This window comes from Camelina sativa, chromosome 5 (genome assembly GCF_030686135.1).
Source record: "Camelina sativa cultivar CO46 ecotype springtype chromosome 5, ASM3068613v1".
In the NCBI taxonomy this organism is placed as follows: domain Eukaryota; kingdom Viridiplantae; phylum Streptophyta; class Magnoliopsida; order Brassicales; family Brassicaceae; genus Camelina; species Camelina sativa.
This window is the reverse complement of record NC_141884.1, coordinates 34,435,331-34,504,765: the sequence shown is the minus strand read 5'-3', so window position 1 is coordinate 34,504,765 and position 69,435 is coordinate 34,435,331. Positions and strand designations below refer to the sequence as shown.

The 69,435-nt window shown below is 35.0% G+C and overlaps 8 protein-coding genes, 1 long non-coding RNA gene and 1 pseudogene across 16 annotated transcripts; 7 read left to right on the top strand and 3 right to left on the bottom strand.

The window, feature by feature from the left end:
• The first annotated feature begins 858 nt into the window (after window positions 1-858).
• Window positions 859-4,195, top strand: LOC104789659 (uncharacterized). Its single transcript, XM_087512703.1, has 14 exons — window positions 859-1,101; window positions 1,189-1,289; window positions 1,380-1,466; window positions 1,543-1,672; window positions 1,760-1,829; window positions 1,911-2,110; window positions 2,191-2,333; window positions 2,411-2,602; window positions 2,688-2,778; window positions 2,877-3,045; window positions 3,133-3,243; window positions 3,329-3,425; window positions 3,779-3,782; window positions 4,154-4,195. The coding sequence occupies exons 1-14, from the start codon at window positions 1,015-1,017 to the stop codon at window positions 4,193-4,195; spliced, it is 1,524 nt and encodes a 507-aa protein (XP_087368829.1). The 5' UTR covers window positions 859-1,014.
• Window positions 4,196-11,248: 7,053 nt separating this feature from the next.
• On the bottom strand, window positions 11,249-11,349 carry LOC147944733 (small nucleolar RNA R71; annotated as a pseudogene).
• A 13,077-nt stretch (window positions 11,350-24,426) lies between these two features.
• On the top strand, window positions 24,427-25,130 carry LOC109132970 (small polypeptide DEVIL 3). The gene has a single exon (XM_019245482.2). The coding sequence runs from the start codon at window positions 24,598-24,600 to the stop codon at window positions 24,718-24,720; it is 123 nt and encodes a 40-aa protein (XP_019101027.2). The 5' UTR covers window positions 24,427-24,597; the 3' UTR covers window positions 24,721-25,130.
• Window positions 25,131-31,742: 6,612 nt separating this feature from the next.
• On the top strand, window positions 31,743-32,348 carry LOC147944732 (uncharacterized). The gene has a single exon (XM_087512702.1). It carries the CDS (start codon window positions 31,743-31,745, stop codon window positions 32,346-32,348), a length of 606 nt encoding a protein of 201 aa, XP_087368828.1.
• Window positions 32,349-35,213: 2,865 nt separating this feature from the next.
• LOC104787727 (transcription factor TCP1-like) lies at window positions 35,214-37,405 on the top strand. 4 transcript variants are annotated; one of them, XM_087452804.1, is made up of 3 exons: window positions 35,214-35,495; window positions 35,968-37,010; window positions 37,110-37,405. In XM_087452804.1, exons 2-3 carry the CDS (start codon window positions 35,984-35,986, stop codon window positions 37,118-37,120), a joined length of 1,038 nt encoding a protein of 345 aa, XP_087308930.1. In that variant the 5' UTR covers window positions 35,214-35,495; window positions 35,968-35,983; the 3' UTR covers window positions 37,121-37,405. The 4 variants fall into 4 exon arrangements, with proteins under 4 accessions (XP_087308930.1, XP_087308931.1, XP_087308929.1 ...); XM_087452805.1 differs by lacking the exon at window positions 35,214-35,495 and adding an exon at window positions 35,589-35,742; XM_087452803.1 differs by lacking the exon at window positions 35,214-35,495 and adding an exon at window positions 35,627-35,823.
• A 2,327-nt stretch (window positions 37,406-39,732) lies between these two features.
• On the top strand, window positions 39,733-41,413 carry LOC104787726 (cyclin-B1-2). Its single transcript, XM_010513338.3, has 4 exons — window positions 39,733-39,995; window positions 40,333-40,433; window positions 40,751-40,848; window positions 41,164-41,413. Exons 1-4 carry the CDS (start codon window positions 39,870-39,872, stop codon window positions 41,262-41,264), a joined length of 426 nt encoding a protein of 141 aa, XP_010511640.1. The 5' UTR covers window positions 39,733-39,869; the 3' UTR covers window positions 41,265-41,413.
• A 3,175-nt stretch (window positions 41,414-44,588) lies between these two features.
• LOC104787724 (protein CROWDED NUCLEI 1) lies at window positions 44,589-49,767 on the top strand. The gene is made up of 8 exons (XM_010513336.3): window positions 44,589-45,180; window positions 45,464-45,673; window positions 45,763-46,016; window positions 46,144-46,414; window positions 46,502-46,585; window positions 46,921-48,986; window positions 49,091-49,238; window positions 49,343-49,767. The coding sequence occupies exons 1-8, from the start codon at window positions 45,001-45,003 to the stop codon at window positions 49,538-49,540; spliced, it is 3,411 nt and encodes a 1,136-aa protein (XP_010511638.2). The 5' UTR covers window positions 44,589-45,000; the 3' UTR covers window positions 49,541-49,767.
• Window positions 49,768-50,088: 321 nt separating this feature from the next.
• LOC147944731 (histone acetyltransferase HAC2-like) lies at window positions 50,089-55,558 on the bottom strand. Of its 3 annotated transcripts, none has more exons than XM_087451055.1 (12): window positions 55,528-55,558; window positions 53,531-55,003; window positions 53,132-53,437; window positions 52,740-53,039; window positions 52,522-52,650; window positions 52,237-52,437; window positions 51,990-52,132; window positions 51,595-51,907; window positions 51,265-51,489; window positions 50,785-51,165; window positions 50,415-50,701; window positions 50,089-50,324 (listed from the first exon to the last, which is right to left on the bottom strand). In XM_087451055.1, exons 2-12 carry the CDS (start codon window positions 54,941-54,943, stop codon window positions 50,279-50,281), a joined length of 3,744 nt encoding a protein of 1,247 aa, XP_087307181.1. In that variant the 5' UTR covers window positions 54,944-55,003; window positions 55,528-55,558; the 3' UTR covers window positions 50,089-50,278. The 3 variants fall into 3 exon arrangements, with proteins under 3 accessions (XP_087307181.1, XP_087307182.1, XP_087307183.1); XM_087451056.1 differs by having other exon boundaries at window positions 55,454-55,556; XM_087451057.1 differs by lacking the exon at window positions 55,528-55,558 and adding an exon at window positions 55,334-55,463.
• Window positions 55,559-56,344: 786 nt separating this feature from the next.
• LOC104787723 (uncharacterized) lies at window positions 56,345-60,352 on the bottom strand. Of its 3 annotated transcripts, none has more exons than XM_010513334.3 (10): window positions 59,962-60,352; window positions 59,045-59,167; window positions 58,582-58,740; window positions 58,362-58,443; window positions 58,165-58,240; window positions 57,901-57,984; window positions 57,677-57,813; window positions 57,297-57,549; window positions 57,142-57,205; window positions 56,345-57,035 (listed from the first exon to the last, which is right to left on the bottom strand). In XM_010513334.3, exons 2-10 carry the CDS (start codon window positions 59,100-59,102, stop codon window positions 56,608-56,610), a joined length of 1,341 nt encoding a protein of 446 aa, XP_010511636.1. In that variant the 5' UTR covers window positions 59,103-59,167; window positions 59,962-60,352; the 3' UTR covers window positions 56,345-56,607. The 3 variants fall into 3 exon arrangements, with proteins under 3 accessions (XP_010511636.1, XP_019101590.1, XP_010511637.1); XM_019246045.2 differs by having other exon boundaries at window positions 59,286-59,999; XM_010513335.3 differs by having other exon boundaries at window positions 59,628-59,999.
• An 872-nt stretch (window positions 60,353-61,224) lies between these two features.
• LOC104787722 (uncharacterized) lies at window positions 61,225-62,866 on the top strand. Its single transcript, XR_768027.2, has 3 exons — window positions 61,225-61,406; window positions 61,534-62,124; window positions 62,266-62,866. It is a non-coding gene; the product is annotated as an uncharacterized LOC104787722 (long non-coding RNA).
• The last annotated feature ends 6,569 nt before the right edge of the window (window positions 62,867-69,435 follow it).

Here is a 69,435-nt window from a genome sequence, read left to right as displayed (position 1 = left end):
AAACTAATAATAACAACAGAAACTTATACAAAGCATACTAGCTCTTCGGAGATATGTGAAACAAAGAACGTATATAAAACAAATTTTATTATAGAAATTTTATCATTCTTCTCTACATATTATTAAGCCAAATATTAGAATCCTTACATTGAAACAACACCCACTTTGAAAATTCATCTCTAAATTCTTTTTTATTGGCAAACAAACTTTGGGGAATAATCGAGAACAAGGATTTGAATAATGGGTTAGAGAGTAAACGACACGATTTAGGAGGAATGTTTTGCCAATCGAATTAGGGAAGACGAGAATGCAAAAATTGAAAGTGAGTATGGAATTTGAGAGGTATTTCCCTCTTTTTATCTAATAAAATCAAAATTCAAAAAAAAAAGGAAATAAAAATATATTCAAAAGTGTGTTTGTCATTAGTATGTGTTTTCCGATTTTTTTCCTTTTATTTGACAATATTCTATAATTTGGTCTAGAATTTGGGATTTGTAAATACAATTAGGTGTGTTAACATGATTTGACCAAAAAAAAGTTGGTTGCATGAATGTTTGCATAATCTAAAGACTATTTCTTAATTTATTGTTCTACCATCCTATGAAGTCAAATAAAAAAATTCTCCATTTTACTATTTTTCAAAAAAAAAGAAATAAAATATTTTGTTTCTATAACTTCAAAATTTAAACAAATGAGAGCTTTATCATAAAATAGAATATAGTTAAATAAAAGGATGAATATCTGAAAACACCTATTAATGAAAAAAAAATACTTTTGAATATATTTTTATGATTTCCTTCTTTTTTTGAAGTTTGAATCTATTATATATATTAAAAAAGGAACGACCTTATAGATTCCACACTCACTCAAAACTTTTGCATTAACATCTTCTCTAGTTTCATTCTCCATTGATTTATTTACTCTCTAATTAACCCATTATTCATCGGTTTAGTTCTTTAGAATCTCTATTATTCCCCAAAATTCGATTCTTTTTCACCGTAGTTTACTGTTGTTATGGAGAACAAACGTAATCGCAATCCTGGCGTTAGAGTCGTTGGAAGAAGAGTTTATGATTCCAAAAATGGCAAATCCTGTCACCAGGTGTGAGACTTAGTTTTGTTTGGTTAGATAATAACGTTTTTTTTTTCTTTCTTGATTTAAACTGTTGGTTCATTTGTTTGTTTGTAGTGTCGACAGAAGACTATGGACTTCGTCGCACCGTGCAAGGTCAGGAGGATGAATAACAAGCTATGCCCCAATAAGTTTTGTTACAAATGCTTATCAAACAGGTTCGTTTTTTTTGTTTTCATTGATTTTTTTTCCAGAGACAATTATGGTTTCTTAATTATAATGTGTGTTATTCATGATTTGAACCATAGGTATGGTGAGAATGCAGAAGAAGTAGCAAAGTTGGACGACTGGGTATGTCCTCAATGTAGAGGCATATGCATCTGCAGCGTGTGCATGTAATTATACATGTCTTTGAAATTAATATATTAGAGCTTTATCAATGAAATAAAATGGTTTGTGTGGATTTTACAGGACAAGCCGAGGGCTAAACCCCACTGGGATTTTGGTACATAAAGCTAGAGCTTGTGGGTTGGCTTCAGTCGTTGAGCTTCTTGAAGTTGAAGGGCCTGATAAGTTTGCTTATCAGAGGAAGCCAAAACTGGTAACTAAAATACAAATCATGTTTTTACTGATCTTTAGCTTTTGTCTTTAATTATACTTACTTGATTAACATGGTTTAATTATGTAGATTGCTGCTTCCATTGAAGGTAGTAGTAGCAATAGTGAAACTGTTCCACGGACAGAAGTGGAAATATTAGGTGAGTTTATAATTTTATAATTGTGTTTTGTAAGTTTTTTAATATAAAGAAGAGGCCAATGATTTAAGGTTTATGAAACAGATGTTCCCAAGGAGGAGAAGAAAGTGGTGGGCAAGAGGAGGAGAGCCAAATCCAGTGACAAACTTAAAGAGGAGATTCAGTTTGAGGCTCCAGTAGTTCCACAGGGTACAAGCTTGACTTGTGTATCAGGCATTGATATACCCACTGAAGAAGCTGGAAATGTATTCCAGTTTTTCGAGTTTTGCTCAGCCTTTGGAAACGTATGATCTATGATTACTCTCTTTAGCTTATTAACAACATATGGTCTGTAATGATTTTACTCTTAACTTTTTCGTGATAGGCACTTTCTTTGAAGGAAGGACAAGCTGAAACTGTTGTTCGTGAGCTGTTTATATGTGGGCGTAACACAAGGAGAAACCAATACTGCCCTATTATCCAGATGATGATCCAGTTGTTGGATTTAATATCACATCATAGAGACATGTACGAGTCTATATAAATGTATACACATGTTTGTTTTCTTGCTCATGTTTCTGATGAATTTGAATTTTATATTACAGGTCCTTGACTCTAAGTGCAACTGACAGCAGTTGGTTCACTGCTATTGGAGAGATCCTATCGCAGTCAGAAGCTTTGAGTAATGAGTTCCCACCTGAAACTTTTGTAGCGGGTGTTACTGAGTACGAGAAGATGGATGCATCGAGAAGGCTCAAGCTTCTAAATTTCTTATGTGATGAATCACTTGGCACAAAGTATGTGAATCTTTGTATGCCAATATCAAATTTTCTTGTAGTTTATGCTTTGTTTTGAGATACCTCATGTGTGTAATTTTCTCAGGGTAATGAGGGATTACATAAAAAGCGAAATTGAAGAGTGTGAAGACCAGAAAAAAGAAGCTAAAGAAAAGTTTGCAGCAGCAAAGGAAAAGGTATTTTCTAAAATCTGTAATATATATATATATATATATATAATATATATATATATATCAATCTCTTTGTTGTGCTAAAGCTCGTGTTGTCTTTATAGGAGAAGAAGCTCAAACAGAAGATGCAAGATGATGTTGCCAAAGCCATTATGGAGAAAAATGGAGCTCCATTGTCCATTGAGGAACATAACGTAATCATGTCTCAAATAAGAGCCGAAGCTAAAGAAGCTCATGACGAGATGATGGAAGCAAAGTGCATGACATCTCAACGTAAGTCTAAATCCTTAGACTCAATATGTTTTATATATTGTTGTCTTATATGTTTGTTGTCTTTAACGTGACAAATTCTATTTACAGAGACGCGTATATGTGATGCATATAGAACTAAACCAATTATATTGTATGATAATGGTCTTGTTCTTTGGAAACTCAAGTGCTATGAAGAAGAACCAAAATTTTTGCTTCAAGGTTTGAAATTTTGCTTAACGTTTTTTTAAATGTTTTGTTATGCAAATGTGTTTAGTAATTTAATCTCAATCTTATTAATATGCAGATCTAGGAACATTTGATGATTTATGTCCACATGAAAGATGGTTAGCTTATAAGCCTGAACAGAAATCAGAGATAGAGAGATATATCTCTTACAAGAGGTATATCTATCGTTGAGAGAGTACTGTTGATTTTATTTGGGTATAGCCTATTTTGTGATTCGATATGTGAGGATTGACCTCTGATAAAGAGTATATCTGTTTTGTGAACTCGTTTTAAGTAATTTGTTATTTTGGAACATTATAAGAGTGATCAAATGGTTTTCTTGTATTTCTCTTCACAGACCAAGCAAAAGCAGAAAGGAGCCAAACATGTAACGCTGCCTTCTGTGCAAGGGTACAATAGCAAGTGGATTGTCATAGACAATGGTTCGTGTTTGTATCTTCAATTGTTGGTTCCTTTTTTAATATTTCTTTGGAGTTTTGTTGGCTGTAATTCTCTGGATACCGTGTAGGAAAGTTTGTATTTCATGCACTTGATGGAGATTGTACTATGAAGTATGAATTTTATTTTAAATTGTTATGCCTCTTTGATGCTACTAATTTTGGTATGAGGATATGTGAAGGACTGTCTCTTGAGTAGTTGATTGTTATTAGATAACATCTCCGTCGTATGTGACTCTCTTGCTATTATATGTATAGAATCTATTTTAGGATTGATTTTTTATCTAGTGATCTCTATAGAAAGTTCTTTAACTACAATGGGGTTATTATTCTATTTTTGTATATCTGCTTATGACAAAACAATTTAGTAGTTTTATAACGCGCGCCTAGGTTTATATTGTCTATATTGATGCTAATGAAACCTTCTTTTTTTTTTTTGGTTGCAGGATCTCCAGAACGCCCAGCTAAAGACTAACGTGAGTTCTTGATCCTGTTCGATGGATATACAATCTTCTCGAGTCTATCGGGTTGAGAATAGGATCTTAAAGCCTACTGTGAATTTCTTATTCCTGTTTTATTTAGTCATTTATCTATTTTTGTTTCCCTTTTTAATAAGGAAAAGGAAGAATTTGTCTCTCCTAATCAAAAAAGGAAAACGAATTAAGCCCTCTATATATATATATATATATATATATATATATATATATATATATATATAAAACATTATTATTATTAAAAACCGTCCCTCTCTCCCCAAGGCGACGAAGAAGGCAACAATTCACAGAACCTAACCTTCTCGTTTATCTTCTTTGGGACTCCGGCGTCGGCCGTACTATTTCTTCTCTATGTTTTTCCTATCCTTTATACTTTTACTTTCTGTACTTCTTTTTCTTTTTCTATTTCACAACCGTTTTTTTGGGTGATCGGAGGGTGATTATGGAGTTTCCCCTACGGTGGCCACTCATATCTCCCTGAGATCCTATGACTTCAGTTCCCAATGGTTTCTCTCTAAAATTCTTAACTACTTTATTTGTAATCCTCACGATGTTTCTATGGTTTCGAAGGCAGTGTACTTCGATTTGTGTATTCTTCTCATGTTATCCCAATGCATGCGACAAGTTTTCCCGTACGTTGGTGTTGGCGAGAGATAAGTTATTCCTCACCATTTGGGTGATGGTTGTTATGTTCTTCGGCGACAGTGTAAGGATTCCCAATGGAATCAACCACCGTTTGCTTGATATTCCCACACTAGATCTAACGATTCGGTGTGATGAGCAATTACAAGTGACTCCAAAGGCATATTGTGATAATGAAGCCTTTCATGATGTGATAACCACAACGATTGATAAATATCGATTTGAGTGGTGCATTGGTGGACGAACTTGGGATCCGGGAATATCAAGCATTCGAAGAAGAGAAGAATCAGTGCGGAGAATCGGAGACACAGAGCAATTATGGGTATTAGCTATAACCAAGAAAGATGTCATTTCTTTGAGATGTTTTGTTGGGAAGCGATGTAACAGATGGATCGCTACCATGGATCGTTTTAAAGTTAAATGGAGTTTCGTCAAAAAAACGATAGCCAAACGAGACGATCATATCGGATGGAAGAAGACGAAGAAGGAAGATAATAGATTTGATAATCTATTAGCGTGTAAGGCTTACAAAAGAAAGCAGCGGATACTTCACTTGTTCGATTGGATTTTCTTCATCTTTATTCATGTTTTGGTTGTATCTGTATGCCTTACAAACAATTATGTAATCTCTGATTCAATTAATAAAGTAAAGTAAGATGTTAAAAAAATATATATATATATATATATATAAAATAATAATGGGAATTGGCCAAATTGGAAACAGTACTCTTGAATCTTAACGACAACAACAACATGGTATCATCCTCTCTGTTCTCGTCTTCTTCGTCTATAAGGAAATCTAGGAAAACAAGAATTTGCCTCGATTCTTTACTGGATGATCTTCTTCCTTGTCTAAGGTTCGTAATCTCAGATTAGTTTCGAAACCGTTTCGACATATTTGCGATGATGGATATGTTCTCCGGCGACTTTCGCTCCAAGAAACCTCTCTATTGCCATGGAATCACGACCATGAAACGTTCTCCAATTTTTTCAAAAGATGTCGCAAGAATGGAAACCCCGAAGCTTTGTATCGCAAAGGATTCATCTACTACTTTCTACAGAACCGTGAGCACAAAGGACTCAAATATTTAGCCAGTGCCGTGCATAGGTTCATATAGGCTTAGGGCGAAAAAAAATGGTTTTGTTTTTTAATAAAGTTAAAAATAGATGGTTACCTATCAGAAACGTAGATGATATGTATTTTTAATTGTTTATATATTTATTATTTTGTGACTATGATAAAATCATCAACATATATAGAAATTATTTGATTGCTTGATACATTGAGTATAGTTTACATTAAATTCTATATAAATATAAATTGTAGGTGTGATTATTTATATATGGCAGTAAATTAGTTATTTTTTGGTTCTTTGAAATATTGAATAGATATTAACAAAAAATAAGCAAAACATATGCAAAATATAAACAAAACATAAGTAAAATATTTTTACGTATGTGTTTTATAATGTATTAGATGTTTGAAAGTAAAACTGAAAAACCACATGAAAGTTGAAGATTTGCAACTACACTAACAAAATACTAATATGACAATTAAAAATAGATGGTATGATATTTGAGAGTCTATTTTATGTGTTATTACACATTAGCATTTTGTTAATGAATTAAAAATATCTTTTCGTATAAATTTTTAACACAAGTTCTCAACTATTATGTGGTTTTTCATTTTTAGTTTCATACATTTAATAAATTATATAATACTATATTAATGCAAATAAAAGATAAAAAAAAAAATATGAAATAAGAAGAATTAATAACAAACAAAATATTATAGATTTTTAAAATAAAAAGCGTAAACACATTTTCTAACTAAACAAATTGTAGCCTTACAATTTTTTATATTGTGTGGCCTTGAGCAAATGCCCTTTTCGATATACATGAGGCACGGCACTGTATTTAGCTAAAGCTGCAGAAAAAGGACACAAAGAGGCTAAATATGTCTATGGACTGATTCTTATCTGTCTTGGAGGCCAAACAAAACAAAAGGGTTTCAAGGCTTGGAAGAAGAGAATCTGACATAAAAAACAGGTGAATGAAACTTCACACCATCACATCAAACCAATTTGGTTTGTTAGATCTTTCGCTTTTCTTGATGGTTTTTATCTTGCAGATTCGCGCTTCCTCGAGGTCTCACGCATATTTCTGTTTTTGTTACTTTAGGTTTGGTTACTTTAGGTTTTTAGCTTTGTTAAAATTTTGAAATTGGATGTTTGAAAACTCTTAGTTACGAGAAATTTGTTAAGATCCAAAAAGAGAAGTCTTTTTATATCTAGACATGGAGCTCGTGTGTGAAACTCGTTATTAGTTGGTGCTTACTTGTGTTCTTTGTTTCATTTTGATAGCTGAAGGATCCCCTGCTAGATTTTTTGTTGTTCATTCGATATACAAAGGAAATCTGCGTTAACAGTAGATCCAAGAGCACCAGAGTTTGTGGCTTTAGACGTAAGTCTCTCTCCCAAAGATCAAAGAGCCTCTAATTGTACAACTGCTCCAGTTTGCTCCTTCAGCTGGTGTATGACAATACGATTGAACTAAGAAACTGGTGTGGTTGTGTTACTGTTACTAAATAAGACCTTGAAATTCTTAGCTAGAGAGTCCGCTTCCTACCAATTTGTATTGATGCATTTGGTCTGACATTTACTTGAATGTGCAGGTTTTTAAAATACTTTCATGTCTAGCAATTCATCTAGTGTCTTGTCTTTTTTTTTTGTCCATTACTAGTTTTCTCTCTTTGCCTCTATGATCTAGTTCTTAAATTATATATTTTTTTCACTTCGCTTATTTCTTGGAATCTGTTATAGTGTCTCAATGTCTTATTCATCTGTGTCTCACTTCGCTTGATTCTTATTCTTATTCATCTGTGTGTTGGTTATAGTGTCTCAATGTCTCAATGGCTGAAAAAAACAGATGATAAAGTTAAATCCTTACTTTTAGACTTCCACTTATCTGCTTTGTGAGAGCTTGGTTATAGACACTTATAATCTTTCTTGTTTGTGCAGTGTCTGACTATTTGGAGTTTCCAACATGGATCGGTTTGTGATACTCAGAATCATTTCCTCAAAAAAAGAAGCTTCCAGCTTTTGGAGTAGTGGGTTCCAAGCTCTCTGAAAAAGTTTGAATCATGCCAAAGACCTCAGATCAGGAGAGCATTAACATGAATGAAGAGTCTGGTATCTATCATTATATTGAAGGATGATAGTTTTTAAGTATTTTTTTGAGACTTGTGTTATAGGTGAATAATGTTTGTTTTATGAAATGATGTGTATCTTGTGGATGTTTATTATATATAAATTGGATATTTTGCAAATTAAGGAGGTTCCACCAAATTGATTAGCTTTATACCATTGCATAAAATAAGAGTCATAACAATGCATATTATAGCAATAAGAGCATAATTGATAAAGACAAACTATGGCATGTGAATAACGCTATGATAGGGTTACATATGTTATAGCGTCGTAAAACAAAACTGCTATGGTAGATAGACCCAATAATAGCATAACTTAAAAACACAATAATATAGGTGGTACCTAAGATAGCTGTCGAGAACATAGCGTTTATGAAAACGCTATCAAACCCATATGATGGCGTTTATCGTGTGCTATGAATAATGATTTTTCTTGTAGTGTAACGACATGAAGACTTCTTCTGCTTGTGAGTTTTGTCTGTGGCACCACGAAGTTGAACTTTTCTGTGGGAGGATTTAGTGATTGATCAATAATGAATTAAATAACAGTTAACTAATAAAGATTGGTTTTGGTTTTACTTTGTGCTAGAATTATGGAGATAGTTGTGGATAACTTCTATAAGTGCTTCAATTTTTTTTTTGTTCTTTCTTTTTTGGTTTTTTTTTTTTGTTGAAATTGTTGGGGCATATATATTCCTTAAGTTCTTTGCATTAAAAACATCAAATTTTCAATACAATTACTGATTGACTTCTATTAAACTCGGCTAAGTTGATTTAAATTCAGTGCTAGGCAAATGACACTCGGTTTGGGACGTATGTGTTAAATTTGGGCTTATCTTGGGCTTCTAACTAAAAATCAATTGGTAATTAGTAGATTGACTCTAACCCTTTATATATTAATTATAGTCCCTTTAAACTTCAGATGTGAGACTTGGATTGTATCCCAACAATCTCCCCTTCAAACCAAGGACCACATATGGGATCTTGACACGCCTCCTCGAGATGATAACTCCATCTCGAACCGATCCCACTTGGACCGATAATAAACCCCTTCTTGGGCCCCATTACTCGGGATAACAAGAGGCATGTCCGTATCCACTTTTCTAGGTCCACCAGAATTTTTAACCTTAGGTGATATATCATGGTTTTTGTGGTTTTTAACCATGATATAAGGAGTCTTTTAGTGTCTTTTCATTTGTTTCTAGATTGTTTTTGAGTCTTTACAGGTTTTTAGCATGAAAGGAGCAAAGTGGAGCAATTTGGATCAGTTTGGAGCAATAATCCGCAAGAAATCAACTTGGCATCGATCGACACCCAGTCCAAACCGATGAGAGAGCCAAATTTGGAAGTTTTACAAAGTTACCCAAAGTTTTACATATTTGCAAGACTAGTCCCTGACGTGTTTTAGGACATATATATATAGTTTTTAGGTTTTCCAAACCCTTAAGTTATATTCTATCAAGTTTTATTTTTCCTGCAACCCTGAGAGATTTTTGAGAGCTATTGGAGAGAGAGATCTGAACTGCTTTGAGAGAAGAATTCTGAAACTCCTTTCTTACTCTTTTAATCTCTATTGCTTATTATTCAGAATTATGTTTTGTTCTTCATTGAATATGTCTGAGTAATTTGCTTGTTCGGTTTAGGATTTTTCACAGGGATTTTATGAATTATTAGATCTGTTTATTTAGGATTCTTTATCTATCTAGATCTTCATCTTAGGTTGTTCTCCATATTAATCCTCGATTGGCCATCTAGAATTAATACCCTAGGAAAATAAATTGATATGAGAATATAATTGATTTTCCTGATTAAACCTTTTGATGAGCAAAATTATTTCTTGCAAAGAGATTTGATTTAATAATTTTGTGAACAATCTAAACCTGATTTTATTGCTGATTTTTAACCTAGAATTTTATAAAGAGATTTGGATTTTCTGGTTTTAAATTTAGATATTATTTGCAGTGAGAACTGATTTAATTTACAAAAGTGTTTAGAGTTCTAGATCTGTTCTTAATTGCTTGAATCCTAATTTATTGATTGATTTAATATTTCATAATTTCCTGAGAAATTCCCTAGGCCTAGTTTTTTGATCCATTGAATTTACAACAGCTTTTATTTAATATTTTGCATTGCTTTTATTTTAATTCAATTTAATTTGTTTAGCATAATTGAAAAACTCTATAATTTATTGTGTAGTCTTGAGTCCTTGTGGAATTCGACCCCTAAGTATTACAGTGATCTCTTAATTTGAGAGAGTATCTCTAGGGTAAATTTGAGCATATCAAATTTTGGCGCCGTTGCCGGGGACTCTTTGATCTACCATTAGATTTGAGTTTTAGATTTTGTCTAAATTTTTCTTTTTATTTTCAAACTAACACGCTTTTGTTTTCTTCTCTTTTGTGTGTTTCAGGTGTATGCCTAATAAGCCTAACACAAGGAGCAACAAAACTGGTCCAATTCTGAAGCTTTCAAACCAAGAGTTGGGAAAACTTGAGCGTGAGAACAGAAAAGCAGCCAAATCTCTGAAGATGGTTAATACGATCATTCTGATGCGTGATGAGGCTGGTGTTTTGAGGGATCAAGAGGGCCACTTGCGCAATGAGCAGGGCCAAAAGCTTGATGCAGAAGGAAACGTGATTGCTGAACCTGTTGTCAACGAGTAGGCTATCGTGAACCAGCAAGCGTGTGTCATTGATGATCCAAACCTTGGTTTCGATCGACACCAACCAGGTGGCATCGATCGACACCCACCTGCAGACGTGCGTGGAGCTGCCAACCACGTACATAACCCAGTTCGACGACAGGAGCACAACCGGGATCTGATCAGGACCATTGCTGACTACAACCGGGCTGATCTGGTGTATGAGAACCGGTCTGCTATTGTTCCTCCTCCTTTTCAGAGGAATGATTTTGAGTTGAAACCTGCGTACTTTCAACTAGTTGGGCAGAGACCTTTCTCTGCTTTGCCCAATGAGAAGCCCTTAGACCACATTGAGCATTTTGAGGATCTGGTGACTAGCATCAAGGCTAATGGGGTGACTGAGGACTACATCTTCTGCAAACTCTTCCCTTACTCACTTGCAGGAGAGGCATCTCAGTGGTTGAAACAATTGCCAGCTGGATCATTGACAAACTGGCATGATGTCAAGGTGGCCTTCCTCAACTACTTCTATGATGATGCCATGTCAGATGAGTTGAGAATCAAGCTGTCTTCTTTCAAGAAAAGACCAGATGAAACTTTCAAAGCAGCTTGGGTGAGATTTAAGGCTTACCAAAGGGACTGTCCACACCATGGTTTCTCCAAGGTTCACTTGCTAAGTATCTTCTTCAGAGGGTGTGACTGGGAGTATCAGTTAGCTTTAGATGCTGCAAGTCATGGGAATTTCAAGACAAGACTTTCAGAAGATGCTGAATGTTTGATTGAGAACTTAGCTGCTAGCAATAGTACTAAGAGAGCAGATGCTGAAAGGAAGAGATTACATGGAGGATATGATTCAAACCAGCTAGCTTCTGTTAATGCTAAGCTTGATTCGTGTGCATAATCTCCTTATGGGCAAGAAGTCAGTTCACTTTGCTGCTGAAGTTGAGACATTTGAGCCACAACCTGAGACAAGGAATGAAGAAGCAGATGTCAACTTTGTCTATGGAAATCAGGGTCCGAGATTCAGTAATCAGCAAGGCAACAGGCCTTACAGTGGGAACTTTTCAGGCTACACTTCCAAGCCAGAGTATCAGCAGCAGCAACAAGGCACTGGGTACACAAGGACTTATGGCAACAATTCATATCAGTCCCCTCCTCCCAAAACAGCTGAAAGTAGTAAGATGGAAGCTATGCTTGAGCAGCTTTTGCAAGGTCAGGAGCAAATGACAGTGACTTTCAATGGGAAGCTTGACAATGTCTACACTGATCTTAATGGGAAGTTTGAAGCTTTGAATATTCATGTCAAGAAGCTGGAGAGTCAAGTGGCACAGACTGCTGGGTCTGTTAAAAGGCAAGAGGGTTTTCTCCCTGGAAGAACTGAGTCAAATCCAAAACATGCTTGCAATGCCATATCAGTGGGGGATGAAGAAATTGATGAAGTTGTTTCTGCAGAATTGGGAGAGCAATCGGACAAATTCTCAATTTCAGATGATGGCGTCGATCGACACCACCTTGGTGTCGGTCGACACTCCTCTCAGACGAACCCAGAAACTGCAAAATCTCAGTTCCAGCTGCTGAAAGGGTCTACAAGCCTAAGGTTCCTTTTCCCAAGCTAAGAAAGTCTAAGCAAGAGATGGAGGAAGCTAGATGCAAAGCAATGATGGATAAGGTGATGATTGAGATGCCTTTAATTGATGCAGTGAAGCTTTCACCACCACTTAAGCGCTATGTCAAGAGAATGGTATCCAATGGTTTGAGCCCTGAAGAAGGAGCACTGCTTACTAAGGATGTCAGTGCAATTCTGTTGAACCAGCCTGTTGAGAGGAAGAAGGAAAAGAAGCAAGAAGTGGTTGTCTCTAAGGAAGTGAGTGCAATCATTCAATGTAAGACTGCGGAGAAGTTACCAGATCCTGTAAGCTTTGTACTTGATTGCTCAATCTCAGCAGGAAGGTTTTCTCACTCACTCTGTGATCTTGGTTCCAGTATCAACTTGATGCCACATTCTATTGCTGTGAGACTTGGGATGACAGAATTCAAGCCAACTCAGATTTCTCTTATCTTGGCTGATCGCTCCCGAAGAACTCCTGAAGGTGTTTTAGAGGATATTCCAGTTAAGGTTGGCAACTTCATGATTCCCACTGACTTTGTAGTGCTGAAGTATGATCAAGAGCCTAAAGATCCTCTCATCTTAGGAAGATCTTTCTTGGCTACAGCTGGTGCAGTCATTGATGTGCAGAAGGGACACATAGCACTGAATGTGGATGGTTTGAGTATGCGTTTTGAGATGGATAAACTGAGGAGGGCTCCTACTATTGATGGACAGACTTTTTCTGTTGAAAAAGTTTCTGCAACACGAGCATCAGGCTCAGTGTCGATCGATGCCACCAAGAGGGTATCGATCGACACCCCTCCACAACCGCGACAAAGCTTGTCCAAAACTGATGCTTCAAGTCAGAAACCTATTCCCAAACAGAAGAGTCATCAATCCACACTCCAGAGCCCTCAGGTAAGGCCAAGGTATGCATCTTCTTCACCTAATCCTCCTCCTATCATCAACAAGAATTTCAAAGAGACAAAAACTGTTTTGCAGTTAACCAAGCCACGAGATTATCGTAGAGCGCTTGTTTCTTCTGTTGATGATTTTGCAGGACATAAGAGAAGCAATCCCATACCTAAGTCCCCTCCTGGTCTTGTTCCTAACATCCTTGGCAGACCTCATGCACCTAAAGCTTATACACCACCTTGGATGAAGAGGACCTCAATGCCATGTTCTGATCCTCCGGATGCCTGAGCTCCAACACTGTCAAGCTAACACTGGTAGGTTTTTCTTTTTCTTTTGATTTTGATTTTTGTTTATTTTATTTTTATTTTTGCTTTCCTCTTACTTGATAACACTGGGGACAGTGTTGTTTAAGTCTGGGGGAGGTTAGTTACTAACTATGTTTTCTGTTTTTGAGTTTCAGTTGGGTCAGTCAAAACCATAAAGTTTGAGTCAAATTTTTCAAAATTTTTCTTTTTGTCTTTGGGAATTATGATCTTGATTAATGATTTCTCTTATTTGGCTAACACTCTAATGATTCTTTGTTTATGCTTGATCTCAGAACTGAAGCTTAGAAAGACTATGAGCCTTATCAACAATCCTGAAAGCTCTTATTCAATGGATATCTGATTGATCTAACGTTGTCTCAACCTTTATCAGGATTTTAACTGGACTTAATCTCTTACTTTGGGGTTGGAAATCAGTGGACTAGACTTCTTCTTCAGGCCATACAAGACAGTGCAATTTTTCAAAGTATGTCTCTCCTCTCTCTTCCCTTCAGTACTATTAAAAAAAAAAAAAAAAAAAAAAAAAAAAAAAAAAGAGAATAAAAGATGAGATGATTTTGATCAGTTTAGAGAAGTAGGTAAATTACCAGTGACCTCATTATTCTACTCTTGGGTCAAATGATCACACAAAGCTTGGAAGCGAGGGGTAGGTAAATTACCGATGACCCCAGTATTCGCTTACACCTATTATTCAGAAAAAAAAAATAATAATAATAATAATAATAATAATAATAATGGAAGTGAGAAAAGGGAGAGGAAAGGAGATGTAAGAAGAATGTCTTGGCCTGAAAAGAGTCCATATGCCACTGTTCGATACACTTAAGGTAAGAACTCACCTATACTTGCTTTAATTTATATAATGAGATGACAATGGAGATTTCAGAGATTCCAAAGGATTGTGGGATTTGAGTAAGGAATGTTGATGATAATCATGGTTGAGTATAAGAAGTAAGTTCTTGAGTCAGGTAAATGAAGAGTGTAAATAAGAATCATCATGCAATTGAGTGAGTTCCCTGTTTTCAAACCTCTTTCACATGTCTAAGCTTATGTTTTGCTTGAGGGCAAGCAAAGGCTAAGTCTGGGGGAGTTGATATATCATGGTTTTTGTGGTTTTTAACCATGATATAAGGAGTCTTTTAGTGTCTTTTCATTTGTTTCTAGATTGTTTTTGAGTCTTTACAGGTTTTTAGCATGAAAGGAGCAAAGTGGAGCAATTTGGATCAGTTTGGAGCAATAATCCGCAAGAAATCAACTTGGCATCGATCGACACCCAGTCCAAACCGATGAGAGAGTCAAATTTGGAAGTTTTACAAAGTTGCCCGAAGTTTTCCATATTTGCAAGACTAGTCCCTGACTTGTTTTAGGACATATATATATAGTTTTTAGGTTTTCCAAACCCTTAAGTTATATTCTATCAAGTTTTATTTTTCCTGCAACCCTGAGAGATTTTTGAGAGCTATTGGAGAGAGAGATCTGAACTGCTTTGAGAGAAGAATTCTTAAACTCCTTTCTTACTCTTTTAATCTCTATTGCTTATTATTCAGAATTATGTTTTGTTCTTCATTGAATATGTCTGAGTAATTTGCTTGTTAGGTTTAGGGTTTTTCACAGGGATTTTATGAATTATTAGATCTGTTTATTTAGGATTCTTTATCTATCTAGATCTTCATCTTAGGTTGTTCTTCATATTAATCTTTGATTGGCCATCTAGAATTAATACCCTAGGAAAATAAATTGATATGAGAATATAATTGATTTTCCTGATTAAACCTTTTGATGAGCAAAATTATTTCTTGCAAAGAGATTTGAGTTAATAATTTTGTGAACAATCTAAACCTGATTTTATTGCTGATTTTTAACCTAGAATTTTACAAAGAGATTTGGATTTTCTGGTCTTAAATTTAGATATTATTTGCAGTGAGAACTGATTTAATTTACAAAAGTGTTTAGAGTTCTAGATCTGTTCTTAATTGCTTGAATCCTAATTTATTGATTGATTTAATATTTCATAATTTCCTGAGTCCTTGTGGAATTCGACCCCTAAGTATTACAGTGATCTCTTAATTTGAGAGAGTAGCTCTAGGGTAAATTTGAGCATATCATTAGGCTCTGATACCATGTTAAATTTGGGCTTATCTTGGGCTTCTAACTAAAAACCAATTGGCAATTAGTAGATTGACGCTAACCCTTTATATATTAATTATAGTCCCATGTGGGACTTGGATTGTATCCCAACAGTATGCTTCTTTGGGAATATGTAAATCGTGGCTCTGACATGATCTTCCTATTCGCTTAGCTCTCGAAAAATGTCTCCGCTTATTGACATGAAAGATACAAAGGAGAGGTTTTTAAATTAAGAGATGTTCACTAATCAGCACGATGCAGAGGTTTAATTAAAAGATAATCAACTTGATAAGCTTTGGAAACTTGTTGGCCAGCCAACCTTTGTGTGCAAACTAATCACGTGCATCGGATATAATCCATATTTCCATTATTAATAAACATTCTCTGATACACAAGTAACACAATGGGGTAATTCAGTGTATTTACTCTATTTGTGTTAATTAACAGAATATATGGGATATTTATCTATCATGTTGGTATCCGTTAAAAAAAATTGAACATTAACCAGGCGAGCCGATTGAGGTTATTAACCAGGCGAACGTTGATATGTTGTTATGGGAGGAGGCCAGGTCCTTCAATGCGGCCCCTCGGGATTCTTTACCTTTGGAGGTTTGGGATTCTGTATCCCGGTGTCAGGTAGATGGATCTTGGAAGGCATCAGACCCCTTGGAAGGTTTAGGTTGGTGGCTTTGCAATAGTGAGGATAAAACGTTGTTATTAGGAGCACGAAGTCAGCGACGAGGTCCTTCACCCTTATATTCGGAGTTGCAGGCGCTGTTATGGGCAATGGCCTCCCTTTCGGAGTCAGGTATTGATTGTCAGTTCTTCGAGTCAGATTGTGCCGAACTAGTGTCAATGGTGCAATATCCGGATGATTGGCCAGCTTTCTCCAATTTATTGGATGAGTTCAACCTGCTTCGTTCTTCCTTTCCTTCCTTCCAGCTAACGAAGATCCCTCGCACGACCAATGTTCGGGCAAACTGTCTTGCTCGATCTTCAACATCTTTACTTTCCGCAAATACTTTTGTAAACTCTTTTCCTCCAGTTTGGACAACCAACCTTGGATTTTTGTTCTAAATTAATGTTTGGTTGAAAAAAAAAAAAAAAAATTGAACATTAACAAAACTCGAACTCTTCTGAATAACAATAGGTACTAAAATATATATTTTTTATGTATCAGATATTTGAATTCCAATATTCAAGATTAGGTAGACTTATAAAAATTAGAACATTTCTAAGTTTCCTTCAACGATTTTATTTATTTTATTAATAAAGTCATCCCTTTAATGTAGTGAATTGTGTTTTTTTTTTCTTCAAATTTACAGATTTTAATGTTTTTGAGGCCCATTAAGAATAAAAGCAGAAACTCATTACTGTAGAAAAGTCTAGCAGTAAAATAAAAGCTAAATTCCTCTTTGTACTCTGTCGTCGACAGTTTGATTTCGCCAATGTCGTTGTCACCGGTGAAGGAGAGGAAGATGATGATTTGCTAATAAGTATATTTATACGCGTCTCGAGATTGGACTATCGGACTCTCTCTCTCTCTCTCTCGTCTCCAAGAGCTTACGACCTTTCCTTGCTTCACCTGAGCTTTACGAGACTCGTTCAGTGTTAGGCCGCACCGACATTTGTCTCTACGTGTGCTTAAATTTTTTAAAGAAAGTACACTTACGTAATCAAAATCATCATCAAGTGGAGACTCAGAAACTAATTCATGTGAAGTTGGAGCTGCTGAAACACCTGAAGCATTTGCCATAGACTTAGCCTGATAATCTTTGTAGAGCCAAACCAAATTCGCTCTAAGCTCATGTTTTGTTCAATTCAGAAGTTGTTGGATCCACTTTCTCATAAGCCATTTCAATCATCTGCAGTTTCATTCTTGGATCTAAAACAGATACTATGGCCAAAATTATGCTCTAAGCTTTCCAGTACTTGGAGAACTATTTCTGCATTTTCTGAGCCATCTTTTCAGCACATTCATCATCACAAGATGTAACTTTCCTCAACAATAGCTTAATTCTTCATACTTGTGTGAAATACACATTAGCAGTGGGATACTTTGGTCCTGAAAAATTTGTAGTGATAACACTGAACGGTTTCAACAACTCACAAATTTTTTCTTCACGGTTCCATTCACTTTCTAATGGTAATGTCTTGTAATACGTGTCATACTATTGCAAGCTAACAAATGTTTTCCTAAACTTTAAAGCCCTTGCAAGCATCTCATATGTAGAGTTCCAACATGAGGAACATCAAGTGACAGACCACCTCCACTTTTAATTCGAACTCTCTCTACACAAGCTGCAAAACCTTCTTTCTTTATAGGAGATTCTTTAACATATCTTACACTCTCTAATATTGTGCAAGATGTCATTTGCTAGATCTTTGGCCGCTTTTGAGTAAAAGAAAGAGAGAATATAAGTTCTCAAGAGTTCCTAAGCGTTTTTTGTGAGATTCTTGGATTTTGGTGGTTGTTCTTGGGATATCTGTAGCTGGGATCATTGTAGAAGCTTCCTATGAGTGTAGATCTTCTTGTTTGGGGTTCAGAATCTTCTTAGCAAAATGTGAGTTCATGGCCATGGCTTATCTAAGCTTGAGATTTCTCTGATCTGCTTGTTTATGTGTTGTTTGGCTTGTTAGAATGATATTTGGGACTTTGTGAAGCTTTCTTGTGGCTTGGGATCGATTTTTGATGGTTTATAAATGATGATCCAGTGAGAAGCTTTGGGGAAGAACGATGCTCGACATGTGCGTCGATCGATGCATTTTGTGTGTCGGTTGATGCAAATGCAAGGACGGCACGATTTGACCTAGGAGCATCGGTCGATGCCATGTGGAGGCGTCGATCGATGCAACTAGGGCTTTTAGTGAAATGTCAGGCAAGGTGTGATCGTGGAATCAAGGCAATGAAGAGGAGGATGTTCTAGTGGTTCGTTTGGTTATTGTCTGGCTTCTGTTAGGTTGCTAAAGTTGAGTCCCAGCATGTTGTTTATGATTGTTGGTTCTTTGTTTTATGTTAATTGGATTATTAGTCTATTTGATATGAAATTAATATTGGATATTTGACTATTGGTTTAATGTTACCGTTTGGTGTTATCCGATGTTGTGTGTTTGTGGTTAGGAGGCTAGTGGATATGAGACCACTATTATTATTATTACTATTATTATTATTATTATTATTATTATTATTATTATTATTATTATTATTATTATTATTATTATTATTATTATTATTATTATTATTATTATTAATTTTATTATTATTATTATTATTATTATTATTAATTTTATTATTATTATTATTATTATTATTATTATTAATTTTATTATTATTATTATTATTATTATTACTAATTTTATTATTATTATTATTATTATTATAAAAAACGGGTCGGGTCGTTTCAAAAACGATATATCTACGCTCCTAGCATGTTCCTACAACGTTTCTAGCTAAAGATTTCTACAGGAACAGCCACAAATTGCCAAGAATTCTCAAGAACACTCAAAACTTCTTTCTCTCTTCTCTTTTTCTCAAAAACTGTCAAACTTGGCCAAACCCTCGAGTTCTACTTTTTATACATGACTCCATGATTTTCTTTAACCCAAAACGCAACGTTTAACTTAAACTCGTTTGCGAAAACCAACCTTGCATTGATCGACACATCACTAACTAGCATCGATCAATACACATCCCAAACCGAGATTCCGGTTTGATTCGACCAGTTACAATCTTCCTCTTCGACCAGTTAGTATGTGAACTCGTTTTTAAATGTCACAAGGTCCCAGCTAGTTTGATTTGTCTGAGTAAAATGTAATTAACTTGAAATAATAATGATTAACGTAGGAACATGTATCACAAATAATTAGACTCCCAACAACTCGTTGCATCAGAATTATTCCATGATAACTTTTAATAAGCTTATCTAATAAGGATGTAATTAAAGTCCATTGTCCACCTTAGACGAGGCAAAGAGCATGCCCTTCACGGGATTATCACATGTCGACCGGTCTTCTTCCGTACATTACATGTTTTTATAAAACTTTTATGCTGTGATGGTTTATTTTCGAATTATTAATCATACGATTATTTTATCCAATTTTGATTATTTTAACCCTTTGAATAATCTGCAGACCCTACAATAAGATGAACAAGAAAAGAGACAAGCAAACTTTGGATACTTTTGTCTGGATCCGAGGGTTCGAAGGTAATGCGATAAGTTTAATGGGGCATTTGTCTCCTATTTATCATATCATTGGGCGTTTTATATGTCCCCGCATAACTTGGTTACAATTTACAACCCAATATTTAAAAATCAAATGTTACATCCGTAGTCATTTTTCGTCTATATTTTCTATATATATATGTTATACTAGAAAGGTAGAATTTTCAAACAAAAATCTAAAAATCTTTTGGCTATTGCTAGTATTATAAGACGTCAATATTATATTGTGAAGATTTGAGTGTTTTTTTTTCTTTTTTCCATTTAATAAACTTTGAATTATCTAAAAATTAACATAATAATAATGACTAACTAGGTAAACAACCCGCAAATAGTGCGGATAAATTGTTTCAATTATTTGAGATCTAAGATTTATTTTAATAAAACAAAATATGTAACTAATTTTTTTATTATTATTCAAATTTGCGATTATTTTGTATAAAAATACATTTCACCCGTGAAATATTTGAATGTAGAAAAGAATTTAACGTGGTGGAGAAATTTGTATAAATTTTATTTTAATAAAATATGAACAATTATCAAATTTAAAAAATTTTGTTGTTTTTTAAAGAATAGTAATATAGATTCAAATTAAATGGCTACAAATAGTTTTAATTTATGTAATGAATTTTGATTTAAATCTATAGTGGCATAAATGTAATTAGTATAATTAATGAGGGTTATTTGCTAAAATGTATTTCGAACTCTCTGGCGACTACACGTCAGCATTTTTCAAGAATGATTCCCTAATATAGGGAATGAGTTGACTTGAAGTCTTTAGCATTCTCAAATTAGCAACGACAATCCGGTTAGTGACATGAATATGATAAAGGAAAGTACTTAACTTTATAAATTAAGAGATGTACACTAATCAGAACTATGCGTACGTAGTAGGTTTATTAGTTAAAGATGTAGAACCTTTGGAAACTAGCTTGTTGGCCCGACAACCTAATCACGTGCGTCGTATCTAATCCATATTTCCAAATCATTAATACACATTATACACAATGTGTAATTCACTATATTTACTCTATTTTTTGTTAATTAACAGGATATTTTGGATGTTGCCCAAAAAAAATAAAATAATAACAGGATATTTTGGATATCTATCTTTCTGGTATTTGTTAAAAAATTTGGACATTAACAAAACTCGAACTCTTTTAAATAACAATCCGTATTAAAACATATTTTATATTTACATAAAGCTTAATATGAAAAAAATTAAGATTTGTAAGATGCCTAATATATATATTAACAACTACAAATCAAATGTATAACTAATGTAACTAAGAAAACTAGGTGATTTAACATTACACCAGAAAAAAAAAAAAAAAAAAAAAAAAAAAAAAAAAACTAGGTGAAACGATATTTTGCATTGGATATAGATATCCATATTATGAGTATGATTAATACATTTTCTGAATTCAGAGATAAGATTTTTGAATCCCAAACTTCAAGATAGATATAAAGTATATATGACATAAAGTATCTGATAATTTGTCCAATCCTAACTAAATCACCTTTTCTAAATGAATATCCAGTCCACAAAATGGGGTCGTTGTGTCTCTTGATTTGTAGTATATGTGTGAGAGCTTTCTATCTTTTTCAAAATATAGCTATTCTATCTCAATGTAATTTGGTATTGAATAAATAAACTATAAAGTTTTCTGCTGACCAAAACAAAAAAACATTACATCGCTGGTTGATCACCGGCTGATTCACTACACGAAAACATGTAGATTGTGACCATATTTTGTGACCCATTTTTTGGTCACTAAACTTTGAGACGCTATTGTGACTACTTTACAACTATTATGCGACTACATGGGATTCAGTGACTAAAATGTTGGTAATTTACAACAGAATAAAATAGACGGTAAATAGTCTCATATTTACGACTTATTAAAGACTAAAAACTTACCAAAAAGTTTCAGTCGCAAAAGAGTCACAAATTGAGACTCCTTAGTGACTCATATTTTAATCTTAATAATAAAATAAATATATTTTCAGCAATTTTAGTTGTCATCCCAAAAGCGTCATAAAATCCCCACTTTTTTGTGACTAACTTTGGAATCATCTATATTTAACAATATAGTCGCATTTGTGTCATAAAATAACATCGATTTCGCTACTATATTGTGACTATTTTGCTACTTTTTACCAACTCCTAAAAATTTTAAATTGAAAATTCACATTATATAATGTCAATATGTTAAGTTACATATTTCAACATTGGTTTGAACTAATACATACACAAAATCTCTATAAAACTCTTGCTTTTCAATGTTTTAAACAAAATATTTGTATTTTCTCTTACATGTACAAGTGTTACATGTAGTTTCAATGAAAAGTTGTTAGTATTGTATCTTATAAAACTAATTTATCAAAACATTGTTTTATCTTTTTAAACTTAGAGATTTACTTTACAGTTCGAACATGAGTGATTGTAAGTAGTTAATGTAAACATTTTTATCTCTTAAAGAATAAATTTTGAAATATAAGTTTCTGACTCATAAAAGTACGTCACAAAAGAGTTACATTTTGTGACTATTTTGTTACTAATTAATTTTGCGACTTATTTTGTGACTGTTTTACTACTAACTTTGGGACTACTTTGCTACATATTTTGCGATTTTTTGCTACTATTACATTTGTGACTACTTTGCTACTTACTTATGACTATATTACGACTACTTTACTACTAAATACCTTTGTTAGAACTAAATACACGTAGTCTTTTTAAAACTATTTACATACAAAATCTCAAAATTTATTGAATCTAGTCATTTTAATCCTAAACTATAACTTTAAATTTCTAAACCCAACAATTATTTATTAATATATATATATATATATATATATATATATATATAACCCAACACTTCAATCTTAAAAAAAAATACAATCATTGAAAACCTAAATCTAATTATTTTGAAATATACATTAATTTCTGAAAAATATTAAATTATTATTATTAGATTATTTATGATAATTCTTGAATTTATATTCTTTCTTAGTTAAAATGAATGAACTAATAATAATTAATGTCTGTAAAAGAATATATGGATTTTATTTATTCTAAAGAAGAAAACTTCTGATTGGCTAATACACAAAAACAGGGATTGCACTTTAGTTTGTCATCTACCATTGATTAATTTAGATCCAACGGACCAGATCTCCTCCTTCTATTTTTTTCTTCTCTCTTCTTCTCCTCCTTATCTCGTTTCTTCGAGAATCAAGCTTATGCATTTTTCAACAAATTAGAGTTCAGACACAAGAAACACAAATCAACTAAACCCATTCACCGTTAACCCTTCATCTCTGCTAATCGATCTCCTTCTCTCACTTCGTTCCCCATATCTCAAAGCTACATTACACCACGAAGCTTCCGCCTTCACCACCACCAGATCTCGGAGCTTCCGTCGCTCCACCCACCAGACCTCGAAGCTTCTGTCGTCGTTCACCACATCATATATTGAAGCTTCCATTGTTGTTCACACCAGCACATCTCGAAGCTTCCGCCATCCTCAACCTCCAGATCTCGAACTTCTCGCCAATAGATCTCGAATCCTCCACCATCGCATCTCTGATACTCCGCCTCGAGCGTACTCCTCTTTGCCGACACGTTCCCGATCTCCCTCACCTTTTCCTCTGCTGCCAGAAAAACACGTCGCCGGCCAAGCTTATCGCCGCCCAACCACAACGTCGATATAACAAATATACACACATGTATATTTTTCAAATTAATTATTTAATAAAGGAAAATTCATTTATGTGATTTATTTATTAAAATTAAAAATGGTGTATGAAAAAAAAAGACAAAAAATAATTTTTGTTTTTTTTTAGCGAAATAACTTTGGAATGTCACAAAATAATGGCTAAGTTTTATGTCACAACCTAGTCTCTAAATATGACTACAATACTCGGTGTTAATGTAGTCCTAATGTACGACGCTTTATTAGTCTTACTAAACAATCGCAAATTAGCGACTATTTTGCCACTCTATAAAATTGCGACCAAATTTTAGCGTCCGTATAAATTAATCACTAATTAGTCTTAAATAGTGATTTTGTGACGGTTTTGTGACGCTTTTGATGGTCACAAATGGCTTGTTTTCTTGTATATTGTAAATTTATTGCGTTTGGCCGGCAAGGAAGTCTTCTATTTAATGATCAACAGTTGCTATTTTGAGAACCAGAGTCTTCAGATCTTTGGTTAATTAAGGGTCGGAGGTGTCATTTATAATGGATCCAACACACGATGACATTGACAGCTACCAAAGTTATCAATTTACAAGAGCAAAAGAACATAATGCGCGTGGGGTTGCTTTGATTCCTTTGTAATCTTGTTACTTCTTAGAAATGTTGATATGGCATACCCTTAATTAAGAGAGAGAGAGACTTTTTGTAGATTCCAATTTAATTCTCAAGTTCTTTTTATAAAAATTAAAAATAGAATAATAATATTCAATGCATGATGAGAGAAAGTATGGGATACAGTCTTCTTGTTACTTATTTCTATTTCTTTTCATCTATAATTGGTATGATGTATACATATTTTTGCCTACCTACATAGTATATATGCATGTATGTGATGTGAGTATATATAAGTTAAGTCCTACTCATTTGCACAACATCTCTCTCTGTGCTAAGGCATCTCTTTCTCCCTCTCATTCATAGACTCTCTCTCTCTCTTTCTCTTTCCCTCTATCTCTGTCTCTAGAGTTATTTTAATCATGAAAGAAACCAAGAAGAAGACGCCATGCAGCAAAAAGCTTGGAGGATACTTGAAAGAGCAGAAGGGAAGGCTTTACATCATCAGAAGATGTGTGGTCATGCTCATTTGCTGGCATGAGTAACTTGCAACTTATATGCGTTATATTTTCATGCATATGTATATGTTGGTAGTACAACAGTTTGATTGAAGAAAGGGATCGGATCTTTGTGGTTGTGGCGATTTGAGATGTGAGTGGACTTCGCAAGCTGGAGATATATTTCCTGAGTTGTTACTCGATCATCAGTTAGGATAATAACTTGTGAGTTAGTATGAAAAGTTATAAGTAGAATCTTCTTTATTATTGTTTGTGTATGATATATAGCTAGAGTAAGGAGAGACAAATTATAATCAAAGTTTGTAAATGCTTACAGAGAGTAGTTGTGAGAGGGATTTCCTCGTCTCTAACTCAAGTCTTTCATGTTGTTGTGGCATTTAACAATAATATGTTATAAAGATTAATTACAAGTATAAGTTATAAGAACAAATTAATAATTTGATGTGTAGTTTCATCGTAAACTGATTTTAAACATTTTCAAAAAAGAAGTAAAGTGCTTAGCAAGTAGTCAAGTACCCATGGAAACCGGTTCTAAATGACGTTTTTTTTTTGGGTGCAAATTTAAAATATATACATAAAGTTGCCAAATTTTGAATAGAATTTAATTTGGCATTTACGAATATGAAAGAAATCCCATATCAATCAGATCAAACTTTTTCATATCTTGCTCCTATTTTTGAACCTTCAAGCACATGTGTTTGTTTGGACCCAGTGACTTAAATTCTATAGCAAAATTATTAAAGGACACTGTTTTCATTTGCGTATTCATATTTTTCCCCCTACGTAAAAATGACCGTAGAACATTGACAGAATTAGAAAAAGGCATTTCATGAAAATAACAAGTCTTGATTTGTATAGGAAGTAAAAAAAGAGAAATGAGTCACACTAGTCATTACTGTTTAGCATTGTGTCTTATTACCGAGTTTGGGTGATATGTAATGATATAATGCATTACTATCATATTCAGAAGACCTGACAAGATATTCAAGCCTTACCAATGAGAACGTGCCAAAGGATACTCTTAGTGATGACAGCTTTTATGTCTGCCCACGGGCAAAGGCCAATGTCCTGAGGCTGAGACCCACATACCATCAGATCGGATCGCCACATCATCTCTTGTTATGTGTTTTCGATAGGACCCATCACCTTGCGATAAATTAGACATTTTAGTCACCCTTGGTCATTAGTCTTGGACCCAAAAGGACGATTAGAATCGATATATATATTTCGATCAGGCCGGTGGTTTAACTTTTACTACAACTAGATTCTGTACTTCTAATTTTATACAATTAGATATTCTTTTTTTTTTTTAACGGCAAATCAACTTTATTATATCATAAAATTGTTACATGATACATTATACATCCATTCAAATACAACCATTGAATCAAATAAAGGAAATTGAACCAAATTTCGATGAAGAAGTGGAAGTAACTCTGCTTTATAAACGAAAGCCTTACAAACAACAGATGAAATCTGTAAAGTCCCATCTTCATATACTCGTTAAGGGCTAACACCTTATAGATGAAATTCCCAGATGCTTTTGAAATCCAAAAGGTTTTATAAATAAATTACTACACAACACTTCTTAAAGTTTGATTTCCAATTTTTACTTTTTTTTCTTCTCTTAATTTTTGTTTTCTTATGAAATGCATCTTACTTTGTAATGATATTCCCGGTTGTGTTGTGTGTGCACATATTCGTACACAAAATTTTCTAAAATAATTTTAATCAATAAAAAGAGAATATTCGGATTCAAAAGATAGACTCAGTACAAAATTATTTAAAGGTAAACTTGATCTTGAGTTTAGCTTTTATTTTTATTTTTTGCCAACAACACACATACGTTTGACATCCATGTTTCCAAAATGGTTGGAACCCATTTTACAACAATTGGTGCCTCCTACAGTCCTACTCCTATAGTGAGATACACCTAATCATAGAAAAGAAAAATACATCAAAGGAGCTAATTAGCTTACTTATTTGTTCTTGATCCAGTTACCATTTATTTTTCTATAAGGTTATATAATTTGGGTTTGATGACTATCGTTGGGTATATGATATTGGCGCCGTTGGTTTTGATAGATGCTATTGTTCATGCACATTAAGTTTTGTTGTTGCATACATTAAGATGTATTTACTTCTTGAAGAAAGACTTGTGCTGCAAGTGTATACGAATGACATACTAGTTTTGAAGGTCAGATTTCAAATCAACTTTTGTAATCAATATATTTTACATAAAATGTATATATTTTGAATGCATATAAATTATGTATTGTCATTGTAAGTAGAAAGCAAAACTGAACAAAAATTACAATTTCTAATCATGGTAATACTAGTTTATCTTCTTACACTGATTAAAAACTATAACATATTCCTTATTTTCAGATAGACATGAACGAAATTTCCTATAATATCATGCTAATACTAGTTTCTATGTTATCTTAGTTCTAATTCTATGTTGTTAAAGAAAAATGTTTTATGAATATCTTTTTTTATAAAATAAAATTTAAATATCTTGTTGTGTCAAACACTTCTAAAAGAAAGAAAAAAATGTGAAAGCAGATCAATGAATATGAGAAGAGATGTTCGAAGCTGAAGATAACCCTGTTCGGAGCAAAGTCGCAACTATAGTGCCCGGCGACAAGGAAAAAAAGCCAGATGCTTAAAATGAAAACGATATCTCACACAAACCTGTTTATGAAGCAGCGATATCTCCATACGCTTTTGAGTTGCAAATGTAAAAACGTTATACTCCATTTTAGTGATAGACAACAATGCTATTAATAAATTGTATATGGCCACGGGATTAACTCGTCCTATATTTCTTTCGGCAACTATAGTGTATATTCTTATCGGACTGATACTACCAACTATTTCTTGGTCGCTTGAGCATTTTGTATATATATCTCCTGTATAATAAAACGGAAATACATAACATTGTTTTGTAGACTATATAATTTTAATCAGTTGGTTACAAATAGGTTATAGAATAATTGATAGATTAATTGGTTACAACTTAAATAGTGGGTGCAACCTTAATTTATTTTCGAAATATTTTAATACTAGAGCACGTTGTTTCCAAAAATCTTTAAAAAAATATTTCAAAGAATCATTTGATATCATCTAACTTACCATATTAATTTTCTTTATTAAATTATTTATCAAATAAAATCTTTTGATATCTAACTTAACATATTAATTTGTTAATTATCATTATACTTCACCTCTCATTTTTATATATAAGTTTATTTTGTGAAACAAATAAATTATCATATTATTTATTACAATTAAAAATAGTTTTATTTCCAGATATACCATAAGTTGAATTTCTAAAACAAATATAAATTGTTCAATCTATAAAATATTCAAGCTTTAGTAATATTATTCTTTAAAAATAATATCTATTTATTAAAAATTTTACTGAGTAACGGGTCAAAATTTTAATATTTAAATTCAATTTCATTTTTTTGTTGAATTTTATAATTTTATATAATATAATAAAATTTAAATAATTTATTTTGAAATATTTTTAAAATATTGAAACTTGATATATAAGTTAGAAACTATAAACACTCTAAATTGATTCGTTATAGCAATGTCAATAATATGTCACTATAATATGAAAGAATTTCAAGAAACAAGTATATTAAAACAAAAAAATATAACAATATATTAAATTACTCATAATATAATAACTTGCTTTTTAAAAACCAAATTTCAAAAATTATGTCTTATAATGACATTCAAGTCATGATGTAGAATATACATTGTTGAAATAAATTCACATAGATAAATTAATACAACATATTAAAATTTTATTTTAAAATATAAAATATACAAAAATTTATATAAAATAAAATTTAACCAGTGTTATAGCATGGATACTTATCTAGAATCATTAACAATATAAAACTTACAAAATGAGTGTTTTTATTCAAGCCATCATATTTAGCATATGATTTTACTTCATAATGTTTTATCCAAAAAACTTTTAAAAACAATCACATAAATTATATTTTATATAAAAATTACAATATGAATAAAATGAATTTCAACTCGTGCTCTAGCACGAGTATTAATCTAGTGATCAAGTACTAAAGAGTATGTAGATACGAATAATATATATATTTATATATATATTTTTTAACTTCTATTATATCAATGGGCCTCCCAAATAAAAACTAGACAAAAGCCTTAAACTATTACACATGATTAACATATACAAAATGAGAAAAATAAAATCTAATCGTCATCGTTGAAATCTAAGCAGTAATCCCAACGAATACTAGACCCATGGCTTTGTGGCAAAGACGTTGGTTTGGAACCCTCGTCAAAAGCATTTGGTTTCCACGTTCACTCACTTTCCGACGTTTCACCAGACCCGTCACAAATCTCCCATGCTTAAAACTCTGACAATCCGGCTCTACAATGTCATATCTCATGCCGAGCAACCTACCACACTTAGATAAACAGTTTATATATTGAATTACTATCAGAAAAAAAATCTATAATAGTACAAAAATATGGAATATTGAAATTAGGCACGGATAATTAAGGTTTCTAATAACTATATAATGAATTCTACTAAATCCCGTAATTCGAATCATACAATTGAAATTTATCAATTTTTAGGATCTATCAGGAAAGCATGGACTTCAAAACGTGATCTTACACGGTATGTTTACGTCATTGTATGAAAATTAGTAATATATGTTTTCAGGTCAGCAGATTCGAATAATCAAAATTAAATAATCATATCCCATACATATGTTTACTCATCATGGACATTTAAAAATTCGAGACAGATCTAAAATGGGTGTGGCTCTTCCACATAATATGTCCATCATTGTGGAATCAGATCACAAAATATTCGTTAATGGGTCATTAAAAGTGATGACAAAATTACTACTCAAATCGTTTCAGCAGCCCATCATTATATCCAAACAGCCCATCTTCTATTGTTTCATTTCTCCCCTTTCCCTTTTAAACAATTTTTAAATTGATTACAAAAACATTTAATAATTTTACAGAATATTTTAAAATATTTAGAAGATATAGAAACTCGAGATAGTATAAGAAAAAATTATATTTTAATATTGTATTACTATTTATTACCCCATATTAGTTACATGAATTGTTTTTTTGGGGTCAAATTAGATGTTATATAGATGAAATTTTTTGTAGATACAATGAGATGTCATTTTCATATTAACCTATATATGTAATCCCACTAGTTTGGATATTTGTAACAGCAAGCAAACGCCAAACATTTGCAGTCCCTCAAGCAACGCTTTTGGCAATCCTTGAGTCTCATTCCTTTGGCAACAGCTAACTTGACGAAGGTCTGTTTTAAGAAAAGTCATCACCGCCACAACTCAGATCGGTGTTCCTCACACATCCATCCCAACCATCTTTCATATGCCACCTTTTCAAATCTCTTGACTGGAAACCTCTGACGCAATTGCAGATTGGCGAGGTGAGTGGATCACAATATCCGTACCTCCCACATTCATTGTACTCAGCACATTTCTCCTTTGGCATGTACCAGAACATGTGCAAATCCTGAACCGTTTGGTTCCACTTGAACTGTTGCAACAATCCCTTGTAGCTCAAAGTCAATCTTGAGGAGATATTGATGTTTCTGTTAAAAGTATCACACTATCTCCAATGTCTCTGGTTGCGTTTCCGCTACACCAATTCCTTTCCACACAAAGTCAAGATAGACTGGTGTATCTCGATACCAGAGAATAAGTTCAGAGAAGTCTTGAGAGTTTTTTCAAATTAGAAAGAAAAAGAAAGCACAGCTTGAGGGATCATCTGGCTCTCTCCATGATCTCAAATACTTTTTCCTTCCTAATTTCATCCCTGGTATGGTATATGTTTGTTATTTATATTACATTTACTCAATTGATGAGTTCATAAACGACATTAGGATGTAATTAGAGGGAGTATTGAACTTGTATTTTAAAGGATTTGGTGGGATTTTAATATTTTAGGATTTTGCAAGATTTGATTGAACTTTTAGAAGATTTTTGGTTAATTGTTAGAGTTTTTAAATATTTAAAAATATATACTTTGTGACTTGGTGAGATTTTGGGAGATTTTAGGATACTTTATAACAAAACCACCATCCCATCATGATCATCACATGGACAACATAGCCTACCAAAACAACAATCTTATGTTCCATGTTTTTATCTTTCTGGATTAACAAGGGATAAGATTGATGAGAAGTAAGCTTAGGAGATAAGATTGATGAGAAGTAAGCTTAGGAGATTGATTTACATGTGTGTTGCTTGTTGTGCAGTATTGTATATTGTCTTTGAGGTGACAAGAGTTTAATATGGATAAGATTTGTTTTGACTTGCAAAGAAAGAGCAGAGGAGTTTAACCAAAAATAAGAAGTAAGAGCTCACTAAGACAAACAAAAACAGAGAGTAGCAACCATACAAGCAGCTCCGTAAAAAAAAAAAAAAGGCAGAGAAGAAGATGAAGAAAAAAAAGCACAAGAAGAAGAAGAAGATGATCTTTAGTCATTTATATATATATATCTCCCACTGAGACTGCCAAATGCAAAACAAATCATAATCAACTTTAAAAACTTGAATCTGAAACGAGAGCAGAAGCAATCAAATTCGTTGGTGGTGGGATTGGAGCAGAGGAGTGGGGAAGAGCTAGAGGACGTGAAGAGGTGAGATCTGTTTCAGTTTTGATTTCCCAGAAAATACAGTTTTTTAAATACGACTTTGGGTTCATGGATGTGGCGCAAGCTTCTTAAATATAGATCTGTAGCTAAAAGTTTCTGCAGAGTGGAGGTGCAGAGTGGGCAGCAGACTTTTTTCTGGTTTGATAATTGGAGTGATTTTGGCTGTTTATATGACCTACTGGGAGAGAGAGGGTTCATAGAGCTGGGAATCAACTCAAAAGCAACAGTCGCAGACGTGTTGTTCTCTCATCGCCGACGCCGACGTCGACATCGTTTTGAAACTCTAAATAACATTGAAGTGGCTTTGGATAAATATAGAGGGTATGCACTGCCCACTGCAATGGATGTTGCTTTATGGAGGGGTGCAGATGGCAAATTTAGCCCCAAATTTGTTACGATGGCAACTTGGGAACAGATTCGACATGTGGGAGAAATTGCAGACTGGACTAAGGGGCTGTGGTTCTCGGCTGCTACTCCAAAATACTCTTTTATGGGTTGTCTTGCCACACACAACCGTCTTACCACAGGAGATAGAATGCAAGCTTGGAACGTTGGTGCCTCTCCCACCTGTGTTCTCTGCAACGCTCCATTAGAGACTCACAACCACTTATTTTTTGAATGTCCGTATTCCTCAACCGTATGGGAACAGCTTACAGACCGTATACTGCAGCATCAATACACGGTCAACTATGATGCTCTTCTTGCGCTGATCGCTGGCCAGACCTTCCAATTCTCAATTTGTTTCATTCTACGGTACGTCTTCCAAGCTACTGTCCACTCTCTTTGGTGTGAACAGAACAATAGAAGACATGGTGTTCGGCCACTACCTCCAGATACTCTCGTTAAGAACATTGATCGTATGGTCCGTAATCGCTTTATCTCTCTGCTGAAGCAAGGACAAGTCAAATTTGAAGCCTCTTTTCAACTCTGGCTGGGCTCGAGATAAGGAGTTACTAAGAAGAAGATGAAGAAAAGAAATACAGTTTTTTTTGTTCTTCTAAAATCTTGTAAAATTCTACCTCAAAAGATATGATTTTGAGGGAGAGTATTTTCAACTAAGGGGGGTGTATTCAACTTGACATTTTAAGTGATTTGTGTGAAATTTATAAATTCTATGTTATTCAATCATGGATTTTAAAAAGTCTATTAAAATCCACTGTTATTGAACTGATGATTTAAAAATCTACTTTAAAATCCATTAAAATCCCTTGTTATTGAACTGATGATTTAAAAATCTACTTTAAAATCCACTGTTATTCAAAACAGTTTTGTGGATTATGATTTTAATAATTTTTAGGATTCTGGAAGATTCTGGAAGATTTTTTTAGTTAAAAATACAGAAATCCAAATCTCATGGTTTTAGGTGAGATTTGAAAGAATTTTACAGAAAATCATATGAACTTCCCTAAAATCTATCAAAATTCTAAATTTCCTAAATCCCATCAAATTCTCCAAAATCATAGTTTGAATACACCCCCCTAAAAAACAAACCAAAATCTCCTAGAATCATTCAAAGTAGCAGTTTTTAAAAAAATTGTGATATTTTGAATAATAGTAGATTTGAAGTAAGTTTTATGAAACTTCATTGAATAACAAGGGATTGTAAATTATTTTAAATGATTTTACATAAATCTAAGTTGAATAACATAGGATTTTAAAAGATTTTTAAAAATTATCAATTGTATAACAAGTGATTTTAAAAATACTCTACAATCTTTTAAAATACAAGTTTAATACCCCCTCTTAAAGAGGAGGCCATCTTTTACATCTTTGTTATTAATATTACATTTACTTAATTGATGATCGTCAAATTCTATGAAATATTTCACCAATATTTTGTAAAAGATTTTAGAGAACAAAAATAGTACTTTCTCTTAATAGTTTGGTTTTAGAAGAGATCGTTATTTTATTTTTTTGGATTAACGAATAAACGTTCTTTGAAGTCCACATTTCACACTATATATCAAAAGAAATACTCAATGATTAGGAACAGCATTTAAAGCCAAATGTCAATCTTGAATGTTTTTGGACCTTTTGGTGATGTAAATTTATGATTAGTATCAAAAGTCTTAAGATGATTGTTCCGTAAAAGAAAAAAAAATGAATTAATCTGAAATAAAATTAGTAGCATATATGAGCTATAGTTTTTGGGTGAAATGCACCCATGCCTCTAAACACCTTAGTACATGTACTTCTTTTTTATATAAACAACCCCACATATTTGTTTTTTAAAAAAACATTTGAAAAAACCCCACGTATTATTACATTTAATTTGCAGAGACTTAACTAAATAATAATAATAAAATATGAACTTTTCCATTAAATAGGAAAGAAAAAAAACAAAAAAAAAACAAAAACAAACAAAAAAGCAACACCCCCTTTTTTTTTTTTTTTTTCCATCAAACACTCCACTATATTAAATTAAAGGTTTACAAGCTTCCTTTGAAGAGAAGTCAAATACACCAATAAACTTACACAGGAGGACAAAATAAACTACAAACGATAATGTTTAAAGGCTCATTCTCACGTCTCTAGTACTCTCTTTCTATTGAGTACTCTCTTTCTAATGTTACACAGGCAACACCCCCTTTCTATTGAGTACTCTCTCGTCTCTAGTCCACCGTTTAAAGGCTCATTCTCCAATCTTCCATCTGTGTTCCATATTTACATACTGGAATCACTTCACTATCTTCCTTCCTTTTCTATATATAAGCTGTAAAACCTCCTTAATTATCATACTTGTATCACAATTCCTCAATTTTTTGTTTGCAACTTGGTACTTTTCAAATCTACCTTTAAAAAGGTAAAAATCAGCCATCCTTTTTTAGAGATTTTCCACAATTTCTCAATCTTCTGTTGAGTTTTCAATACAAGTTTCATTTTCTTAGAGATCTATGTTTGTGGATGGCTTGTTTTAACCAGTTTCTCTCACACACACCTTCTACGCTTCCCGTGTATACTTCTGTTCTGATAGTTTCATATTAATTCCCTCCCTTACTTCAATCCTCTAAATCACAAAACCACTAATATGTTGCAAAACCTAGGTGCTAAATATCTTTCAAAATAATTAACTCTCCTCCCAAATTGTAGAAAAACTTTTGTTTTGGGGATAAACTTTTTCATAAATTCGAAGATACACAAATTAATCAACTAAAATAGTAGTATAGTGTATAAATTAACAAAACAAAATAAATGTATTCTATATAGATAAACTTGAGATTCAAAACTCCAAACTCTAAAAACTAAATACTATATCCAAAAACTAAAATATAAACCCTAATTTGTACAAGAACATATGCTCAACCTTAAAAATTTTAACCTTGAAAGTTGAAACCAGCAAAAATATCTATTCCCTTTATAAAAAAAAAAGATTCAACTTTTTTTTTTTTACTTTAATTGAAATAAAAGATTTCTCAACCTTTCTATCCTGTAAGTAAAACCATCGTATTGCGATTAATAATCTAAGCTACTAAAATACTATAGTTTCAGTATTGCATAAAAAATAGTGCATTAATGCAATATATATTTAGGTTGCGCCCACTCATCAGAACAACCCTTGACTAATAGATAGGGACGTCAAAAGAAAATTTGAAAACGACAAATCTTTTCACAATCTTATTTCGTACAGGAAACCAACTCAGTTCACATCCTAGCTTTTTTTTGTCCTTCTTTTAACAAAACCCTAAATAAAGGGATAATTATAATGTTTATGTTTTCACCCACAAATTTTTTTCATTTTCTTTCTGAATTTCCATTTCCATTGTACGAAAAACTAGTCATTTAAAATAAAAACCCACTGGACAAAACAATTGTCTGAAATCCAGATTCAAAAAAAAAAACAGTGAGATTACGAAATGGAAGCAAATATCGATCGCCTTTTTTTTTTTTTTTTTCTCTCTCTCTCTCGATAAACAAATATCGATCGATGGCCTTCAATCCTAACTCTCAAAAGCCTGATTTTTATTATCGAAATGGAAGCAAATCCCTTCAGATGTCGTCTTCTGTTGTTGAATTATTAGTTTTTGGACCATTTCTCAACTGTTTATGGGCCATGTTTATTAGATATTTGCCTTTACGGAGCACTCATACGAAGGTACGCGCGTACCTACTTTGTATATGTACTGTATACGTAGTAACAGTAAATTTCTATGATGATACTAAAAATAGTTAGAGTTTGAGGTTAATCATCCCCAATATATAAAAGCTCATAGCTAGATATTAGATCTGGAATTGGAAACCCTAGAAAAAAGTTGTAAACCCTAAACCTGTAATTGAGTGAGAAAGGAAGTAGAGATATTTCTAAATCAGACCCAAAATTCATCTTTCCAGGCAGATCTTCAGTTAAGAGTTACAAAATCATGTCTTCATGACCATTTTTGTTTACACCATTAATATCTCTTTGGCTTTCTTTTTTTCTTGATGTGAGCTACAAACCGTACGCTTAGTCTCTGTCTCTGTCTTTTACCAGGATCTTTCTTTTTGATGATGTGAAAGTTATTGTTTTGTTTCTAAGGAAAAAAAAGTCATATTCTTGATTCTTAATTATTGATTCTTGATTCTTGAAGGTTCTTAAGGTCGGTGATGATGTCGTCTTCCAACAAGGATGGTAATAACCATGGAGTATACCCTCTCTCGCTTTACCTTTCTTCACTACCTGGCCATCAAGACATCATCCGTAATCCCTACAACCAACAGTTAACAGCATCTCCTGGCCAAATGGTATCAGCAGTTCCTGAGTCTCTTATTGATTACATGGCCTTTAACTCAAACGATGCTGTGAATCAGCGGCAAGGTTTCGAGCTTCCTGAGTTGTCGAGAGAAATCAAGAAGGCAGTGAAGAAGGACCGGCACAGCAAGATTCACACGGCACAAGGTCTTAGAGACAGGAGGGTAAGGCTTTCTATTGGGGTTGCTCGCCAATTCTTTGATCTCCAGGATATGTTGGGGTTTGATAAAGCCAGTAAAACGTTAGACTGGCTGCTCAAAAAATCGAGAAAAGCCATCAAAGAGGTTGTACAAGAAAAAAAACTCAACAATGGTAATGAAGACTTTGGAGACAACGGAGGCGATGTAGAAGAAGAGGTGGAAGAGGAGGAGGAGGAGGAGGATGGCGATAACAGCTTGGTGTATGGTTCGAGCCCCGAGTCTTGCGGGAAAAAAGTGTTATGCGAGGCCAAGAAGGCAGATAAGAGAAAGAAGAACAACGAGAGATCAAGAGACAACGCTAAAGGAAAAGCAAAAGAGAGATCAAGAAAGATGGCATATGATAATCCAGAAACCGTTTCCGATATCACACAATCTGAAACATTGGACTCATTCAATAGGTCTATATTCTCTAACGAAGGGGAAGACATGACACATTTTTTCTACAAGGAAACAATTGGAGAGTTTGGTAATCAAGATCCTATCTCAACCAAGATGAAGGTTAACATGCCGACCAATATGGATCAAAGTTACAATCAAGATACTGGAGCATTTATGTTAATAGATCAGGGTTCTAGCAGCAACTATAGTACCATTGATCTGCCTCTTTTGGATTATAATTATGAGCAAAACCCTTTTGTTGACCAAACCTTTTGTGCAGTCACCGACACCAGTTTCCCCGGAGGTACAGTTTGGAGTTCAAGATCCGGTTCTTGCCTAACTTATTATGATTCATATGTTTATGCATTTGATGACGTGTTTCTTTCTCTTTTTCTTCTGGCAGGGCTCCCATAATCTTGATATTTTCCAAGGACTAGGCATCAAATTTAAACATGTAAGCCAGAACAATACTTCATTCCTCTTGAATGTATATTAATTCTGTATTTATATGTGTTATTTGTAAAATACATATGTTATTTTATCTTCTCAGCGGTTGTCCAAAAAAAAAAAAAAAAAAAAAAAAAAATTATCTTCTCAGCCAGTGATCAAATTTGATTTTTTAAAATTCCATTTGTGTACCCTTCAAGTTGTATTGTTACCTTTAAAGTATTTTTGAGATGAATAAGCAAATGATTTCTATATTTTGAGATGAATAAGCCATTTTTTGCTCATTGTTTCACATAGAGCTATCATTTTAGAGTTGTTCCTATAACCCTAAATTCCACTAAGAACCACAAAACAAATATGAAATATGCGTTATGATGAACATTGAGGGAAAATCAAAAGAGAGAACAAAGAGATGGCGTATGATCATTCAGAAACCTATATGTACATACGTGTAACGCTTGATTAAACTACATTGCAAACTGAAGTGAAACTGAACATTAGTGTATGGGGTTTAAAGTTTGGCTTTTTCGAAGAGAGTATTGTTAAATCTCTACATTTAGTATGATTTGTTTAAAGCTAGCTAGGTTGGTAGTTGAAACTCGTTTGCTATTCAATTTTAAGAATTACTAAAAGAAAATTCAATATTTGGAAGTGACCTAAATTAAGTAGCTACTAGATCTGCCCTTAGATAATATATCAAATGAATAGGTCAATTTAGCCATTGTCCATTTTTTGAATTGTTTCATGGAAAATTAAGAATGGTATTAGGGTCCAAAATACACGCTGACATTAACCGATATTGATCCAACCTACAGTTGCTCGATTAATCTGACATATATTGATCTCTAACCTGTTGATGTCCAGATCGGTCACAATTAGTATGTTTAGTTCGGTCAAAGGAGGGTCGAAGTTCTCTTTTATTATATTGATGTCAAGACACAAAAGGACGGATTACAACTCGACTTAAACGAGTTACAAGTATAAACGAGGATAATCGACGAGTTGCTATCTCGTCGGTCCTCCGAGCTATCGAGTCTAAACTGTAGATTTCCACTTGGACGAGCTGAGGCTTTCGTACTTGCTATCTCGATTCTTTTCCTTTTTCTCGATCCCTTTTTCTGCAGACCGTACGTCTCCCTTTATAGGGAATCGTGTCGGTTCGTCTATACGAAAAGACCATAATACCCTCCCTTCCTTTGGAGATTTGTCATGGGCTTTTTCTGGGGCAGGCCTATTGTTTGGGGTGTAGATCCACCCCCAACATAACCAGATTTGTATAGATGAATGACTAGAAAAACCATTAGATATGTAAGATATAATACATAAACGAGGATGTGCTAATCTTTTTTTCATCGATATGATGACTAAAAGTTTCGACTATACTCGTATTTAAATGAAAATGACTCTAGCTAACATTTTATACACATATTGGTACCAGTGAAAGGACTCTAGCTAACATCTTATACACATATTGGTACCAATGAAAAATATTTCCCATTCCAAAGTAAATACGTTTAAGTTTAAATTTTTTTAATTTACATAAAAAATAATATACATATGTTACAACGCTCAGATTAATATAATTTTTAATTATTTTATGAATTTAAAATTTATATAAAAATATTTAATTTTATGTTATAGCACGGATAACTACCTAATTAAAAAAAAAAAAATGTTGGTTCCCAACCTTGGAAGAAATTTATTCTCAAGGGAATTTAATTAGATTTGGCTACAAGCACACAATATTAGATAATACTTTGAATTTTACTTTCTGATTACCACCCTCTATAGATAATATAATATATTTGTTAGGAGTCTCGAATTTTGCTTTCTTCTTTCTTTTTCATTTCGTTTTTGTTGTTTATTCTGTTCTCACGTCTTTTATTTAAAATTAAGAACGAATTTGTTGTACTGACCTTTAGTATCTATCTAGACTTGCCTCATTGTTTATCATTTTTATCTGTTCTTCTTCTAAGCATGTAATCAGAATTGTACTGACATTAAATCATTAATAATATGTAGACTTGACTAGGTCGCTCTGGATTAGTTAAGTACCTATGAATAATCTACAATATTTAATCAACATTACTGACTGGGAAAGTGATTTGCCTTCAAGATTTTGTAGCAAAGTGAAAGTAAAATTTATTATATAAAATTTCATTTGTCAGATCCTATGAAGTAAACTCGCCGGAATAGCTAAAAATTTAATATTCGCATAACATCTTTTCAACATGCCGTTGTGGTACACATTTGTTTAATTTTTGTTATTAGTCTGACCTTGAGTAGACCGACCTTCACCGCTTCCCAGTCTTTAAGGGTGTCTCTGGGTGGTTACCATAAAATATTCACTGGTTTTACATTTTATACCATCTTGTAAAAAAAGGTTATTACACAAAAAAAAAAAAAAAAGTTAACTTATTAGTGTGAAAATAATCTTTAACAAACTCATATCAGCCCCTTTAACAAACAACAACACACACAGAAGAAACTAATCGTTAGCCAATATAAACGGGCCTAAATATAATCTTAATGGGTCTTATATTTGGGTTTACTCATGAGAGCCCATTATATCAAACTTCGTCTTTAATGTTTTTTTTCATACTTTTCTTGTTCCAAAAGCCGCAGAGGAAGCTAAGCTACAAGAAGAAGAAAGCAAGAAAGAGGAATAGAAGAAGAAGAAGAAGAAGAAGAAGTTGAAACAAACTAAGAGAAAAAAATGGAGTCTCAGAAGAAGATAGCTCATGAGATCGGTGGTGTTAAGAATGATGCTCTTAGATTTGGTCTCCACGGCGTTAAGAGCGACATCATCGGATCTCACCCACTCGAGTCCTCTTACGAATCTGTAAACACTCTCTTCCCCGATTAAGTTATTTTTACTTTGTTACTTAGTTTGAAATTGATCCTATATCGATCTGTTTGTTTTCTCTCGGGAAAGTGAGGAATTAGCTTAAGAAAGGAACTTAATTGTGGTTTGATTAGGATCCTGTAATCTCTTATCTCTCTCTTCTATGGCCTAATTAGTTGGTTACTTTGCTTTTGCAATTCGCTATTTTGGGTTTAATTCGAGATTTTCTTGAGTATAAATTGCAATCTTACTAGGTTTTTTTTTTTTTAAATTGGGTGAATATTAGGGTTTTGTTCATCTTGAGTCTCTTTTGATCCATCAATTTTTGTTTCAGGAAAAGAAATCGAGAGAGACGATGAAGAGGATGGTCATTGGACATACCTATGGGACTGCACTTCCATTGAAGATGGATATGGATAGGCAAATCCTCTCAAGGTATGTGTTTTTGTAATTGTAGTACTCTAACCTAGTTTCTCTGAATCTGGTTACTTGATACTGGAACACTGATAGATCAGACTGTTGTTTTATGTGTGAATCAATGCATTGGGAAGCTAGTGATGTAAAGTATTTTTAAGTTCTTTCTTTGTCTGTTACTTGGTTAAAACTTGAAACTATCTATGTGTGTTTTGGGGAGCATAGGGTTTAAAAGTGTGTTCTGACTTCTGAATGATCTGCTGGTTGTTTAGAGCACTCTGAAAAGCAACATATGGTTGTACTGTTCTCATTCTATCCTTCTTTTCTTGAATGTTTAGGTTTCAGAGACCTGCTGGACCAATTCCATCGTCAATGCTCGGTTTAGAAGTTTACACAGGAGCCGTGGATGACTTTGGTTTTGAGGATTACTTGAATGGTAATTTTCCTTTACTCCTGTTATGTGTATCTCAATGCTACATTCACTTTTAGATCAGTGGACACCGAATTGATGTTATTTCAGTATGCACTAGCAGATAAATAATTTGATAGAATTCATTCTATGATACTTCTTTGTTGCTTACAAGATGCTGAACTTTCTTCAAAGCATCACATTGTTAGTATTTCTATAGTTCAGTTAGTATGCTTTTCTTGACACCAATTGACCAGATTAATTTTTATAAAAAAGGGTCTAAACATATTGATTTTAAATTTGATACCAGTCATCTGACTCTAGTATCTTCTTCCCTTGCAGATCCTCGTGAATCCGAGACATTCAAGCCCGTAGACTTTCACCACGGGATGGAAGTTCGTCTCGGCATCTCAAAGGGCCCGGTTGACCCAAGTTTCATGTAAGGCCACATCATGGGTGGGTTGCTGTGTTTTAGCTTTTGAATCATGGAATCAAGTTAGATCGTGTATGAACTTATTTCAACCATAGACCTTATATATTCTCTCTTGACCCAAGTTTGAAATCAGATGAGACAACCTGATCAGTTCTAGTATGTCAAGTTTTGTGAAACTAAAATATCATGTTTTAGTTACGGCAGTTGATCAACTAGTAACTGAACTGGGAAAATATATGGGATTGAGAGATATCGAGAGGAACTTAAAAAAAGATTATGAAATTGACATAAATCAATAATGTTCACCCTGTTACTAAAATAAGAAAACAGCTCCATATCAGAGGCGCTCTGGTGGGCTTTCCTTTTATCTCTGGCTATAGTAAACCCGTCCTATCGAATACTTATACAATACCAACCCAAAAAATTCAAGAAGGTGCATCACAGAGGAGATGCTCTTGCTACGGTTGCGGGAACAAAATACTAGTGAGATGGTACAAACTCTAAGGACCGATGAGCTTCTTTCGTGCCTTTTGTGGTCGGATTGGAGTTGTCTAGATAATCTTGTTCCTCTAAGTCGTGAAAAAACCTCTACTCATTTCTCAAAAAATGTTGAACTCATGCCAAAAATAAAAAAGGAACAAAATGTAAATACAAATACAAATATCATTTTCATCTTTTGTATTCCTCTCGCTTGAATCCCTCTCAGTTCAATCTAAGACGGGTTCTTTTTTATTTTTTTTACTAACCGAGTCAGTTCTCTACAATTCTTCACATTCATTTTTGTCTCATTCCATCCTTTTTCCATTTTATTATCTGGAGTGAGCATGAAAACTCTACTTTTTATGAGAGAGTAACTTAAGAGGAAAACTCTTCTCAACTCAACCGGTGATTTCTTAGAGGAAAAGATAAGAAAAGATGTTTTCTTTTCATATAGCTGACAGAACTGGAATCACAAAATATTTGAGTATTAAAAGTTCTCCATTTAAAAAGATGCTTTTTGCTAACGTCTTTTACAATTAAAAAAAAAAAAATTTGATTCCCAAAGAAGTAAAGAAAAGAAAAGAATATAAGCAACGGTCACAAACACGATTGCACAATGTAAGGCCCCCCCTCCCTCCCTCATGACTCTTTTAACTCGAACGTTCTTCTCACGTAGGCCCACTAACACTCCATTACCCCCTTCATCACTTCTTCTTAATTTCTATCATGCTTACTATTTTATTGCAATTTACCACCAATATTGAACCCCTTTTTTGTGTTCCATTTATCACCAAATTTATACATTTTCATTTTTGCTTTACAACAAGAAAACATCTAAAAGCTATCTATTCTTGAATGATGAGTATGCAAGGCATCATCGTCTTATTGTGGTCATCCCTAAAATGACATTTATATTTATTGCATAATTTTCTTTTAAGTAATTCGAGGTGCGAGTCTAATTAAAATGTGGAAGAAAGACGGCGGCAGCCAAACGACCCACTTACTTTATCATTTATTCATTAAAATTTCAAGTTTGTGGGCTAGCAATATCATTGAATTGACCAGTTTAATTTTTTTTTTTATGTCTCTATACTAATAGAAAAGGAAGCATTGTTCAGTAAACTAAAAATAAATCGAAGATTATTATATGAAATGCAATTCAATTTAGTATTCTAGAAGAGTTAGAAAAAAAAAATGAAAAGGGCAAAACAATCGAACAATTTCGAGATTGTCTTGATGTCGATGAAAACCGCGAACTTCACCGAAACTTCTAGTCTTTACATCCTCGTTTGTTGTTTGGTAAACTTTTGAAATCATATGTTATTAGACCTTTCTCTCGAGGTTTTAAAATCATATGTTATTTGTCGACACTAGTTACGTTGAGCTATACTCAACTAAAATCCAAATATCCGATTAAGAGAAAAACAAAAAGTATTTGAATCTCAATCAAATTTGCTTTTGAGTTTGAGTGGATAAAACTAGAAAAAATTGTATATCAACCGATTAGAAAAAATAAAAATAGAAACAAGGACCACCACCATACCATCTTAAAAACAAAATATGTCATTTCTAATCTAATCTATTTTCGTGTTTTTGAATATTTTTTTAAAAACATATCACCATTTTCCTTAATTAATTGTCTGTTGTGTCTACTGCAAATATTCTTTATAAAATATATACTAATCATATAGTATATCATTAATACGAAGAAGCCAAAAATGAATCCAAAAATAAACAAGACAGAGTTTAAAAGCACAATGTGATGAAAAAAAGAGAACACAAATGATGGGAGCACGTGGAGACAGAACATATGCTTGCGTCCAAACACAACAGCAGCCATATGCACCAACCTGCAACTTAACAGCTCTAAGCCACCTTGGCCTTTCCTCCTTTTTTTTTTTTTGGTTACTTTATTCCTTTATTTTTCCGTATTATCCACATTCCAAATTCAAATTGTACATGTTTTTTCTTTTTCTCATATTTACAATCCAAAATGCTACCTGTTCTTTTTAATCACACCATAATTTACTTCCAAAAGCAAAAGTTACAACAAAGAAAAATATTTAATTTATTAAGATAATTTTGTGATTTGTTCGACAAATTTGTGGATGAGTTGTTAGATTTTAAGTTTGGGAGTGTATTGAAACTATGATTTTGGAGAATTCTATAGGATTTAAAAAATTTGAAATTTTGATAGATTTTAGGGAAATTGATATGATTTATGGTAAAATTCTTTCAAATCCTACCTAAAACCATGAGATTTAGATTTATGTATTTTTAACTAAATAAATCATCTCAAATCCTCCAGAATCCTTAGTTCAAAAAAAAAAAAAAAAATCCTTCAGAATCTTTAAAACTTATTAAAATCTAAATCCACGAATTGTTTTGAATAACAGTGGATTTTAAAGTAGATTTTTAAATCATCAGTTCAATAACAGTGAATTTTAATGGACTTTTTAAAATCCATGATTGAATACATAAGATTTATAAATTTTACATAAATCACTTAAAATGTCAAGTTGAATACACTCCCTCAATATTTGCTTTTTAATATCACATCATCATATAATTTAATTATTATTTTCCACTATACGAACTGTATAAACTATAAAGAAATACAGTAACATTTAACTATGGCAATTCACACGCATACTAATTGCAATTAAACCTAGTCAAGCACTCCTAATTTGTGTGATTTTCTACTTTAAAAGGGTATTTTCGTCTTTAACAAAATCCCACACTTGCACAACGCATAACCGTTGTAATCACCCCAGTAAATACCAAATATACCCTTAAGGAACCTTCGAGCAAATCTTTAAGACGGCGGCCATAAATGTAAATAAAGTTAAAAATTAGGGTCCACTTTTAAAATTTACATATTAAAAAAAAATAAAAAAGGGAAGAACGTGAAACGGATTCGTGCGAGAGCCACACAAAAAAGGTTCCAGCACAGACCAAGAGAGAGAGAGAAGAGAGAGATTTGCTTAAGAGACGTTGTCGGACTTCAAACCAGTTTCGATACCGGAATTTAGGATCTCCGTTCAAATCCGGAGCCATCTTTAGAAGAAGAGGATAAAGCTTCAAACTTTATCCATTAATTGGAGATTTCTCAGAGAGAGAGAGAAAGAGAGAGAGACTGAAGAAGTCGAGAAAAAGTCAAGAGTGTTTCGGATTTTGGGTATCTGGGTTTTTGATTTCTCGAGTTCAATTTCCGAATTAGGTCACAAAGTTAGGGTTTTTTTTTTTTTGGGCAAAATTGGGAAAGGATGACCACGCCTTTGTGGCAACGTTTGTCTACACCAACGAAAGCTAGGAATCCAGATTCGAACGGGTCTAGGCACGGAAAGGGTTTAGACATGGTGACCCCTGTCTCGGGTCGGGTTAGTCAGATCCAATTCGATGATCCAAGAATTTTGCCTGAGAAAATTTCAGAGCTTGAAAAAGAGGTGAGCTTGTTCGCTACTTTTATCTTTTTTGTGTTCAATGGCAATGTTTCCTCTAATTTACTTTGTCGCTTTGCCAATTTAGTTCAAGAATCTTTAAGAATGTGTTATTTCCTCTAATTTACTTTGTCGCTTTGCCAATTTAGTTCAAGAATCTTTAAGAGTGTGTTATATGGAAGTGGGATTTTGGTTAATTGTGAATAGTATTGATTCTTACTGTTTGGATCTTTTGAGTTTACACACAACTAATGTTTGTGTTGTTCTGGTAAAAAAAAAAAAAATACAGCTTTTTGAGTACCAACACAGTATGGGTCTTCTTCTGATTGAGAAAAAGGAGTGGAGTTCCGAATATGAAAAGCTTCAACAGGATTTTGAAGAGGCCAATGAGTGTCTTAAGCGGGAACGTAATGCGCATATGGTTGCTATAGCTGATGTTGAGAAGAGGGAAGAAGGGTTGAGGAAAGCTTTGGGGATTGAGAAGCAATGTTCACATGATGTAAGTTTCTTTATGATTCTTTTTTCGGCCATAAGCATATTTTTAGTTTTAGTACATATGATATGACACTCTTTATTAAACTGTTGCAGCTGGAGAAGGCTCTGCGGGAACTACTCTCTGAAAACGCAGAGATCAAATTTACAGCTGACTCAAAGTTGACTGAGGCAAATGCATTGGTAAGAAGTGTCGAAGAAAAATCTCTTGAAGTTGAGGCAAAGCTGCGTGCTGTTGATGCAAGACTTGCTGAAGTTAGTAGAAAGAGCTCAGAGGTGGAGAGGAAGGCAAAGGAAATGGAAGCTCGAGAAAGTTCTCTTCAAAGGGAGCGATTTTCTTACATTGCTGAGTACGTATTAGACTTCTTTCCTTGTATCTTTTCTGTATGTTGAATCATTTATCTTTGTGTCGTTTCTTTGCTTCTTATTGAGGGCTGACTCACTCAACTTGTTTTTTTTTTCTTTCTAATTTCTCAGACGAGAAGCTGACGAGGCAGCTTTGTCAAAGCAGAGGGAGGACTTGCGTGAATGGGAAAGAAAGTTGCAAGAAGGAGAAGAAAGGGTTGCTAAATCTCAAATGATTGTAAAACAGAGAGAGGATAGGGCAAATGAAAACGATAAGATTATCAAGCAAAAGGGAAAAGAACTAGAAGAGGCACAAAAGAAGATTGATGCTGCTAACCTTGCTGTGAAGAAATTAGAAGATGATATCAGCTTGAGGATAAAAGATCTTGCTTTAAGGGAGCAAGTAAGCAGCTCGTTTTTTCTTGTGGTATTTTTGATTATAACAAGTGTTTTGAAATATTGTTCATTTACATGTTTTCTCTGTATCTAGGAAACTGATGTGTTGAAGAAATCCTTAGAGACAAAAGCACGAGAGCTACAAGCTCTGCAAGAGAAACTGGAAGCCAGAGAAAAGGCAAGCCCTTTCTCCCTCACTATCTCAATTTTTTGTCACCCCCTTCTGTAGATAAAATCTGATGCGACGTATATCCGAGCTTTGATATTTGGTAGAAGAATTTGCCTGCTGACTATAGCCAGAGGGTTATCCTCTTTGTGCAGTTGATTACGTATATTGGGTCCCATTCTGAGCTTAGTTCTTTTGGCAGGAAAATATTCCAATTTCCATCTCAATTTTTCTTATGCGCAATTGTATCACATTTTGAATCATTTTTCGTTTTCTGTATTGGTATTACGTGAATATTACATGTGTGCATTTTGGGTGTTAACTGTTTAATGTTGGCTGGTTGGCAGATGGCAGTTCAGCAACTAATTGATGAACACCAAGCTAAGTTGGATGCAACACAGCGTGAGTTTGAGTTGGAAATGGAGCAGAAAAGAAAATCTGTTGATGACAGCTTGAAGAGCAAGGTTGCAGAAGTGGAAAAGAGGGAGGCCGAGTGGAAGCACATGGAGGAGAAAGTTGTTAAACGTGAACAGGCATTAGACAGGAAACTTGAGAAGCATAAAGAGAAAGAAAAAGAGTTTGATTTAAGACTGAAAGGCATAAATGGCAGAGAGAAAGTCTTGAAAAGCGAGGAGAAGGAATTGGAAACTGAGAAGAAAAAACTGCTTGAGGATAAGGAAATTGTTCTTAGTCGTAAAGCTGAAGTCGAGAAGATAAGGGCTGAAAATGAAGTACAGTTATCAGAAATTCACAAAGAGAAGGAAGGGCTTAGAGTTACTGAGGAGGAGAGGTCTGAGTATCATCGTCTGCAAGCCGAATTAAAAGAGCAAATAGAAAAGTGCAGGTCTCAACAGGAGGTTCTTATTAAGGAGGCTGAGGATCTAAAGACCCAAAGGGAAAGTTTTGAGAAAGAATGGGAAGAACTTGATGAGAGGAAAGCTAAGATTGAGAACGAACTAAAGAACATAACTGATCAGAAGGAAAAATTAGAGAGAGACAGTCACTTGGAAGAAGAAAGGCTTATAAAAGAAAAGCAGGCAGCTTATGAAAACATGCAAAGCGAGCTAGAAGCGCTTGAAGTAGCAAAAGCTTCATTTGCAGAGACTATGGAGCATGAGCGTTCAATGCTCTCCAATAAAGCTGAGAGCGATAGAAGTCAATTGCTTCATGAGATTGAAATGCGTAAAAGGAAACTTGAGTCTGATATGCAGACTAAACTGGAAGAAAGGGAAAGGGAGCTGCAAGCAAAAGAGAAGCTATTTGAGGAAGAGAAGGAGCACAAATTGAACAATATTAACTACCTAAGAGACGTAGCCAGAAGAGAAATGGCGGACATGCAGAATGAAAGAGACAGAATAGAGAAAGAAAAGCTAGAAGTAAATGCTAGTAAAAATTATCTTAAAGAGCAGCAGACAGAAATCCGGAAAGATGTTGATGACCTTGTTGCCTTGACCAAGAAACTGAAGGAACAGAGGGAACAATTCATTAGTGAGAGAAGTCGTTTTCTTTCTTCCATGGAAAGTAACAGGAACTGCAATCCGTGCGGCGAACTTCTTTCTGAGCTCGTACTTCCTGAAATTGATAACGTGGAAATGCCTAATATGTCAAAACTGGCCAATATTCTTGATAACGAAGCACCAAGGCAGGAGGAGATTAGGGATATATCTCCAACTGCTGCTGGCTTAGGATTGCCAGTTGCTGGTGGGACGGTGTCTTGGTTCCGGAAATGTACTTCAAAGATTCTTAAGCTGTCCCCAATAAAAATGGTAGAACCTTCTGTCACTTGGAATTTGGCTGATCAAGAGCCTCAACCTACGGACCAAGCTAACTTGAACAGTGGGCCATCAACTACGCCTCATGCAGCGGCCAATTATTCCTTTGATGTTGAAAAGTCTGAATCTGAAACTGGCACAAAAGAAGTCGAAGTCACCAATGTAAATTCAGACGGTGATCAAAGCAACATCAACAGCAAGGCTCAAGAAGCTGCTGCAGATTCTCTTTCCAATCAAAATGTCGAGGGTCAATCACGCATGAGAGGGAAAGCGAAAGCCAGAACCAGAAGAACACGCTCTGTCAAAGATGTTGTAGGAGAAGCTAAAGCCATATATGGAGAATCTATAAACCTTTCTGAACCCAATGATTCAACAGATAATGTTGACGACTCTGCTAAAGAAATTGATGGAAGCACGGGTGAACCTGGTCGTGCTGATAAAGCAACTTCAATGAACGGACGGAAACGTGGGCGTGTGGGTTCTTTGAGAACTTGTACTACTGAGCAGGATGGTAACGAGAGTGATGGAAAATCAGATAGTGTCACCGGAGGAGCACATCAGCGGAAGAGGCGGCAAAAGGTTGTATCAGAACAGCAAGGAGAAGTGATGGGACAAAGATATAATCTCAGGCGACCTAGAAGGTAATTTCATATCCCAAAAACAGTTGCTGAGGATAATGTGTTGCAGCTGTTTGTTCGTCTCTTTATTCAGGCTGTTTAATAAATGTTTCACTTTGGGTTATTAGGGTAACTGGAGAAACCACACTTAGTAAGAAGAACGAAGAGACTAGTGGAGTGCAACAAGACGAGGTGGTTTACTTTGCTCAAACCACCGCCACAGCATCATTAGACGTTGCTGTTAGTGACAATGGAGTAAGCACAAATGTGGTGCAGGTAATATGCTCTCACAACTTAGCTGGATTTTGTGTTTTTTCACCCCTTCTTTCGATATTCGCTTTCTTGACAAATCTGTGTCTTTCAAATGTCTGTTTCAATAGCATGAAGCCACAGCAGACTCTCAGGATACAGATGCTGGTTCGCCCAAAAGAACATGTGAGAGTGAGGCGATGAGCGAAGAAGATGTGAACAAAACACCCCAAAGGGTTGACTCGGATGGTGAAGATGATGAATCAGATGCAGAACATCCCGGGAAAGCCTCCATTGGTAAGAAGCTTTGGACTTTCCTGACGACGTAGCCCAATCTGGATGTAGTTCCGCCTATGATGATGAAGAGCTAATCTTCTTCTGTTGACAATATTAGTGTTTTGCTTTGTTATCTTTAGCTACGTGTTAATTCTGTTTGGATATTTTCCACCAAAATGTAGTGTTTTCTTTCTAGCTTCAAGAATTCTCAATTCTTTTGGTATGTTTTAGATGATGATTTAATTATTTTTATGAGAGTGGTTCTACTTGTAACAACAAAGTGTTTATCTGATCCTTTGATTATGTGTTTTTGTTTGTGACTTGTGAGAAAACGTTCAAATGAAATGAAAGCCAAGTCCTTTGCTATTTACGGCATCTTACCTATTAAAACGATTTAAGACTCATCACTTCGTCTAGAATAGATGGAAGATTTGCAGTAACTGAGGATCAAGTGAATATGAAAATAGGTAGACTGAAACGAGAATGCAACTTTCTGCATTTAAATAACATATATATATCACAAAAGGAATGATATATATATATATATATATATGTTGACTGACAACAGATGTTATATTACACAAATAGGAAGAAACCTATCAACACCAAACTTATTTTCTCTCTATTGAACACTTCACAAAAATAAACAACAACTGAGTCTGAGCACTCTTGACAACGAATAGTTTTCATCTAAGGACAGGTTTTTAATCAGTACAATTTCTTCTTTAGTCAAGACATTATCATAGCACACCTATGCAATGTACAAATTCGTCCCTTTGACTCACTCCACTTTAGTACTTTACACCATACTTCTCAATCAACAGTTCCTTCATATCTCTGGGAACATGAGAGATACAAAGTTAAAAAGCTGAAGTTGCAGAGAAGATTAACAAGAAAAAGATCATAAACAGAGCAATGGAAAACTACCTGCAGCCTGGTACAGGGCATTTGAGATCTCGGCAATGGTTCGCATGGATCTTTACTATCTGTGACAATCTATCGCAAGTTTTACAACCGCAATTATTACAAGAAACTCCCATCTCTTTGGTTTTGTATCGGCAAATATTACAAGAAACTCCCATCTTTTGGATTTTGCATCGTTCATTGTGACTGAACAATGCTTGAACTTCTCTGCATTTCGGGTATGAGCACGACTTAGAGGCTTTGGGTTGGCACAGAGATGCGTGCTGCAATGCTTTCAGTATCTCAAGAACCTAGGAGAGAGAGAGAGAGTAACAAGTTGGTAAACAAGTCAAAAGTAAAAAACCAAAAGAAACAGATTTGCTTACGGTTTTACCATTACGGTTTTAGGGGGGACTCCATTATTATATGAAGCGAGTGTTGGGAAAATATGAAGATGACTAACGGTTTCTTTATCGGTATAACATCCAGTGCAAGCTCGGAAATCCGGACAGAGCAAACAAGGCAAGTAGATACTTGTCGAAACATCTTTCTTGCAGTCCGTGCAGGTGAGACCGCTAGAGTTTTGAGAGTGATGATGAAGCTTAGTTGAGGTGTGAAGATTGTGGAGTATCATCATCGAAGAATGCTTAGCATGTCGAAGCGTGTGAAAAATGTAATTATTCTTTTGAGAAATAGCTAAGAACGCTTGTCTGCTATCGAACATTTCGTTTTCTTGAATGATATCATTATCCACAGTTGTGACATTCACCTGTTTCTGTGGAAGTAAAAAAAAACCAAACCTAACGTTAGTACAAAATTTTAACCAAACAAGAGAATCGTTATATGATTTAAAAAAGGGTAAGTAATAAATAACCTTTGAGAGAGGATGCTTTTTTTCTTTGTTATTGGCATTATCATATATGTGTTCACCAGGAAGCTCTTGTTTTGAATCATAGCAGCTTTCACACAGTTGAAGATTCTTGCACTTGCCGCAATACCATCTCAATCCCGATACTATGGCTTTCAAACAACGCGTGCATGAATAGTTTAATTCTACCACCATCAAATCCTCCTTATTATTGAGTACTTTCTTTTCAAGCTACACAAAAAAAAAAAAACCAGAATTGTTAAAAGATTAATTAAACATGCCTAAAGTTACTAAAACAAGAAGAAAGATTCAAAACGTTAAAAACATTATATATACCTTTTCCATCAGGAGAATGTTTTTGCAATCATCAGAATCAACATAATCACAAGTCGTACTTTTGTAGCTCTTTATTTTTCTTCGAGTAAGCGATTTCAACATATGGTGCAAATCGTTATTGCCTTGTTTCTCGATTTCTTGAAGGATAAGCTCAGCACTATTGGACCACAAAGATCCTTCAAAGTAAGGCAACCGCGCAGCTGTCATATCGCAGGTAGATTGATCCTCTCTCGAAACGAAGAACCGGTCATACAAGTTTGTAGTCTTCACAACCACCTTCTGCTCAACTGCTTTTTCAAGCATTGACGTATACCTGACAATAATGTTGTTTATGTCAAAATACAATTTCCTCACAATGACGAAACCAGGAATCAAGTGGTGAAAAGAGAACTTACCATTGGCGAAGCTTCTTAGTGTTGGGGGTTTGCTGAGTCTTAGGATGAGAGTACATAATGTAGTCTACTCCTGTTTCGGGTGGACATGCCCATATATAACTCGTTGTGAAACCCCGCATCTTACAGAACTCAAGATATCCAATCTATCAAAGAGAGATAAACATGTAAATGTCAATAATATATAGTTAGGTTTTTAATTAAGCATTTAAAGCACAGATGATGACTTAAAAAAGAGATTATTAATTACCAAGATTTCATGATAAACGAAAGTTCTCAGAGCTTCTCCTGCGAATGTGAGTCTCTCGGGTCTAAAGTACTTGACCGAATCGAGATATACGATGTATGTGCTGCGTTGGTTAGGCTGGCTACATTCTGATCCAAACTCTTGGACAAACAATGCAAAGATGCATATATCAACTCCTTCCACTTTCTGAAACAATAGAATAACCTGAAACATATCAAAAACATTAATGACAATATCTAAGGTTTTAAAAATACATAATCAAAAACGTTAATATATTCAATATCTCACCTTTGATCTGTAAGGGAACTCAGTAGGATAGTTTTTTCTATGGAGCAAATCGGCTAAGGGTTTGTTGACGGTTGAGATTTTGTCAGCGGAATACACAACTCTGAGAGTAAGGCCCTCTGGTTTAGATACCTTGTAAAGAAAAATGTAACAAGTTTGAGTTATAAAGAAATAAGAAACTGAAACTCAAAATGACAGAAATTAACCACATCAATTCTTACATTCTTAACGTTCTTCCCTGTAGCCTTTGCGGTTTCGCATCTCTCTTCCTTAAGGCGCTTGGCTAGCCTTTGCTCTAGAAAGAAGCTGAGGATGGTTTCAGGCAAATCTTTTGCTCCCAAATTAGTATTGTCATCGACTGGCATGTCGTTGTTGTTGTTGTTGTTGTTGTTGTTACTTTTACGCTCCTCTAGTAAACATATGGGACAAATATACTCTCTGGTCTCGTCTTTGTCCTTGTCCTTATTGTAGAGACCACAAACTTGATGTTGCCATTTGTAACAAGATCCACACTGAACCCACTGCTCAAATAACAAGTAATTAGTAATAATATTTCAATGAAATAAATGAGAGATTATTTAAGACAGAGAGAGAGAGGGATAAAGTTTTTAACCTGCTCGAAAGCTTGGTTTTTAAGGTTATTACATTCAAGCATATTGGCTTTTGAGATAGTGATTCCAGATGTTAACTTGAACTTGTTTGAACAGACAGTTCGACAAGGACTGCAGAAGTTAAGTTGCGCATCCTTTATCTCTTCTTCCCCGGGGGTGTAATAGACAGCGTCGTCTTTGATGCGACGGTTGCATCTTAAGCAGTATATTGGCGGTGGTGGTAACGGGAGTCTGCCATTGCCACACAACTGACATAATTCCTTATCTTCATCCTCATCATCCTCCTCCTCGAGGGCACACATTGTGCTCTGTGGAACAAAACAAATTAAGAACTAAACAAATTTTTAGAGATACACAAAACAAAAAAAGCATAAATCAATGATAAGGCTCAAATAAGTTACCTGACTAATAATAGTTTGCTCCGGAAGATTCATTATATGCAACTTTATCTCTTCATCTGTGAAATGTTCGATCAGTGAGACACCTCTCTTGTTACGCTTTTGCATAGACGTCGTGTCAGCTTCGACCTCAGACTTGGTCCCTTCATCACATTTCATTGGCTCTGCACAATCTCCCATCTTCTCATGGTTCAGAAGCACTATGTCAGTGTCAGCTTCGACCTCAGACTTGGTCCCTTCATCACAATTCATCGGCTCGGCACCAACTCCACTCTTCTCATGGTTCAGAAGCACTATGTCAGTGTCAGCTTCGACCTCAGACTCGGTCCCATCATCACATTTCATCGGCTCTACACCAACTCCCATCTTCTCATGGTTCAAAGACACTGTGACAGTGTCAGCATTGACCTCAGACTTGGTCCCTTCATTACAATTCATTGGCTCAACAGTATCCAAATTCTCATGGTTCAAAGACACTGTGTCAGTGTCAGCATTAACTTCAGGCATGGTCCCTTCAGCACATTTCATCGGCTCAACAACATTAACCTGAGACTTGGTCCCTATCGGCTCAACATTATCAGCACCAAGAGAGACTGTGTCAATTTCAGCATTAACCACATACGTGGTACCTTCATCACGTCTCATCGGCTCTGCACCAACTCCCAACTTCTCATGGTTCAGAAGCACTGTGTCAGTGTCAGCTTCAACCTCAGACTTGGTCCCTTTATCACATCTCATCTCCTCAACAATATCCACACCAAGTCCCATCTTTTGATGGTTCATGGACATTGTGTCAGTGCCAGCAATAACCTCAGACTTGGCCCCTTCATCACATCTCATCGGCTCAACAGTAACCGCACCAACTCCGAGCTCCTCATGGTTCAGAGACATTGTACCAGTGTAGTCAGCATTAACCTCAGACGTGGTCCCTTCATCAAATCTCACCGGCTCAACAATAACCACAGCAGTTCCTAGCTCCTCATGGTTCAGAGGCCTCCTTTCCTCGATCTCAACCATTTCTTTGTTGGGGGAAAACAGATCCTCGAAAGTAGAAACACGTACTAACTTTTTCACTAGCTTCACACGTTTGCTAGTATCCAAAGGAGGATTGTGCATCACATCTTGCTTCGTTACGCCATAAGGTCCAGGAGGGTAAGCCGAGCGGGGAAAGGGCTCAAGATCAGGAAGCCTAAACGAATCACCAGGACCAGACCTCCGCCGCTTTCGCAGTTCGTTTCCGCTTTGATCTGGCTGAGCTTTTCTCGTTCCAAGATACTGGACGTCATCATCATGATCAGATGCAACAACAGTACCACTCGGCTCTCCTAGACTACTCAACCAGTTACGAATGAGCTCATCGTAATTCTCTGAGTCATCACCAGGTTCATCATTCTCAGGAAACCTAGGCATCATCATCAAGCTCGTTTTCCTTTTACACAATGGCTGCTGCAGCTTCGTCCAGATTACGTATATTCCCTACACAATTCAATCAACATGTCAGGATCATGCAATACTGTCACTACGTACAACCATAAACGAACAACGAAAAATATTGATAATATTATAGCTTGTTGCACAAGGTATACACTAAGTGTAATTGGATTAAAGAGTCTTACAATGAAAAAAATCAACAGATCAACCTGAATCTAATCAAAATACTCGATTCCATAATTAAAGCTTATAGATAAATATAAAAGTGCGATCCCCAAAGCAAAACCTTCAATTAATGTCGGATTTATGCTTAAGATTATGCTACGAAATCACCCCATTAAAAAAAATAAAACCCATAATTTTGGAGTTTTTAACCTGGACAGCAAAATCCTAATCAGCTGCGTCAGCTACAATTCAACGACGGATCATCAAGAAAATTCACGAATTGATCGAAGAAGAACACAAAAACAAGACCTAAACAGAGTAAACAAGTACCGAAGAAGACAAAAGAGAAATAAGTTGAAAGAGAGAAGAAAAAGCCTCTGACTTCGTCTGGTCTACGTTGTTACCTTAATTAGGGTTTTGGAAATTTACGATTACAATTTAGGATTTGTTTAGTAGATATATATAGCAAAAGAAAAGATTTCTATGTAATAATTTAATTAGTCAGAGATTTTATTCTTTTGTAATAATGATATTAAAAAAACGAAGCTTTTATACTCTTTTAGGACTTTAAAAGAAAAAAAGAAAAAAAAAATTTATATCTATATAAAAAAATTTCTTTGTTATAGATCTCGATGTTTCGTCGTTATTTATAAAATAAACTTTTTTTTTAATTTGTAATTGAAAAAAAAATCTTAAGAATTAATTAGTAGATATGATTTGTAAGAAATACTTTTGATAAAGTTTGAATAAAGAAACTAAAAATTACTAGACTTCCAAAATATTTTTTTGAAGCTTATTCAATGTTTAGCAAAATATTTTATTTAATAAATTCTCACAAACTTTTGTTTTGACCGCAATTACCACAAACTTATCCTCCACTACACTCGATGTTGAATAGAAATGTGTTTCTTTATTAGTAATAAAAAAAGAACAAAATCTTACAAATTTTTGGAAACCAAATTAATTAAAATGAATTGTGATGAAGACTGTTGAAATGTTTGAATGAAATTACAAAAATTATTAGATTTCCAAATCATTTGTTTTTTTTAAAAGTTTATTCAGTAAATTACAAAGGTATTGAGTGGAAGTGTTAATGTCATTATGGAGTTAGGACAAGAAGGTCCAAACGAACTTAATTACTTATAGATTGTTAATGATTGTCGGAACGAACTAGATTCACTGAGATATTCTATATTTTAGTAGAAACAAAACAAAACAAAACACAACAAAACAAAAAGGCATACACATTGATGGACATGTTACAACACCAAACTAGCATAACCATTTTAAGGCCACGGACATAGCTTTTGGTTCGAACAAACATTGTGCGGGTAGCTCTTAACTAATGGATCACTTCGAGCAAAATTTGGATACTGATGCTAAAACTTAATCCCTAAACAACACCATTACATCCCACACTCACTAATTAATACATCTTCTGCTGCTAGATCTAAATGGATCACTACTAGTACTAGCCTCCCTCACTACTTGAAATTTGGATCATACAAAGAGTAATAATAGCTCTTAACTCTTTCGGATTCCGATAGTTCGGATCCTGGGCTTCTTAGTCCTGAAACGAACCCGTGATCATATCTAACGCCATACCTTGGAGGATAGCTCGAAGACAGTGCAACACCTGGAGGGCCTGTCTGGTCTCTATAGTCCTGTGGTCGACGGTGATCATGATAATAACTATGTGCTGTGTTATTCCTCTGTTCCCATAGCCACGAATCTGCGTTTTCTGGAATGGGTGCGTTAATCCCGGGAAACCCAACTGTCATTATCTTTCTTGGCTCTTGAGGGTTTGCTTTTTCCAAGATTTCACCGTCCTCCATCTTAACTTCTTCCTCTTCTTCTTTAGTCTCTTCCTCACCAAATATAGTGATTCCCGAGAGATGATCTTCTTCTACAGCTAAGAAGACATAAACAAAAAGCAGATACAACCAACTCATGAACAAAGATGCCTCTGATATGATGATGATGATGTATGATGATGACGGGAGATTAGGAAAGTTTACCAAAATATCCTGGTGGATATCCAATCTCTCGCATTCTGTGAAGCCATGGAGGAGGGTCGAGTTCCTGGACAAGACAAGAATCACGTAGTCAGGAAACTTATTCTCTTTGGTTTAATTCCAAATACAAGACAAGTCAAGAAAGGCTGAAAAATTACCTTTAGACCGAGAAGCTGACGTGTCTCTGCATCAAGTGACCCGGGCTTCAAGCCATCATATTTACCAACTTGAGGGCTCTCATAATATCGGGACGGTAGACGGGATCCAGGATTCTGATTTCTTTTGCTTTTATGTTGCCTCCGAGCATTACTAACTGCTAATCGATCAAAAGGCTTTGGACATTCTCTCAAGGAATGACTGTATGCGCCGCAATTGAAGCAGCGTGGAGGGTCATCAATAATCTCCAAGCCTCTAGAAACAATTAAAACAACAAAATAAAATAAACGAATGCACAAGATAGATACTAGAGTATCAATAGCACATTCACTCACATTCACTGTCACAAGTAAAACGAAATAAGAAATAAGGATTTGTTTACCCTTCCAAGTTATTTGAACCACCGGCTGAATCTAAACCAATTGTAAATCCACGGTTATAAAGAGGGGTGGTGCTACTTTCCACAGGAACTAACTTCTTCGAAGAATTGTCACCAGTTTGGTAGTCAAACCAAAATGACTGCACAAGCAATAATGTATCTATCTATCAGTAAGGATTGCATCAATCCTCAAGCTTTAATATGCTCGAAAAGACATTTTCACTTACTACAGATGATGTCTTTTGCAATCCCACACGCAAAGCAGGAAAATATGTCTCATCACCAGATTCTAGTACTTGTTGTTCTTGATCCTGATCATATAACATGAGATAGTCAGCAAACAATTGTCCATATCATTTCTTACACAGTTGCTAAATTTCATTTCCAATTATTCTTTCAATAACTTGAAACTGATTGACTTTTGCAAACAAAAAAAAAATCACTATATTGGCTATAAAAATCACTTTGAAGACCTCAAAAATCATAACTACCTCAGACAAAGAATTTTGTTCTGCCTCCCATTCTGACCATTGCTGTAATAAACTTTCCAGCTTCTGCTTACTAGCTCTGAAAGATGCAGGAAACAAGAATAAAAACAAGTAAGAATTATATAATGACAGCAACGTTTGAGCATTCAAATGTTAAAAATTTACTTGTGGTCGAGTTAAGAGTCTTCTTTTCACCTAACCTTGTTAAGTGTTTATAAGTAACATGGACTGAAGGTTGCTGTTCGTCGAAGGTTGTTCTGGATCTTTTAACACCAGATTTAGCTGACACATGTAATTATGGAAAACAAAGAAAGAATACATAATGACATGCATTCAAATCTCAGAGCATAGGATGATGATAGAAGCATGTTCCATCCTAAAGTGAACTATACTCCAACATAAAAAGATAAATAAGGATACAACTAACATCCACTTTCACGGTTTCAACACTCACATTGACAGCATCCTTAACCTCCACTGTCGATGTTTCCCCTGAAAACTGGCCAGACACATTTCTGAAATCATCTTCCGTTAGGTCCATGTCTTCCTCCATGTCTATATACATTTCCCCATCCACAGCTGATAAATTTAAGAATAACAAATAGAGTTAAAGCTCTTTCTTATTCAAATTAAAACGACCACACAAATAACTCCTTGGAAAATCTGATTAACAAAGCTCAAAGCTTTTTCCTTAGTTGTAAACCGATAAGCTCTCTCTAACTTGAGTCTCACAAACTCGACCTCATCCTTATTTATACTTAAAACGTAAAAGTAAAACACTCAAAGAAAGGGAAATAGAGAAATGGAAACTAGATAAAACTTCCAAAATCAGTAAACACAAAGAAAACATATATCAACATAAGAATGGATCTCAGGGGATCACCAGAAGAACTGAGGTCATCTTTGTGACCTTCCAAACCAGAGCCGCTAGAAGCTGCCATTTTTATATAAAACGTAAACAATTATCTCCTAAAAAAGTTTCACAAATCATCCACCAAAGATAACCCTGCAAAACAAAAACAAACACTAATAAGCAAACCAAAAGTTCACAATTCCAAAAACCCAAAACAACATTCATAATCCAAAAGTACAGCTAATGTAATTGTTAGGAATAATCAAGAGACCTATTCTCAGTCTAAGAAAATCTAGCTTCATCGAGCTAATCAATTCAATCACAGCTCGTATTGCTTCCTCCAAAACCCAATTGACAATAAAAAACGAAAACTTGAAGAAACAAGAACCAAAAGTGTCTCACTTTAAAACCCTTTGTCATTCCTATTCAACCAAAACTGTGAAAAAAAAACATTAGAGTTGTAGAGTTTGCAAGAATCTGTGAATCAAAAGTGTTCTGTCCACACCAAGAATCTCCCCCAATATCCTCAATTCGATACGTTCAGCACAGACTAACTGAGATATGTCCAATATCTAAAGCTATGAAATTGAAGGGAATATGAAACGACACGAACCTCACAAAAGAGAAGAACACAACTCGTTTAAATAAAATCCAGCTTCATTGAGCTAATCAATTCAATCACACAGCTCATATTGCTTCTCCAAAAACCCAATTGACAATAAAAATCAAAACTTTAAGCAACAAGCATCAAAAGTGTCTCACTTTAAAACCCTTCTCAATCAAATTATGAAAAAAAGAAGCATTTAGGGTTGAAGAGTTTACAAGTTCACACCAAGAAAGCGTATAGTATTAGAGAGTAAACGAGAAATACCCAATTACATAAAACTTGAAAAAATTGAAAAGGGAATATGAAACGACTCGAAGAAGAGAGAGAACAAAGTCTTAACCTTTATTAACGGGAAACAATAATTAGATCTCTGTGTGTGGGATTCAAAAGAAGAGGCTTTTCTTTTTATTTGTCCGCTCAAGAACAATGACAACAAAATCATCCAATGCGACCAAGTTCACCGTAACTATTGTATTACCCAATTGAACCACGCATAACTTAACTTTTGGTTTTGAGGTGCACGCTTAACTTTTGGTTTTTAGGTTTTATCAGCAAATCTGCCCGAAACAATAATCAAAAGTGTTAATTAGGTATAATATATTGCCAAAATTTTAATTTAAAATAGGTAAAAAGAAAAGAAAAAAAGGCACAAAAACTCTAGTTAATGGGTGATGATAGTATTTTGCGGTTAATTTTTATAAATAAAAGAGAGTGAACATAAACTCGACTATGCTTAGTATTTTGCCTTCAGATCTTCTTAGAGTATGAATGGTTGCAGCAGTTGGGGCGGACAAATCTATTTATAGATTAAACCACTTTTTATTTATCATTCATTAAGTATATTCCGCAATAATGCGGTCCAAAGGAAACATAAACAAAACTGCAGTGGATCAACTGTGAACCGCTTTTGCTTACAAATAGAGTTAGACCGCAGCGGTTCGTTGTCAGAACAGTCTGAACCACAGTGGTTCGTTGTCAGAACGGTCTGATCCGCAGACGGATTTGTCCATCCTGACCGCAGTTACCATTCAAACCCTTAAATATTTGGCTTTTCATCTTAATGTGTTTTCTTGAGACAAAAACATGATCATGATAATGATAATCTTCAAAAGGACAAAATAAGGTTTTTTTCTAAATGGTTTCCACTGCCAAGTTAAACAACTTGATTTGTTGAAGAACTAGGATGTTTATGGGAAGATGAAAAATGTGTTTAGTTTTAGGTCTGGTCTTTTAAGTAATTTTTTGGTTGATTTAAAAATGGTATAGTAAATAAATATGAGTTTTTAAAACGAGATTTGACTGCTTGAATAGCTAATGTGGACGACAACTCATTCTCAATTGGAAAATTTGGCAAAGCATAAACGAAAAAAAATATATCTCTATATAATTAAAAAGAGGAGTACGTTTGAGAAAATGTCCGAAATCCTCTTCCTATTTACTGAAATTGCCATTCAATTTTAAAAGAAGGAATAGCTTTATTGAAATTAAAAAGGATAAAATAGTCAGAAAAAAACAAAATTGATTACCCGACCCGTTTTGTATAAGATCCGCGCGTTTTACCATACCCGTTTTAAAAGGACGCGGATCCTGTTCTTTCTTCTTCCAAAAGAGAATTTAAATTTGACCTAATATTATTATTTGTTCATCTCCCCTCTCGATCGCCACCCACAGAAGAAAAGAAAAGGAGGAAGAAGAAGATGTCTCCGATGATGAAGAAGAATAAGATGTCCCCGAAGTTAATTGGATTTGGATTTCAAGGGAAAGAAGCTAGCTTATGGAGATTATGTAAGTTGTTGTGTGAATGTTTTGTGAAATGTTGAAGTGTGAGAATGATGCAAATAAGGATTATGTAAGACAGCAAGAATGCGTTTCTTTGGTGCATCTTGTTTACTTGTGATTTTTTTTTTTTCAGGTTGATGCCGCTTTCGACCGCTTCAGAATCAGAAACTGGTCCAGCAATTAGACCTGCAGAAGAAACAACTGTACGATGTTGAAACCGCGGGTTCAAACCAAGATCTCAGACCGCGGGTCCAGCAATTAGACCGTTCCTTTTCTGTCTTTGTAGAACGACTAATTGGATGTTTAACTCAAGAGGGTCAATGGTGTTATTTCTGCTTCTTGACGATTTAGTTGGTTGATTGATATGATATTGCTTGGAGTTCGTGACGGGAACTATAAGAAACCCAACAGACAAGTCTACAAAGCTAATTACTTTGAGAAATTGCAGGTGTTGGTTTTCTAAGTTATATATCAAAGGTTTTGGTGAATGAATTTTCAGATTTTGGTTTGAGTATAAATTTTCTGATTTATAATTGCAGGTTTTGGTAAACTAATTTGCAGCTTTTGATTTTTTTTGAGTTATACATTGCAGGTTTTTGGCCAACAAAATTGCAAATTTTTGGTTTGATAAATTGCAGGATCGACAAAGAGGAATCGATTATGAAACAGTTCATATGTTATTGACATGTTTGACATGAAGCAGAAAATAAAAAGAATGGGCAAGGTTAGTCTAATTTCAGCCAAGTATATTGTTACAATTTTATGGGCTGAAGTATATGAACATATGAGTCCCCCTTTTTTTTATTATCTGTACAATTAAGTATGCTCAAGTATATGAAGGTGAAATGGCTCTACAATCTTGCAGTGATCTCCTTGGAGCTGAAGCTTTTCTGGTTGTGACTATCGCTGGTTTGTCTACGGAGGTGAAATCAGGACAGGTCTCAGGTTCCACGGTGGGAGCATGAGTTGTTTCGTGAGTAAACGCAACCAGGTCTCTCAGTTTAGTTTGTGGCTGTGAAACTGCAGGCTTCTGCAAAATGCAATGTTCAGTTACAGGATGGGAAGGCACAGAGTGGACAAGAGTAGCTTTGCGCGTCTCTGCTCTTAACTCAGTTTGTGATAGAGATGTTGCAGGTTCAGGTAGAGGAAGAGAAGGCACAAAGTGGACGGGAGCAGCTATGCGTGTCTCCGTTCTTAGCCCCGCTTGTGATTGAGAAGTTGCAGGCTTCTGCAAAACGAAATGTTCAGGTAATGGAAGAGAAGACAACACTGTGTGAAGAGGCGTCAATATCCGCTTCTTCTTAAACGGGTCATGTAATTTGTGTTTTCTTCAAATAAACCATTGGTGATGATGATATGAGACAAATTTGGAGTGACTTTTACGGGACTTTACGTCTCTGTTCGGCTGATTTTTCTTTTGCCCCAGCACAAAATATAATAAATAATATTACATTTAATCTTATAAATTAGATGGTTATAACATGTAACTTAGGATATTTAATCTTATAACATGCCCCCAGTTCAATCTTCTGTGTCAAGAGTGTCCTTTTTAACCAGTATATTGATTCGTTTGGTTCTTTTGTAAAGATCATGACTACTATAAGTCTATAACATGTATCTTAGGGGGTTAGAATATGGTGGAGTCTTTTGGTAATTGTACAGATAGTGGCTTCTCAAAAGCCGAGGCTTTCCACAAGCCATCTAACCCTTTCAATCCTTAGTCAATATTAATCCACACAAAAAAAAAAAAACATGTAAGCAATGTCACCGTAAATTGTTGTTGGCTGTAGCTAGATCATATTAAATTGTTTTACACTAAATTAAACTATATTTAAATATTAATATTTTTATTTAAACTTACAAGTATTATGATACACAAATTAAATTATAAGTACTATTGTTAAATAACAAGTATTATGATTCAATCTTAGACAAAAATTATTAAGTGTTGAAATAAGTCAAAAATAAAAATTATTAAGTGTTGAAATAAGTCAAAAATATGGTTTCCAAAAATAGTGTACTTAGATAATCTTTTATAAACATGTCATTTAATTTAATTTTTTATCTTATACTTAATCGAATCTTGATCAAAAGATCTCCTTTTTAAAAACGGGTCATGTACTTTGTGTTTTTGTTTTGCAAAGCATTAGGATTTTACATAATTAATAAATTTAATTGGTTATCACTTTTGAAAATATAATATCATTACTTTTTCTATTGTAATGGTTTTCAGGATATATTAAACGTAAATGAGATTAAATAACAAAATATATGATCATCTTTTATTTTCTAAAATATAGTATAACATTGAAATCATAAGTTATGTTTTAAACAAAAAAGTTTTGTTTAGACTTATTAATTAAAGTAAAGTGTTAAACAAAAAAGTTTTGTACCGCGATGGATCGCATGTTAATTAGTATCCACATTTAGACTCATTAATTAAAGTAAAGTGTGTTGGACGGATACGATTGCGGGTCTAAATATTTCAATAAAAATAAATATATTTTATATATACTACCGTAGGATAATTTCTGTGGGAGTTGAAAAACTTTAAATCTGTTGCGGAACAGGTCTAGCATGACTGGTATGAACTATTTGTTGGGATTTAAGCGGAAGAGATGTGAAGAGAGAACGGCGAAGAGAATGAAGATAGAATAAAATCCCATAAGTTACTTTTACAAAGGTTTACAAAGGATATAAATACAAAGAAAACTAGGACTACACCTTTACAATAAATCACATAGGGAATAAGGAAGGAGAATTAGTCCTTCCCAAGATTGAACTCGTCCTCTAAATGTTTTCTTAAATGCACCGCCCAAGACTTTATTTCCTCACCTCTTCTAACGGCTATAAAGAGATTTCGAACCTTCTCATGGATGTCCACATAGAGATATGGGCAATGTGATCATGGTCAATACTCCCCCTCAAGATTAGCCAAAGAAGACGGCTAAGCTTGGAACTCGCATAAGATCACCTCATTAAAAACCTCAACATAGAAAACCACATGGGACAAAACTATGTTAAAGAAAAGAGTATGATCTCCACGGGTTAGAGGAGTTTCTCACGGATGAGTCGGATCAACAAGTCCAAGCTTGCTAGAAATGTAATCGTAAATCTGAGGGCTAGTGGCTTTGGTGAAGATGTCCGCCAATTGGTCTTTGCTTGGAGTGTAACACGGCAAGACAACACCTTCTTCAATCTTTTCTCGTACCTTATGACAATCAACCTCAATGTGTTTAGTCCTTTCATGGAAGACCGAGTTGGTTGCTATGTATATTGCTGCCTTATTGTCACAATGCATGGTGATTGGTTGATCAGACTCCACTCCAAGATCCTTGAGGAGGCCTTTGAGCCATGTTAGCTCGTTGGTTAGCTTCTTCATAGCCCTATATTCCGACTCGGCACTAGATTGGGACACAACTTTCTGTTTCTTTGACTTCCAGGTTACCAGGTTCCCTCCAACAAACGTACAATACCCTGTTGTAGATCTCCTATCCGTTGTATCACCAGCGTAGTCTGCATCACAGTAGCCGACGAGCTTCGTGTTGTTGTTCTTTCCCATCCAAATACCTTGCCCCGGACTCCCCTTGAGATAACATAGAATCCGCTCGAGCGTTCAATCAAAGTTCGTTGGAGCTTTCATGTGTTGACTAACTTGGTTCACAGCATAGCAAATGTCCGGCCTTGTAATCGTGAGATAGATAAGCTTGCCCACCAGTCTTCGATAGCGTCCCACATCTTCGTATGGTTGGTGCGACTTGGGAACCGGAGCACCAGGTGTTGGCTTCTCCCCCTTTCGCTTGACCTGATAGCCCTCTTCAAGTGGCGTGGACACTGGCTTGGCACCTATCTTACCTGTCTCATGTAAAAGATCAAGAGTATACTTCCTTTGAGAAAGAAACAAACCCTCCGGAGAGCGAGAAATTTCTATCCCAAGGAAGTATTTGAGTTCACCCAAATCCTTAATATCAAAGGTAGAGTTAAGAAGAGCCTTAGTAGCACAAATACCATCCCTATCATCACCGGTGATAATAATGTCATCGACATAAACAAGAACGACGACACGACCACTGGTAGTGTGGAGGGTGAACAGCGTATGATCAGCTTCAGAGCGCTTGAATCCATTCGTCCGTAGTGTAGAATTGAGTTTATGATACCACGCCCTCGGAGATTGCTTGAGACCGTAGATCGCCTTGTGGAGCCTGAGGACCTTTCCCGGAGCAACAATATGTTCTAATCCCGGTGGAGGATGCATGTAAACCTCCTCACTCAGCTCCCCCTGAAGAAACGCGTTCTTGACATCCATTTGGCAGAGCTCCCAAGAGAGGTTAGTGGCCAAGGATAATATTACTCGAACTGTGTGGAGCTTAGCCACCGGTGCAAAGGTATCCGTATAGTCAAGACCATAGGTTTGAGTAAAGCTGCGTGCCACCAGTCGAGCTTTGTAGCGCTCTATCTCACCAGTGCTAAGATATTTGATAGTGAACACCCACTTTGAGCTGACAGCCTTTTTACCCTTTGGGAGATCGGCCTCATCCCAAGTTTTGTTCCGGATCATAGCTGTTGTTTCATCGTCCACCGCATCAAGCCACTCCTTATATTGCTTAGCTTCGTCGAAGGTTTGAGGGACAAAATGAGCATCCAGCTTACCGAGGAAGGCAGCATGAGAAGAGGGAATAAGGTCAAGCGACCAAACGGCCTGAATAGGGTGAGCAACAACCTGATTGTTGTAGTAAACCCTCTTGTCTTTCCATGTAGACGGATGAGATCGGATCCGGTTACTGCGCCGGAGCAAGGGTTGAGTAACCGGCTGATCAAGAGTCTCTTCTCTATCGGTGCTCTCTGTTTGTTGTTCGACATGATTGGACTCAGTAGACATTTCCATAGTTGAAGGAGCAATGGGTTCAGAAACTTGTTCCAATGATGGATTTGCAATAGGCGAGCGCACATCCGGCCTATCTTCGGATTGGATTGAAGATGATGGTAAAGGATCAGCATTGATGTTCTGTGCGCCAAGTGGTGTTGGTTTAGTGATGCCGAGATGGTCAAGAAGAAACCGCAAGTTATCTGCCCGGTCAGTAGTAGATTGAGATAAGTCTTTCAAACCCTCCCAATCCTTTTTGTCGTAGTAACCTTGTTGTTCAAGAAACTTGACATCACGCGAGACCAGAGTACGACCATTGATCGGATCATAACACTTGTACCCCTTCTGGCTTGTTGAGTAGCCGATAAACATGCTTCTAGTGCTTTTGGCCTCAAGTTTATTCCTTTGTTCTCCTGGTACTAATACAAAACAAACGCACCCAAACACACGTAAGGGGTCAAGAGAAGGTTTAATTTTGTTGAGTACCTCATAGGGCGATGAGTCACTCAAGACTTTTGTCGGTGTTCGATTTATCAAGTAGCATGCCGTCATGACCGCATCACCCCAAAAACGCTTAGGGACATTCAAATGAAACATCATCGACCGAGCCACCTCCATTAAGTGTCGATTCTTCCGCTCGGCCACTCCACTTTGTTGAGACGTATAAGGACAACTGGTCTGTTGAAGGATTCCGTGCTTAGCTAGGTGCTCTTTGAATTTGTGGCTTGTATATTCTCCTCCATTCCGATCTGAGCACCTTTATCTTTGCATTAAACTGATTAGTAACATGTTTTTCAAAATTGACAAAGGCATCATAAACTTTATCTTTAGAAGGTAACAAGGTTAGCCAAGTATATTTAGATTTCTCATCAATAAAGGTCACAAAATACTTGTTGTTATCCCTAGAAAGACAAGGAGATGTCCAAACATCAGAATGCACTAAATCAAAGCAATGTTCATAAACGGTACTTGATTTGGGAAAAACAGTTTTGCAATGTTTACCAAGAATACAAGACTCACAAGAGGAGTTATCAAATGAAACATTAGGCACCATTAATTCAAAAGCACGAGAATGAGGATGGCCTAGTCTAGCATGCCATACATCACTTAAATTATTACTAAGATTCGAAGCAAAAGAAAACGAATTAGAAGGAAATGAAGCTTTCTCGAGGAAATAAAGATCTCCTCTACCATCTCCTTCTCCAAGAACCTTTCCACTCTCAATATCCTGAAAATGTACACTGTTAGGTCCAAAAATCGCATAACAATTCAAATCCTTAGTAGCTTTCTTTACTGATAACAGATTCGAGGTAAAGGAAGGCATAAAGAAAGCTTTAGAACTTTTATCAAATAACTTCAGTTCTCCTATTCCTTTAACCGGTACTCTATCTCCATTAGCAATGATAACATTACCTAGAGCCGGTTTTATGTTGTGTATAAGACTAGGGTTACTAATCATATGATGAGAAGCACCCGAGTCTACAACAATAGAGGTACTAGGTTTTGAAGCAAAGAAATTGATACCGGAGTCCTTTAGAGCGGCAATGGATTTGATGAGGGCCTCTAGATCCGACTTCCTCACCACCTCTCCATAGGCTGCCGTCATAGCTGCCTCATCTCCCTGCCTCGACGAACTGGTTCCTTTGTCGCTAGCCGCTTCCTTTGAGAGGTTAGCCTTGAACTTGGTCGGTTTGAGATGAGGATGAAGAATCCAGCATTTGTCTTTCATGTGTCCACGCTTCTTGCAATGGTCACAGATCAACACCTTCCTCTCTTCATGCCTATACACTCCTTTGTTAGCCGTAGCAAGCTCCCCCTTACTACTAAACAAGTCATGAGATCCTTGTTCCTTTTGAATCTGAGAACAAATGTCTTCAAAGGAAGGAAGCTTCTCGGCTCTAAGAATATGTTTCAAGAGGTCATTGAAGGAGGGATTCAGGGTGAGAAGAAGTCCAAAGACCTTGTCTTGCTCCTTTCTTTCAGTCAGAACCGCCGGATCAAGAGTACTTGGCCGCAACATATCAAGTTCAGACCATAGAGCTCTAAACTTACCGAGATGTTTAGTAAACTCCAAATCCTCTTGATGGAGCTCATTAATGGCCTTTTTGACCTCAAACACTCGAGTCAGGTTAGAGATGTTACCATAGACACTTTTGAGCGTTTCCCAAAGCTCCTTGGCCGTTTCACAATAAGAATAGGCTTCAAGGATTGATGTATCGAGGGAGTTTTGGAGAACGGATAGGACAACTTGGTCTTCTTGGAACCACTTAGCCTTCCTCTCGCTCTCTTCCTCTACTTCCGCCTCGGAAGACCCTTCATCTTCTCCTTTGAGGTTCCGCTTTGGAACATAGTCAGTTTCGACATGACTCCAAAGACCACGACCTCCAAGGGCAGTTCTTGTGGTTGTAGTCCACAGTAGGTAGTTTGTTCCCTTAAGAACAATTGGCGTAACAATAGGTTTGGTAGTGTCCATGATCAAGAAGAATAGAGAGAAAAAGAAAAAAACCGAGATCGAAGAGAATAGAAGAGAATTAAGAGTAAAAGAGAATAAGAATAGGAAAAGAGAATCAAAGATCGAAGAACTGCTCTGATACCATGTTGGGATTTAAGCGGAAGAGATGTGAAGAGAGAACGGCGAAGAGAATGAAGATAGAATAAAATCCCATAAGTTACTTTTACAAAGGTTTACAAAGGATATAAATACAAAGAGAACTAGGACTACACCCTTTACAATAAATCACATAGGGAATAAGGAAGGAGAATTAGTCCTTCCTAAGATTGAACTCGTCCTCTAAATGTTTTCTTAAATGCACCGCCCAAGACTTTATTTCCTCACCTCTTCTAACGGCTATAAAGAGATTTCGAACCTTCTCATGGACGTCCACATAGAGATATGGGCAATGTGATCATGGTCAATACTATTAAACCAACACTAAAACTTTCAACTTATTTCTTATATTGTATTTTTATTATATGAACTACAAAATATGCCAATGCGTCAAAAAGTATATTATATTATTTCAACTAAGACTTAAAGATTAAGAATAAAAAATGTATATATTAAAAATATAATAAAATTAAAAATCGTCCCGCGGTGTACTGCGGGTTCAAACCTAGTATATATGTTATAAGTAAGTGTTTGATTCTGTGGTGAATATAATAAATAATGTA

What these genes read in the sequence shown, in the direction of transcription:
- LOC104789659 (XM_087512703.1), top strand. Translation starts at nt 1,015, where the DNA reads ATGGAGAACAAACGTAATCGCAATCCTGGCGTTAGAGTCGTTGGAAGA. An exon ending in TTGCAGCAGCAAAGGAAAAG is followed by an intron (nt 2,779 to 2,876) that starts GTATTTTCTAAA and finishes TTGTCTTTATAG; the next exon opens with GAGAAGAAGCTCAAACAGAA. An exon ending in AAAGTGCATGACATCTCAAC is followed by an intron (nt 3,046 to 3,132) that starts GTAAGTCTAAAT and finishes TTCTATTTACAG; the next exon opens with AGACGCGTATATGTGATGCA.
- LOC109132970 (XM_019245482.2), top strand. Translation starts at nt 24,598, where the DNA reads ATGAAAGAAACCAAGAAGAAGACGCCATGCAGCAAAAAGCTTGGAGGA.
- LOC147944732 (XM_087512702.1), top strand. Translation starts at nt 31,743, where the DNA reads ATGGATGTTGCTTTATGGAGGGGTGCAGATGGCAAATTTAGCCCCAAA.
- LOC104787726 (XM_010513338.3), top strand. Translation starts at nt 39,870, where the DNA reads ATGGAGTCTCAGAAGAAGATAGCTCATGAGATCGGTGGTGTTAAGAAT. An exon ending in GATAGGCAAATCCTCTCAAG is followed by an intron (nt 40,434 to 40,750) that starts GTATGTGTTTTT and finishes TTGAATGTTTAG; the next exon opens with GTTTCAGAGACCTGCTGGAC. An exon ending in TTTTGAGGATTACTTGAATG is followed by an intron (nt 40,849 to 41,163) that starts GTAATTTTCCTT and finishes CTTCCCTTGCAG; the next exon opens with ATCCTCGTGAATCCGAGACA.
- LOC104787724 (XM_010513336.3), top strand. Translation starts at nt 45,001, where the DNA reads ATGACCACGCCTTTGTGGCAACGTTTGTCTACACCAACGAAAGCTAGG. An exon ending in TTTCAGAGCTTGAAAAAGAG is followed by an intron (nt 45,181 to 45,463) that starts GTGAGCTTGTTC and finishes AAAAAAATACAG; the next exon opens with CTTTTTGAGTACCAACACAG. An exon ending in AATCTCAGGCGACCTAGAAG is followed by an intron (nt 48,987 to 49,090) that starts GTAATTTCATAT and finishes TTGGGTTATTAG; the next exon opens with GGTAACTGGAGAAACCACAC.
- LOC147944731 (XM_087451055.1), bottom strand. Translation starts at nt 54,943, where the DNA reads ATGATGATGCCTAGGTTTCCTGAGAATGATGAACCTGGTGATGACTCA. An exon ending in AGTTCCCTTACAGATCAAAG is followed by an intron (nt 52,438 to 52,521) that starts GTGAGATATTGA and finishes GATATGTTTCAG; the next exon opens with GTTATTCTATTGTTTCAGAA. An exon ending in ACTAAGAAGCTTCGCCAATG is followed by an intron (nt 51,908 to 51,989) that starts GTAAGTTCTCTT and finishes CATTATTGTCAG; the next exon opens with GTATACGTCAATGCTTGAAA.
- LOC104787723 (XM_010513334.3), bottom strand. Translation starts at nt 59,102, where the DNA reads ATGGCAGCTTCTAGCGGCTCTGGTTTGGAAGGTCACAAAGATGACCTC. An exon ending in CGTGAAAGTGGATGTTAGTT is followed by an intron (nt 58,444 to 58,581) that starts GTATCCTTATTT and finishes TACATGTGTCAG; the next exon opens with CTAAATCTGGTGTTAAAAGA. An exon ending in GGTTCAAATAACTTGGAAGG is followed by an intron (nt 57,550 to 57,676) that starts GTAAACAAATCC and finishes AATTGTTTCTAG; the next exon opens with AGGCTTGGAGATTATTGATG.